General features: G+C 34.4%; 1 pseudogene; it reads left to right on the forward strand.

The window, feature by feature from the left end:
* Positions 1-32,630: 32,630 nt before the first annotated feature.
* Positions 32,631-45,466, forward strand: LOC141562051 (elongation factor 1-gamma-like; annotated as a pseudogene).
* Positions 45,467-72,089: the final 26,623 nt, after the last annotated feature.

Raw genomic sequence — 72,089 nt, forward strand, 5'->3', positions numbered from 1 at the left:
CAAACTGGAAAGCTAAAAATAGGGAACAGAGATAGGGAAGGAATGTGTCTTCACTAATGTATTGACTATGCTTTATGCAGCAAGCTGGACCTACTGCAAACATTTTACAGGGTTTTGAAACTTTAATTACAAACTTGAAAATTAATGAAGGTTCAAACAAATCCTGGTACAATAATTAAAAGGTCTTTGCATATAGTGACATGGCTAATTGAGTCCTATTTTGGCCAGAATATTGGATGATGATCTCACTATTTTATTCTTCTATATGAAGCATCCATTTCAGATCCATTGAAAAGGGGTCTTGATATTTGCAAATATTTCCATATAAGAAATTAATTAAGTTTATTGCATAATCATTCTCCTTTTGCAAGAAATATGTAAATTAACTTCCTCTCATATATAGTATTGTGAAGTGGCAAGAGCTCTAGGTCTAGAATTAGGAGAGATGTGGATTCAAATTCCAAATATTTAGTAATTTCATGACCCTATGGAAGTCATTTAACATTTCTGAGCCACTGTTTACTCATCTGTAAAATGGAAATAATAGTATCAAACAAGAGCAATACACAGCCTTACAGAATTATCTAAATTCCTAAAAGGTTAATTGAGAGGGGTTAATTAAGTTGTCCAGAGTAATATGGCCAGTAATGGTCAGAAACAGGATGTGAATCCAGGTGTCTTGGATCTGAGGCCAAATGTCCATCTACCACAATGTTCCAAATATAAAAATGCTCTCATATTTTAAATATGAAAATATTTTCATTAAGAATTCCTTTAAAAAAACTTCCATTAAATTTAGCAAGTTTTTAGTTCAAATGCACAAGTAAATAGAAAAAAAAAAAAAAAGCTTAAATTTCTGTCTTTAGAAGAGTTGATTGTCTGGTTGAATTCACTAAATCCAGTGGAAATTTTTATCCTCATATACACAAAGCCCAGAGGTAGACAGTAAGACATTTAGGATAGGTCCAAAAAATAAACCTGAAGATAGAAGAATGAAAAGTGACTTTGATAATTTGTTACTAAATCCTGTATGCAATCTTATCTGATCCTCACTACAACCATGGGTATATTGCTATCCCCATATTACAAATTCATATTACAAATGAAGAAACCAAGGCAAATAGAAGTTGTGATTTTCAAAGGCTCACATAGCTAGTAAGTGTCTAAGACTAGATTTGAACTCAGACCTTCCTGACTCCAGTCCTAGCACTCTAACCAGTTCACCATCAGTTACCTCAATTCAACACTATTCATTAAACACTCACTTATGAGCAGTGTAGTATGTATGCTAAGTAAGATTGTTTAATTCCTGATACTTGTCTTCACAGCATCTAGTACATACAGTGGCTAAGTCATGGGAGGGGCTTACTAATAAAAAAATCTCATTTATTGAAAAGAATCATATGGGTTTTGCTATCAAGGAGTTTACATTTCCTACTAAGAGATACAACAGAGACACAGAAAAATAAATATAAATACCAGATATGTGGCAAACTGAGATATCAGTCATACAGAACCAAATTATACTCCCAGCATGCTCATAAGGCTTTCTGCCTCACCATATTCATGAGTGAGGTTTCTTTAGTAGCTTATTCCTCTTTAGGGACACGGCTTTCCTTTTCCAAACAACTTATTCCCTATCCCTTCATAGCAAGGCATGACTTGCTTTCAGAAACTAAAGATTCATTATAGAATGACTCCAGTCAAGCAAAAAGTGCAAATAATGTTTATGGTTTACTCCCTTAGCAGCCTGAAGTAGATACTTTCCTACTACTTAGTTTCACAGGAAGAATCCAGTCTGGAATAACATTCTTTTTCATTCTCTAATAAACTGTTCTTTTGAATTAGGATATCCACTTGAATCCCTCTCCCCAGTCCCATTACACTGTTCAATTCAAATATAGGTTTGTTAAACCTCAGTACTTTAAATCTACTTCCTTCTGTTCTCAATCTCACTAGCATTCAGACCAACAAAATTGTCATAGATATGAATGACCATCTGTATTTCAATATGGTATCATATTCTTACTGAAAAAAAGTCACTTAATGCTGTTGACAAAAATTGGTCTTTTAAAAGTGGCCTCCTCAATCTACAGCTTCCAGAGAAAAGAGGCCACTAGTCTATACAGCAGCTCAAACCAAAACTCATACCAAGAATGGCTTATATTTGCTTTATCCCCAACGTCGTGGTTCAGGATTCCTAGCAGTTACTCACAATTTGCCATCTGTTCACCTTAGTACCAACTTTGTCCTCCTTCCTGCAGGTTTTTTTGCATCTTGTTTGCTTGGTCTGGCTTTCATTTGACATCAGGGTCAGTAACCTCCTAGCCATTAAGATCATGTATGAAATCCTCAGAATTTAAGGAAGACTGGAAAGACTCTCATGACAGCCCCACCCTGCTCCCTCTGCTGCATTCCACACTTTTTAGTGAAGCTGAAAAAGATGGTTTACAAAAAAAAAAAAAAAAAAAAAAAAAAGTAATTTTGGAAATCAGAGAAGATAGTTGTGATGGGTGAGGGGAATTTTGGGAAGGTTTCAGGAATATAGTGGCACTTGCCAAGCCTTGAAAGTAAGATTTACAAAAGGTGGAAATTACAAGCAAGTATACTCCAGACATAGAGGATAGATGCTGAAGGGCTCTTGATTCATATTGAGCTTGCAATACACTTAAATGTATAGGTCTTTGACAAGGGATTTGCATCTAACCATTCGTTCTTCATCCTGCATTTATGAAGTTGATTTTTTGAAGAATATAGAATTTTATATCTAATGTAATTATATTTTATACTTAATCTTATATCAACTAATTTAACATATTGAAAACTATTGAAATATTACTGGATATTAGCTGTTATCCAAATGTTATCTATAATAATAATAATTGCTAAAATTGACATGACACTTTAAAGTTTACAAAGTACTTCACATATGTTATCCCATTTAATCCTCTCAACAACCTCATTTGTGGATAAAAAATTAAGTACCACACCCAGGATCATAAAACTATTTATTTGTGGCAAGATTTGAACTCGGGTCTTCTTGATTGAGTTCTTTACTGTATCCATTAATAATAATAATAATAATTTATATTCATGTATCCCTTTTAAGGTTTTCAAAGTGTTTTAGTTATGCTATCTTATCTAGCATATATAGGTGTCCTTCTAACAACCCAAGTTAGATGTTATTTTCTGTAGCTGATAACTGAGGTTTTAAAAGGTTGAAACATTTAAGTGTCTGAGGCTAGGTTTGCAGTCAAAGCTTCCTGGCTCCTTGGCTAAAATCTTGTATCACCCAGCTCTCCACTTCTACATCACCTAGTTGCCCATTTTCATGTCATTTACAAATTTGAAGGTGTGACATATAAATATGCATCAAAAATGTCAGTATTTAAAATAATGAATAGCACAAGATCAGTCACAGCTATACAGTAAATGGTAAGAATATTTTAATGAATAGGTGAAAAAATACTGATGATAGAAACATATAAACAAATATATAAAGGATGAGATCCTTATATTTCCTGGAGAGTTACGGGGATTTTTGAACGAGGCAAAGGTGGATAAAGTTAATACAAAGAGACTTCTCATAGGAGGTAAATTAAACCAAGATCTGAAGAAAGATTAAGAAGAAAGAACAAGGATATTCCAGATCCAGAGGAAGCAGAGAAGGAAGATATAAAGCAAACTATGTAATCAGGTTGGCTTAATCAAATTAAAGAGTTTCCACTACCATGATAAAGCATTCTAAAAACAGAATATGGAACATCAAGGAAGAAATCAATTCATGCAAATTATGAATTCAAAGGTTTTCTGCCTTATGTTTGTATTTTATTTTCTCCAAAATGTCAAAGCTATTTGAGGACAGGGACTCTTTGTCTTTTCTTTCTATCTCCAATGCTTAACACTGAACAAAATACAATCTCTATGGTAAACAAGGCAATTAAGTGGTGCAAAGTTCTGAGCCTAGAGTTAGGAAAACTTGCTGAGTTCAAGTCCTACCTCAGACACTTCCTAGCTAAGTGACCCTAAAAAGTCATTTATTCACTTACTCTTGTTTGCCTGTTTCCCCATCTATAAAATGATTTAAAATGGTAAATTATTCTATTATCTTTGCCCCCAAAAAATATGTGTGTAGGGGGGTCACAAACATAAGAGTGAAAGGACTGAAAAACAATATTTTAACAAGTTTTCAATCTAGTTCTGGAAATGAGATATCAAGGTGTATAAATTAGAAAAGCCACTTGAATTGGAATCAGACATAAATTCAAATCTAATATATACAAGTTGACTTGCACTAAGTCATCTAAAATCCCTGGGTTGTAATTTCTTCAAGGTTACACTAGCTTGACTGGGCTCTGAGGTCTTTTATCAGTTCTCAATCCAATGTAAAAATTAAAATAATAAAACAAATGAGTAATATAACTATGCTATAAACTCCTTGAGGGCAGGAACCAGGTCATCTAAACTCTGTGTACAGTGCTCAGAGAAGCCCCTTGATAATTGTTTGTTGGATCAAAGAAAATATTTGAGATGTTTTATCATAAATGCTTTATCACAAATGTTATTGTTTAATTATTTCATCATAACCACCTCTTCATACTGACCATAGGATTTTCTTGGGAAAGATTACTGGAATGGTATGTCACTTCCTTCTGCAGTGTATTAGGGCAAACATGGTTAAGTGATTTGCCCAAGATCACATAGCTAATAAGTGTCAGAGGTCAGATTTGTACTCAGACTTCCTGAGTCCAGACCCAGAATTTTATTCATTGAGTCACATACCTGCCTTATCATGAATATCATATAGAATAACACAAGGGAAATCCACTGCATTAAGATTGTTATTTGCCTCATTGGAGATATTAGTTCACTTTTCAAATTGCTTATATCTCCTTTATAAAATTAAACTCCATTGGGAAAATATTACAAACACAGGAATTTAAAAGAAGGAACATGCAAAATCATCTTTAGAGGTAGCTCAGAGGTCATTATGAGATCTGACATCCTTGTATTGACTAAGCAGTGTTCAGAGGCCAACTTGCAATTTCAGTTCTATCAAACTACCATTTGATAATCTCCCGGTTCATCAATCCAATAAATGAGTTCTTGTATGTAGATTTTCCTCCAAGAGCAGCTTCTGAAACATGTTATTTTCTTTTAATAAGCAATCCTGTTTTAATTTATTAACTCTTAGCTTACTAGCACCATTTTAGCCACAAAATGTCACAGAACCACAATCAAAAAAGATATAACCAAGCAAAAATGCTCTTACAAAAGAAAGGAGCTGTTAGCCTAACATGACTGGCAAGTGGTTTATTTGTCAGTGTATAGAAAGGATTCCAAATCTGTCTTTCAGCTGAGAGCATAAACTTAGCTAGTGATACACTTTTTTACTTTTCTCAGAGATACTTCATCTGCTAAAGAAACTCTATGAAACAAATTGCAAAATCTGATATAGGTTACATATATGCAATCCTTTTAAACATGTTTCCATATTTGTCATGTTATGCAAGAAAAATCAAACCAAAAGAAGAAAAAACATGAGAAAGAAACAAACAAAAAGGTGAAAATACTATGTTTTGATCTGTGTTTAGTCTCTATAGTTCTCTCTGGATGTGATTGGTATTTTCCATCCCAAGTCAATTGGAATTGTGCAGAATTATTTTTTGCTTCCCCTGTAGCACCCTTCTCATATTAGAGATTCCTCTATCCTTATGACCTCCTTTGCTTGGTGAGTTCCTCCTAGGAACTTCCATAGGAGGAAATTGGAGGAAATACCCAGGCTAGCCATGCTTACTTTTAATGAAGACTTAACTCATTCTTTGGACAACTTCTTACCTTCTCCTCATTATTCCCCATATTACACAGATTACTTCTTGCCTCCTTTTAGCACCCTTTTATAACTTGACTTTTCTCATTAGAATTTAACATCTTGAGAGCATAGAGTGTCTTTCTTTTTGCCTGTGATATTACCAGCATTTAGCACAGTGCTTGATACATAATAAGAATTTAAAAGAATGTTCAATTTATCTTAAGTGGTATGAGGGACAGTCTTAGTTCTGCAGAACACAAATACTTTATGAAAAGCTGATCCTGTCTAAGATCTATATATGTTTATTTACAAGAGTATTATTCTTTAACTCAATTCATATTTTCAAAAATAGCTTGATTTTAAAAGCTTCTCTCTACATTTGAACCATTTTACATTAATGATTCTAAACAGAAATAGACATACCATTATGTATGTCTTATTTACAATCTTAGCCAATATATTCTAGAATCTAAGGTATTTGTTACATTTGTCTACTATCTCATCGTGTCACTGACTGCAACAATGTAATTATTTCATACTTTACTAATTCAAGAATCTGTAATTTCTTTGTGCAGATATTCCTTCCACTGTTATAAATTGTGTCTCCTTCTATACCTTTGTAAATGGTCTCCGAGAATTACAATGGGAAAATATGTCTTCATACTCTGGACAACATTGTGATAAATCTATGCGATTATGATTATGGTATATAATTTTCCAAAATATTTCCTCACTATAACAATAAGAATGAATAAAATTTGTTTTAGGTGCTGAATTATGTCATTTGGTTGCCTAAATTGGTAAATGAATTGAATAATTGCAAAATATTCATTTTTTATATTATGCTATGTCAACCAAATGAAGTGAGATGAATTATTTGGTTTATTTAATCATTGTAGGGAGTCTATCTTTTTAATTTAAGATGAAAATGCATTACCAAGTCTAACTCATCAGTTGCCTACAGGCAGTGAGCTTATTGAAAGGATACTAGACTCAAATGTTCAAGCAAGGGATTATGAGTACAGACTTGTCATTAACTATTTATAATCCCAAATAAATTAACAATTTATTAACAAATTAACAAAATCCAAAATATTTTATCTGTCTCAATTTGTAGTCTTGAAGTTAGGTTCTAATGATAACCTTGTCACTTATCAGTTTTGTCATCTTGGCCAAATATTCTAAATTCCCTAAGCCTTAGATTCCAATGAAAATGGTGTTAGGTTCTTACTAAGTGCTAATGAGATAATGAGATGATAGGTTCTTACTAAGTGCTAAGTCAGTACTTAATAATTCTCTAGTTTGGGCCTTTAGGGGAGTTTTACCCCTGTGAATTCCTGGGGAGGAGCTTACATGTTTAGGAGGAGCAAGTTCATTGGTAGAAGTAATCTTCCCACAAGCCCTTGCATTATCCCACCCCCATTCTCTGGGAGGATAAAAGAGGGTGGCACTTGCGAGATTGAGAGTCTTGTCTGGGCCAGAGTTGGGGCAGCTCTCTGGAGGAAGAGGAGTCTCTACTCTAGGTCAGAGTTGGTGGCCGAGAGATTGAGTTGAGACAGCAGATCTCCTCCCAGAGAGCGATCAGCAATCTCTGGAGACAACAGAACATTACATATTGGTGCCCAACATGGGGCAAGGACTTTTGCTTATCCTGACAAGGACTTATTCTGAGCCCTTCAGAGGAACTAGACCGGACCATTGCAATTTGGTGCCCAAACAGGGATAATAACTCTTCCATTTCCTAAAAGGTTATTTTGGGACTCACATTGAAAAAAAAAAATGTGTATGAAAGTTATTTATAAGAAACATATTTTATAAATTTAAGAAATTGTTGTTGTTATTGTGCTATTATTAATAAAATAAGGCAATAGACTAAATGAGGACCCCGATCAGGCATACATAGACCACAAATGGTTTCTAGATAGATTTCTAGAAGTCCATGAACTTGTGTGGGAAAAAAATTGCAACTTTATTTTCATTGACTGTAATGGGCCAGAAATCTGTACTTAAAACAAGGATTCTTGCAAGGTGCTAATTCAGTGGAATTGATGAAACAATAGTTATCTAGTTTAGCATGGTGATTAATAGTTCTCTAAATTCAGTATGATTTATTTAATCTTACAACAAATAATGGTTTCCTAGTGACATAATGATTGTTTTGTACTCAAAAATAGAGCATAATAAAGCTGTGGCAAACTCACCCAGAGTCAGAGCCAGAGAAGACAAGCAGACTGGAGGCAGGAACTCAAGCTCTCAGAGCCAAGGAGAGACAGATTCATTCCATCGTCCACCTTTGTGGAGGCTGAAGCACAAGCCTGAGTACTCAAAGCCAGATTCATTCGTCTTCATTTCACACTACCTTGGTAACAGGCCTGTCCTCCTTAGCTTTTCCACTGAAACCAAGACTCCGAAAGGCCTCTAAGAAAACTAGCCTGGGTCCCAGACAAGGAAACTAGATAGTGAAGGAAATAATAAAGGATTTGGACTTTAAAACACTTGGATATTCTTGTGGTAATTACTCAACTGAAACAAAGGCTGGTCCCAAGACCTCCAGAAAACCACCAAGAACATTACAACTGACCTTTAAGTAAAATTTAGTATTTTCTTCCATTATGAATGTAGACAATAAAGCATTTTTCAGAAAGGGAACTCATAGGCTTCACTGAATTAAAAAGGAGTCTATAATACACAAAAATGCTAATAACTACTATATTAGATGAGCTCTGAGATCCCTCACAACTCTGATGATTCTCCATGATAATCACTATTTAAAACTAGAAGGGAAATGAAATCCAATCCTTTTTATATGAAGAAACTTGGCCTCTAGAGAGCCAACTTCATCAAAATCATACAGCCAATAAGTGCCAAAAGCAGAATGTGAAACCAAGATTCCTGTCTCCATCACTCTATGCATTAAAATGTGCTGTTTCTCAGATGATCTAAGAGTATTACAAGATGTCAACAGGCTAGAGAGATTTACCAAACCAACAAGAAATTAAGTTGGTCTAAATATAAAGTCCATAGCTAAGTTTAAAGAATCAGCCATACAAGTACAGGTTGAGGGAATCTTAGAGTCATGGTTACAGCAAGTAAGACTAGACGTTACCCTCTTCTCTCTTTGCTTGGCCCCAATCAGTATTTTGTAACTCATTGTTCTCTTAGCTTTTAAACTTACTCTATTGGAGCTTCTTCATTTTTTCAAGTTCTCAACATGAATATTCCTTTGCCTAATGTAGAAATATGTTTGTGTGGTTTCATATATATAATGAATGTCATATCTCTTGCCTTCTCAAAGGGGAAAGGGAGGGGAGAAAGAAAAAATTGGAACTGAAAATTAAAATTAATTTTTATGTAAGGAACTGAAAATATTTTTATTTTTTCAAAGAGAATGTCCTGACCTTCCTGTATATCATAGGATTACATAGAATATACCACTGGAAGATATTACAGAAACCAACTCAGCGAATCTTTTTATTCTACAGATAAGGAAATTCACACCTGTAAAAGGTAAGAGACTTGCTAGAGATCACTCAAGAAGAAAACATCCCATTCAGGAGATGAATCTAGGCTCTCCAGCTACATTCAGTATTCTGACAGCTTCAGCACTCTCCTTCCTTAGCAATCACATTAGCTCACAAAGCTTCACATTCAGCTGGAAGCAAAAGTCTCCAACATCTAGTTCTCATCCTAATGGCTCTTCAGAGTTCTAGATTTGTATTTCCAAATGCTTATAGAGAGTATTTCAACCAAGCAATTTCATCAGGACCTTAAATCCAATATGTATAAAACAGAAAGTACCCTTCCTTTTAATCCTGACGCCTCTTCTGATATCATTTTTCTACCTGGCACCATTATTCACATTTGAAATTTTGATCTTATCTTTGACATTTCTTTATCTTTCCTCTTTCTTAAGTCTCCTGTGGCCTCAAGATACTGTAGCATATGCAGTGAATACACCCTAGTAACTTTCTCAACAGATGGGCCAAATCAAGTTGAGAGTAACCAAGGGACCTCAAACCTTTCAGAAGCAAATTAAGCAGGTGTCTACCCCAAGCATGTGAACACTTCTGGCAGAATGGACAGACAAGAGCAATTTGTTGTAATGGCCATGAAAACATCTAAAGGACATGCTATTGTATCCTTAGAGTTTGGTCAGTTATTAAAGAAGCAAAGCCATCACTAGCCAACCCAATATTTGCCTAGTCACTGGACTTTGAGGACTCTGGAAGAGAGAGTGGTGCTGATAACTCTGTTTAATTCTGTCTCACTTAAATACTATTCATATGCAAGTTAAGAAATCATTCCATGATGGCATTGGTCTTCAAAAAAAAAAAAAAAAAAAGAAAAAAAAGAAAGAAAGAATGAACAACAACCTTTTATCTTCATATCCAATAGTTAACAAGTCTAGGACAATCTAATCCTATATCTTAGTATCTATTCCTACAACCACAATCCCAATACAAGCTTTTATTCCTATCTCAACCGAACTCTTTAAAAAATAATATTAATATTTCATTTTTTCTCAGTTTCATGTAAAAACAATTCTTATCTTTCTTTTTTTTTTTTATTGTTTTTAGTTCTACATTCTTTTCTCTTTTTCTCCCCTTCCAACTCCTAAGATGGTAAGCAACCTGATATATTTTATAGAAATGCGATCATGTCAAACCTTTCCATGTTACTCATTTTGTGGAAGGCAAGACAGAAAGACAGGAAGGAGAGAAGGAGGGAAGGAAGGAAGAAAGGAGAGAAGGAAAGAAGGAAGGAAGGAAGGAAGGAAGGAAGGAAGGAAGGAAGGAAGGAAGGAAGGAAGGAAGGAAGGAAGGAGGGAGGGAGGGAAAGAAGGAGAGAGGGAAGGAAGGAGGGAAGAAGGAAGGAAGGAAGGAAGGAAGGAAGGAAGGAAGGAAGGAAGGAAGGAAGGAAGGAAGGAAGGAAGGAAGGAAGGAAGGAAGGAAGGAAGGAAGGAGGGAGGGAAAGAAGGAAAGGAAGGAGGGAGGGAGGGAAAGAAGGAGAGAGGGAAGGAAGGAGGAAAGAAGGAAGGAAGAAAGAGAGAAAAAGGGGGAGAGAGAGAGAGAGAGAAAGAGAGAGAGAGAGAGAGAGAGAGAGAGAGAGAGAGAGAGAGAGAGATCAAGAGTAAAAACTGTTATTCTTCAATCCATACTCATCAGTTTTTTCTCTGAAGGCAGATAGTATTTTTTATCATGAGGCCTTTGGCCTTCCTTTGGATCATTGCATTGCTGAGAATAAGTTTTTCACAATTGATCATAAAACAATATTGTTATTACTGTGTACAATGTTAATCTGATTCTATTCATTTTATTCCGTATCAGTCTATATAACTCTTTCCTGTTTTTTTTTTATTTTTCCTGAAATCATCCTGCTTGTTATTTCTTATAGCGCAATAAAATAATTACTACTTGTTCAGCCATTTTTCATTTAATGGGAATCCCCTCAGTTTTCAATTCTTAGCCACTATAAAAAGGGCTGCTATAAATATCTTCATTTAAATAGGTCCTTTTCTTTATTTATGATCTCTTTGGGACACAGAACTAGTAATTGTATTGCTGGATCAAAGGGTATATACACTTTGATAAACCTTTGAGTTACCATTTCAAATTGCTCTCCATACTGGAGAGCATACTCTCCATTATGGTTGAATCAGTTCACAATTCCACCAATACATTTGTGTCCCAATTTTCCCATACTCCCTTCAGTGTTTATAATTTTCCTTTTCTGCCATAATACAGGTTAGACTCTTGAAATAGGCTTCTAACTGTTCTTTGCTTTTTCTCCTTTCCCTCTCAATTTATTTAAGCTTTATCTCCCACAAGGTCTACTAAAGTGGTCTGCACACAAGAAGTACTTAAGATTGTTGACTGAATCAAATCAAATGCTCAGAATATGAATCCAAATATAGGGAAATCAGTTATTTGAGAACAAGCATATGAAAATAAGTGTCTCCCTGTAGCCTACTCAATGTTTCACATCTTCCTTTTTGCCACTGAAAATGATGCCTATGGCAGAATTAATCAGAGCTCATCCAGACATTTCCAGTCCAATTAGAACCCATTAAATTGCTCTCAGGCTCCAGTGCCTTTTTCAAAAATACATGAGTTTACATCTCATTCTTCTTTGTAATTAAATTAATTTAAGCTAAAAGTAAATTCTCTTCTTTGTAAATTGAAAAATACAACTTGGCTATACCAGTTCCCATTAAACAGGTGATTCTGGGTGACTTAACATCTCATATCACTGGTTTTCTCCACAGCAAGTTAACAAAAAGCCTGACAGGATGTAATGGATAAACTCCAACAGATAAAAATATATGATTATGTGTAGATTATGTATACACATATGTTTATTTTGTGAATATTTATAATGATATCTCAGTTTACATATATCTATATCTATGTATGTACGTTTGTATCTTTTTAAAGTTAGGATAATATTTGAAACCTAAAAATCTAAAAAAAAAAAAAAAAAAAGTTTCTTATGCTATTTGTGAGCCTTTGTTTTGCCTAATAAATTAATTCCCTTATACTCATAGAAATTACTACTTTATGGTTTTTGTTGTTTTGTTTTCTTTTTTTTAATACAGAATTTTATAATTAGGGAAGAAACCCTAAATTCTGGGCAACATTCAAATGTTCTTGCTAGATAGTGAAAGATCAGGACACTGGCCTCGTTTCACAAGATGGAAGATTTAGAACTGTAAAGAATAGAGAGGTCATATGGTCTAATGTCCCTCCTTTTGTAAATGATAAAACTGAGACTCAGTTTATTAAATGACTTAACTAATTCTATACAAGTAATAAGCATAAGAAATATGACTATGCAATTTGAGTAGTTAGTGTATGCATAGGCTATACTTGGGAATATTCTGAATTGTATTTCAGGTCAAATACTTAAATAGTTAAAATCATGGACCATGATTTAAAACTGAAAGGGGATTAGGAGTTATCTAGTTAAATATCAGGGGGCAGCTAGGTGGCGCGGTGGATAGAGCACCAGTCCTGAATTCAGGAGGACCCAAGTTCAAATCTGGTCTCAGACACTTAACACTTCCTAGCTGTGTGACCCTGGGCAAGTCACTTAACCCCAGCCTCAAAAAAAAAAAAAAGAAAGAAAGAAAGAAAAGAAAAGAAAGAAAAAGAAAAAAAAATAGTTAAACATCAGGATGACTCTGGTATACCTCATTTTCCACATCTCCAAAATAAAGCTATATTGAAGAGAGAAATTGTACTAATGGACAATAGTAAAGAGAATTAATGACTGGAAACTAGAAATTCTACACAAAGAGTAAACCACGGAGACACAAATATTATATATTAAAACACTTCCTTCCCCACAATAGGGGAGAACTGCTATAACATTCCTAACAAAGCCATGTACTGCAAAATCTATAATAGAAAGATTCTAAATGACATAGTATGGCCCTAGATTTGGAGTTAAAAAATCAAGATTCAAATCTCCACTCAGCCATTTACTACTTGCTTGTAATTATTTAAGCAAGTAATTTTCCTTCTCTGAACTTCAGTTTCCTCATCTGTAAAAATAAGAGGATTGTACATGAAGTCTTCTAAGATCCATTTAAACTCAGAGACTATAATCTATGACTGTATAGAACTTTTGATGGAATTTACATAGAAATATTATTATTACTCATTAATTGCTATGTTTCTTTCTCTAAGTTCTTCAATAATTCTTAGCCTACTACAGTAATTGGGTTCTACTCCTGTCAACTCTATCAATAATAAAGTCTAGTTCAGGCAGCATTATTCTGGCTAGGCTTCTTTCTACTACTAAAAAAAAGTGTTACTAAATTTTATTTAAGCATTATAATTTTCAATGTGTAATATGAAGGTTTATATCTTCTGAACATTACTCATCAGACATTCCTAGCTTAGGCAGTTCACATGAATATATTAAAAAGATATTGCAAGGATTCAAAGATAAAAAGTAAAAACAAAACAATAAAACCTTTCTAAGGTCCCTTTTCAGCCTTAGATCCAAGCTAGCACACATATATGCACATGTGTGCACATACATACACATCCCTAATTTTAGCTTAGGTTCCACTCTTTTTTTTTCCAAGGCAATTGGGGTTAAGTGATTTGCTCAGGGTCACATGGCAAGGATGTATTAAGTGTCTGAGATTAGATTTGACCCCTAGGTTCTACTCTTTTCATCTTCTCCAATCCATTAATGTTATATCCCAGTCTCTTTATTGGTCTGGAGCCTATATTCACAACCTGCTCCATACCCAGGGATTCTCTACAATTTCCATTGCACCCAAGCCCAAACCTGTCCTTTTAAGGCTTTACAGCTTTATTTAACTCATGGGGAAGAAACAAAGCAATAAATTGAAGGCATGCCACCAGTTGGAAGGAGGTGTCAAATCAAGGGGCTAACATACTATGGAAGAAAATATAGCAATTTAAATGTATCTCTCCAGTTCAACTTTAGTTCCCTACATTTTTCAATATTTTTCTTGACTCGAAGGTCTGCTCACTTCCCAATTATTTATTGTTGTCTCATCTCCATGGAGAGCTGTGATAGATTTTTGCTTTTAATATTTTTCTCCTCTTCCCTGAATTGTGGAATTATGTGGCAATTTAAAATGAAGCTAATTGTAAAGTAATTACTATTTTCTCAAGTTTAGCTATAATAAACAAATATATAATCCACACCAATGTTCAAAAGTAAAATTAATAATGCTGATATTTATATTTTGTTTTAAATATTATAAAGCATTTTACATGTTTCATCTTATTTTAGCCTCACAACAACTTTGTGAAATAGAAAAAAACAGATATTACTATATTCTTTATACAGATCAGAAAGCCAAAGTTCAAAGTTAAACATTTCACCTACACTCACAGAGTAGTAAATGTTGGAGCAAAATCTGAACCCAGTCTCTTTCAATTCTAAAAGCAGTATTCAAAAACTTACCTGTTTCTTAAAGGAAATTGTGCATATGTGTATACATATATAATTGTGATGATATATCTATAGATAGATAGATACATACATACATACATACATACATACATACATATATTAGGTGTTTGTGATTTGACTAATGTGGAACTCCCTTCACCAACACAGATCATAAGCTAGGCCTCATTTAAAAGTTTATAAACTTGGCTAAGGGTCAAATAAATAAACTGATTTTTCTATGATTATATAATTATAAAGTGTCAGAAACAGAAAACAAATTGATTCTAAGACAATCTCACTCTATCCAATATGTTATACTGACTCTAAAATCTATGTATATATGTATACACAAATACATGTACATATATGTGCATGTATGCATGTATGTATGCAAATGTGTATCTTTTATATGTGTATTTTAAATAATCATTTATAATAAAGTAATTAATGCTGGGAGAAACTGGGCCTTTAATCTGAATATTTGAAGTTGTTAACATGATTAAATCTTAACACTTGGCTGTTATAATTATTGTGCTCATATGGTACTCTTCCTTGTGTTCTCTGAGATACTCTGGGTCAAGGGCTTATAAGTGCTGAAAAAAGCTGACCCATCAACTAACTAATTAATCTTTATAGCACCCTTAATTTTAAAATAGTACAATATTTATATTGACCTATCTGCAGATGGTCTTTGTTTTTTTCTACTCCTTTCTGAAACATCCTTTTTGGGGGAAAAAAATATAAATAACTTGCTTGGTGCTCAATATAGAAAGGTGTGTTTTTCTCACATTCTCTCTTAGAAAAGGCAGAGCAGTGTGGCATAATTATGATTTAAGAGTCTGGCTTTCTTCACTACAGAGAAATGGCACCACTCCATTTTTCTGTCTCTGATGTTCCATCAGCTCTATCCTTGTCTTCTCTATTTCTTATAAAATCACAACTTTTTATGTCAATTTGTTTTCTCAGGGTATGTGTGCATCATACTCCCATGCATGTAAATACATACAAACTTTTTAAATTGTCAACAGCCAGAGCACAAAAAGCACAGTCTTTTTTACTTTATATGTTTCATCTGCCAAACTTCAACATTAAATAAAAAAATATGTTATCACCATTGAAGATATTCTGAATTATTTGTGGTATATACCCTCCAAAACATTCTTAACAGCTCTACAAATCCTTGTCAGTCACTTTGGTGTATTGGATCTTCCTGGCTATTTATACATAATTTTCTCAGTTCCTTGTTATCCTGTTTATTCATTACCTTCAATACTTTCTACTTAACTGCACATTTTCCATCATCTTAACATCAAAGTTACTTTCCATTTGGCTTATCTTCACATCCCTTCAATTACTAAAGTCACTACTAACAGTATTTACAAAATGTTCAAAATTCAAACTCTCTTGTCATTTTCTGAATCAAAACACAGAGCTGAATGCTTTAGAGGAGATTTTTATTTTCTGTTTGTTTCCTCCAAAGCAGACCATTTCATAACTGCTAACATTAAATTACCACCTGTCTGAAAAAGTCATGCTGTTTAAAAGGTTTTTTGCTAAGATCAGCTCCTTAAATTCAAAGAAGAATTTAACAAGAAGTTTATTATTTTCAAGAGACAGAGTGTATTGTTGGGTTGTTTCAATTACATACAACTCTTCATGACTTTTTTGGGGTTTTCTTGGTAGACATTAGAGTATTTTGCTATTTTCTTTTCATCTTACACATGAGGAACTAGGTAAACTGGTTAAGTGACTTACTCAGGGTCACAGCTAATAAGCTTCTGAAGTCAGATTTGAATTCATGAAGATGAGGCTTCCTGATTCCAAACTTAGTGTTCAATCCACTGAACTACCTAGATGCCCACTGTAGGTTAAATTATTTGTATGGTATTGATGAGGAAACCCTAAAACTCTTTAAATCTCCATGGACTCTGCCTCAGGGACTCTGCCCCACCTCAAGCACAAAGTTTCCTCCTTATCTAAAAACCCATTGAATTCCATTCAAATTCTAACCCTGGCTGTAGCTCAAGTAGGAAGCCAACCCATGGGCCCAAAGGACTCCACCCATGGGCCCCTACGGATGGTCCAAAGCCCCCTTATTATAAAAAGGGCTAAACTGGAATTCACTCTTTGCAGAGATCCCAAACATGCCAGTCATGTCAAGGATTTCTGCCCACCAGAACCAACCCCGCTCTGGTGTTTTCCTACCTTTTAAACTTACTTCCAAACCCTACAATAAACCTCTTTTATCAATCTAGGTTTTTGGTCTGTAAATTCCTTCACAGAGAACTCTTGCACCACTACTAGACCTCATTTAACTCTGTATCCTTGCACCAAATCCAAAGGGGTTGCAGAGGTGCTCTATTTGATTCCCTGTACCCCAAACCTACCACTAGACATCAATTAACCCTAATTTCATTTAGCCACCCCTTATCTAGTTCTCATCATTATCATATGAATATTCCAAATAACATTATCACAAATTGTCTCAACTTTATGGTACCACAAAAAGAAATAGAAATGGAACTAAGAAGAAACATGAAATCTAAAGAAATGAGACAGAGCACCAGGTATGTGATAAATAGTTTCTGAAAAAAGCTATTTCCCAATACTGTAGTGATTGGAGGAACAATCAATTCCAAGAGGTTGACCTCAGAGGAAATGTTCTATATTATTCTCAAGAAAAATATTACAATATTAGCCACAAAGAGATGGGACAAAAATTACAGTCTGTTTTCTGCACATTGTGATACAGCAATTTTTACTCTAGGCCAGAGGTTTATAACATTTTTGTAAGATATAATGAACCCTTTACCAATCTGATGAAGCTCATCGACCCCTTCTTGACTTTAAATTCATAAAATACAATAAATAGAAAATAAACATAAAGAAAATCACTTATATTGAATTAGTTATCAAAAAAGAAAAAAAAAATTAAGCTCATGAGCCCCAGGTTAAGAATTCTTACTCTGGGCACTCAGCTTTCTGCTTATCTATTATTGCTGTTCAGTTGTGTCTGCATCTTTGTGATCCAATTTGGGGATTTCTTAGCAAAGAGACTGGAGTGGTTTGCCATTTCCTGCTCTAGCTCATTTTACAAATGAGGAAATTGAGGCAACAGAGTTAAGAGTCTTGCCTAGGGTCATGCATCCATTAAGTGTCTGAGATTGGATTTTAATTCATGAAAATGAATCTTCCTGACCTCAGGTCCAAAGTTCTCCACTGCACCATCTAGTTGCCCCCTTACTTATCTATAAACCAAAGTTTCTTAAACTGTGGGTTGCAATCCCATATGAAGTAGCATAACTTGATGTGGGGATTGCAAAATTATGGTTTGTTATAAGTAAATGTTTGATTTGTGTGTGGATTTTTATATACCTACATACCTGGAGTGGCATGAAAATTTCTCAGCTGAAAAGAGATCATGAGAGAAAAAAAAGTTTAAGAAGCCATGTGTATAGACAGTCAAAATTGGGGAAAATAGATGTAGAGAGTACCCTCAGCCCTACTAACCTGAAACCCAATAAAGACAATAAATCATAAGTCCTTAAAAAAATGTGGTAAGAATATAAAATATACAAGATGCTAAGGCAGGGAAGAGCACTAAGAGATTATCATTTAGCCCCCTAAGACCTTCCCAGGCAAATGGGTTGCTATCTTGAGTCTAAAATGTCCCCAAGGAAGAAGATAAATAACCTCCTTTGGCTGTCCATCATAATTTCCACATTACAAAGATAACTGCTCCCTAGAATTTTCTTATAAAACAAGTTCTTCTGACCTTGACAATAATATATCACATAGAAGACTTGACTCTCTCTCTGTGTCTCTGTCTCTCTATCTCTGTCTATCTCTCTTTCTTTCTCTCTCTCACACTCTCTATATTTCACTGAAATAGCCTTACCTAAAATTACACACAGAGATTTTTCTTTGAAAGAGAACTATATTAACCAAACATACTGAAGTCTACTTATTTGAGGGGAAAGAGGAGACTTTTAGCTTAAAAACAAATATGCAAAGATAATAATTATTCTAACTAAAATCTATTAACAAACGTAGGGAGGAGAGATATACTACATACTTGAACATATATGTATAGGAAAGGGTCAGAATGGACCACTTCCCATAGAACTAGGCACTCACTCAGACCATTTCTGTTGACACTTGTACCGTAGTCGATTGCTAATGGACATGTACTCCTATGTGGCTTCCAATTAGTCCTTTGAACTGTAACAAGTGGGGTGGAAGACAATTGGTGACTCAGTGAGAGAAAGTAATTCATACATGATAAATGGAACTGGGAAGAAATAATTTTTGTCTCTCCAGAACACGTTTCTTGGGGAATAAGGCAACCTCTCCCTTGAGTTTCCTGTAAGAGGTTGAGATAAGAAGAGGTGCCAGAGGAGGGGAAATCTCTCTTCTTCCTTCCTCTCCAAAGTAATAGTTACATTTAGACACATTAAGAATATGTACTTGACTAAGTAAACATGAAATTAAATCCCAATCTCTGGGTATCCAGCTTTCTGGGTTTTTTTTTTCCTCCATCCTACCCCTGCCCCAACCAACCAATATATACACTCAGCACAGATAATAGGATTCCTAAAAGAAGGACTTTTCCACCTCTAGCAGCTTTCTTCTTAAATTTAAGAATTCTAGCATTATCAGATCACATACCAATTGCTCTGTGGATGGTATTCCCTACTATTACATTTTTTTCCACAAAAAAAAAAAAAAAAAAAAAAAATTACCTTCACCATAAAAATGAGTCATGCATATTTGATTTTAGAAAATATGGGCCTTAAAACCGACTATATTTCTCAGGCAGTAGAAATAGGTGACTATGACATATCTGCTAATCTATAATGAACATTTATTAAGTACCAACTTTATGCCAAGCACTGGGGATACAAAGAAAAGCAAATAGCATTATCCCTTCTATATTGTGACTGAAACCCATTACCAACTACCATTTTGATATATTGTGGGTCAGCATCAGAAATTGAAAGGGAATTTTTTTTTTGGAATTTTATAGAAGCCAGAGATGACACTTGAAGGCCAGCAAACAACATAGAGCCTATGACCAAATCCTTAACCCAAATTTTATAAGTTACTATAAACATCCCATTAAAGAAAAGGAAAAAAAAAAAAAAAAAGATTCAGACTTTTTCTTTGGTATGATGGGAGGGCCAAAATATTTTAGAGAATTTTCCAAATGGGGAGGGATGGGGGTGTCATGTCCTTAATCCATCCAACCCAAGTTTACCCTCTCTACCCCTCTACCTCTGCTCCCAGTGTGGAGAGGATAACTGTATAACAATTCTTGTTCTCTAAGATTTTATAATAGAAAAAGGAAGCCAGTTTCCTGCCAGAAACTAAATACATCTTTTTTTTTTCTCTTGCTAGCAGATCTTCTCTAAATATAAATGTGATTTTTCTTTTATTTCTTCCTGCATTCTGTGCTTCTATCAGCCTGGTCTTTGGTCAAAATGAATGAGGACTAGAGTATTGTTGCCCCCATTTTTCAAGGAAAGTTGTTTTTTTCTTCAATCTACTCTGACCACCTACCAGGATGTCCTGGGATTTTTTCAACCTGTTTGCATATTCTCATGAATATCTCATTAAGCAGTTGTAATTCCACAAAGTTATTAATTGGGCTATGTCAGGAACTGAGCAAGTAGAATGCCAACAAAATCCTAAGTATTGTCATTTAGAGTTTGGATATATTAGTTTATATATTTAGAGAATAGGGTTTCAGACTGAAGAGATCTGGTTTTGCAATCCTATTTCTGGTCTTTACTAGCTTCTTAAGGATAATTACTCTGGTTTTTTGTCATTGTATCACTAGCATCCAGCATAGTGCCTAATACAAAGTAGATATTTAATCTTTTATAGGTATGCTAAGAAAAGTACCTAAAATATTCATACTCTTTGGTCCAGAAATCCAAATGTTAGACATAATACCTCTAAAGAGGTTAAAGTTAGAAAAGTCATGTTTACAACTAAACATTCAGAGCTACTTTATAAATTAGCAAAGACCTGGGAAATAGTGGGGCAGAGTATATAGACTTACCAGTTTGGTAATGGCATAACAAATTATGGAACATGCATATAATGGAATACCACTTAACTATAAAAAATAAATACAAACAATTCAGAGAAGCATGAAGAAGGCATAAACTCTTTTTCTAAAGTGAAATAGAACCAGAAAACAATATTTACAATGACTGCTACAACTGCTCTCTGCATACTTGACAATCCAGCTACAATGGTTTCCTTGCTGATCTTCAGATATGATACTCTAACTCTCAAACTTTTTCACTGACTGTCATTCATGCCCAGAATGCCCTCCTTCTCTCCTCCTCTTAGGTTCCTAAATTCCTTCAAGACCTAGTTCAAATTCTATATTCTGTGAGAGACCTTTTTCAGTCTTTGCACACAAATGTCTTCCCTGAGATTACCTTTTATATTCTCTGTGTATATATGTATATAAGTGTACATATATGTTTTATATAACTTTTTGTGATATTCTCCATTAAGATATGTTCTCTCCAAGAACAGAGACAGTGTTTTGTTTTGTGTTTTAATCTTTCTTGTATTTTGTCTTTTAAACTGTCTATTCTGCAAGAAAAACCACTGAGGCTCTAAGCTAATGGCATTTAATTAAAGGGTCCATGGTCTCCTCCAATGAAGTAGACTTTTTAGTTCTTCCTCATGATCTGGGATGCCCCATTTTTCCATGACCTTATTCTTAGATGTTTTGATACCTGAACACTGCAGAGGGATTACACAAAATATAGAATCCCTTTAATTGATAAGCTTTGCTTTGAGTGCCAAAAATGATATCTCAGCCAAAAAATGATGTGAGAAATGCTGAAAAGTTGGGTTTCCACAGTGTTGCAAGGTAGTGTGGGATACCACTGACCAAGAGGTTTTCAGAATGTGAGAGATTAAGGAAGATTAGGATTCATAGAACAGATCAATAGAAGCCTTGAGCAAACAAGAAACTGGGAGGCTAATAAGGTACAAGTGGATTCAGCCAATCAGAAAGAGTCTTATGGTTTTGAGAAAACCACAAATTTAAGATAATAATCCAACCAGCCCAAACTAGTTGGGGTCAATGACAGGACCTGACCAAATTACTACTGCCCCTGCTTAATAGGTTAATTGAATATTAAACAAATACACTCCAGAAGAAGAGATTCACACCATTTTTGAACATGGAATGTATGATGGGGGGGGGGGGGAGGTTTTATACATATTAATGGGAAACATGTAATGGGCATATCAGAAAGATTGTAATCCATATAAAATAGATCAATCCCTTCTCTGAAGGGAGGAGTTGTGTCAGGCAAGCATAAGGTGTAAAAGGTTTACACCAAAAGGTAAAAAGGTCCTCTGCTTCTATATCCAGTACTCCCTCTTCCCGAAGAGAAGTGGGGCCCATTTCTGGCCAGAAATGTTCAGATGATTCCTTAAGATTCTTTTTTAATAAAATGTCCTTGATATCTTATTTTCAGTGTTGAGTGTTATTTCTAATAATCAGCAGAATGTAGTCATGAATTGGGTGAAGCAGAGGGTATCTCCACTGACTAAGTAGTTACAAGATGGTCATAAGATGGTCACTTGCTCTTGTTGAACAAGAAAGAGTGATCCAGAGGTACAAAAATAAGATGGGAGAATTTCCATGTAATTGAGTCACCGCTGCCATACTAGACTTGGTCACTATAACAAGGAAAAATAAATATGGAGGGCATCTCTAGTTAGCTTCCTATGATTAAGCAAGAGAACTTGCAATCTGCAGTTCACAACTCTGGGGCCTAATATACAGAACTTATGATTACTATTCCTACAGAATCATATTAAACTGATTAATAATAGAGTAGGGGTCCAAATGAATCATGTCTCACAATTCTCACTGCTTAGCACAGTACTACACATAATAAACACTTAATAGATGCTTGTTAACAAATTATTACTTTTGTTAAACTTCTTGTTTTTTGTCATTCTTTATCATAAAGGATGGGTAGGGAAGGGAAGTGATATACTGATAAATGATGGTAATCTCTTAACCAATCAATTAACAAGCATTTATGATACAATTTTTTATGTGCCAGGCACAATTCTAGGTAATGATGATACAAATACAAAGTCTAAGATATTAATTGTAATTATTTAAATGCTTATGAACTGTGCCATTCAATTTTAATCTCTCTGTTCAAATTACATACTTCACAGGATTGACATAAAGAAAGTGCTTTGTAAATCTTAAAGTGCTTAGTCAATGAAAATTATTATTGTTAGTTGTTCTTACATATAGCCCTCAATCTGAAAAATGAACTAGTAACCATAGGAAATCACATCCAGACATGAAAACTTGTGTGTGAGTGTGTGTGTGTGTGTGTGTGTGTGTGTGTGTGTGTATGTGTGTGTGTACAGTGCAAAGATAATTTATATTCCTTCTCTGCTATGGAAGATTTGGGTGACCTGGATGATCATCAGTCTTATTATCCTTTATTAATGAGAAGACATAAGAATTTCCACATTTAGAACTAACTTCAGTCTCACAGTCTGACAGTCTGACAGTCTTCTTTGGGGGAAAGAGAAGATCTGAGGCTAACAGAAATACACTTTGTTTTGGAAATCTTAGCATTCAAAATGATCCCCAAAACCTTAACCAAGGAAGAATCTGACCCTTTGGTCAGATATCTCTAGTCAGCCTTGATACATAAATCAAATAGTGATTCAGTTGTGAATAAAATAGAGCCGTGCAGCAACCTTGACAAGATATCTGGGAAAGCCAATAGGATTTAATTAGAATCATTTTGCCAGGTTTTTATGTAAAGTAATCCTAAAGTAGGTAATTTAAGCATCCATTTGGGTTTCTCTATGTTGGCAGAGGGACTCAAGCTGCTGCTGGTTGGTTTATTTTGCAGTTTTCTCAGTTGAGTTGCAACTTGCCTAGAAGGAAAAGTGTAGCGATTACTTATATTTCACCTGTGAGAGCTAAATAAATATTTACTAAAGTGGATTGTGAAAACAGTCCATCACATATAGATTTTTCTAAGATTTTCCTGTCTGGTTTCAATTTGGCTCATCTGAGCTCTCAGATCCTTACCCTTCACGTAAAATTATTACTGAATTGCAAAAAGGTGTGGAAGAAACCAAGTACCACAGCTTAGCTACTCAGGCAGCCCCAGCCAAACCACATTGTTTTCTGCACACTATCTTTTTAATTCCTTCCACTGGCCTACATATCCATGGGCAATTTCAATGCCAAGTTGCAGTTCTGTATCTCTTCTTCCTACTAAATTTTACTTCCATAAGCCCTTCTGCTGTTAATTGTTTCTTCTTTCTTTTTCTGTCTTTGTGTATCTCAATTACTATTTTAGTCTCCATATGGTCTTCTATATTTCTGTTTTTCTGTTTCTCTGCTTCTATCTCCGTGTTCCTATCTCCCTTTGTTTCTCTCTGTTTGTCTCTCTATGTCCATCTCTCCCTCCCTTGATCTTCCTCCCTTTCTGGCTATGTGTGCGTCTCTCTGTCTCTCTGTATGTGTCTGTGTCTCTCCATCTCTGTGTGTCTGCCTTTTTCTCTCTTTCTCATCCTGAGTTCATCTTTCATGCTATTTCTTAGGTTTAACTCAAAACATTTCTACCTTTCCATCTCCTGAGATTCCACTTATATCACTTCTTTCCATAATCAGCTCTTGCAGGAAATAGCTCCTACATCATTGAAACTCCTTCAAATTTTCTTTGTAAATTTGAACATTTTTGAACCAACATTAAAGGCCAAAATAAGCACAAATACTCATAAATGAAGGATATTTTAAAAAATAATAATTTTCAAAACCTGTAAAGGTTGGGTGTTATTACTAGCATTAAAAACCTTATATATCCTATTTCTTGCCTACATCTATTATAGTCAGCCACTCTATGTAATTTACAATGTAAAATCATAGATTTTACACAAAGAGAATACACTGTACTTTTATAATCTGTCTAATATATAGCAAGGTATATCTTGACTAGAGTAAATAATTTCTTTGATTTTCTTAAGTCAGGCATGACTGCTATGACCTAGTTCACTAGTAACTTCAACCAAACAATGAACAAATATTTTAAAGAACTAATTATATGCCAAACACAGTGGTGGGTACTGAAAATATAAATATAAAGAAGAAGAGTGAATCCAAAATGGCATAGTAAAGATAAAAACCCATGTGAATTCTCAATATTTCCCTCCAAAAACTTTAAAATAATCTCTCAAATCAAATTCTAGAACTGCAGAGTCCCCTCAAAAAAAAGTTCAGGGTAAGATTTCCTAATCAAAGACAACTTAGGAGGCAGAAAAAGAGAATGGTAAAGAGATCTATTTTGTAAGAAAATTATGAAAAGAGACAATATCTTGATAAAAGAGACACAAAACATCCTGAAGTAATTAGCATCTTAAAAAAAAAAAAAAAAACTAGAATTGACTAAATGGAAAAAAAAAAGAAATAAAAATATTGGTTGAAGAAAAAAATCTTAAATAGAAAAATTGACCAAATTGGGGGGAGAAGGTAGAAAAGCTTACTGAAGAAAATAATTCTCTAAAAATTAGAATAGCCCAAGTGGAAGCTAATGACTCCCTGTTATATCAAGAAATAATAAAATGAAGTTTAAAATGAAAAAATAGAAGAAAATATGGACTATCTTATTAGGGAAAAAACTGACATGGACAATAGCTTGAGGAAAAATAATTTAAGAATTGTTAGACTACCAGAAACCCACAATTTTTAAAAAGAGAGCCTTCATAGTATGTATCAAAACTATAAAGAAATATTGCCTCAGTATTTTAGAATCAGAGATTGGAAAAATCCACCAATCACCTCCTAAAAGAGATCCCCAAATAAAAACTCTCCAGAATATATAACAGACAAAGTCCAAGGCTTCTAAATCAAGGAGAAAGTATTGCAAGTAGTCAGAAAGAAGCCATTTAAATATCATGACACCACAGTCACGATTACATAAGATTTAATATCTTCCATATTGGGATATGGGACTTGGGATAAAGTCTAATCCTTCAAGAGGAAAAAGGGATATTTAATGTAATAGAGAACTGTCAAGTATTTCTGATGACAGTGTCAAATTGAAAATTTGACCTTTAAACAAAGACTCAAGAGAACATAAAAAGGTAACCATCCCCAGACTCTGACAACATAAATAAGCTAGTGGAAATTCACAAAAAACCTCAGTTTCCAAGGAGGGCAAATGGCAAGAAAAAATATTTCTGAGTCAAGCCCTTGAACCCAGACAAAGCACATGAAACTCATGTGACAAGGAAAGAAGGGCCAGGTCACTCACAGCTTACAGAGGTGGTGTCCCTCAGCTCTTGTAGTCCTGCCAGCCATCAGAACAAGTGCGATGTAATGTTGCATTGTATTTTCATTGCACTTCATTTTGTTCACATCGGGCTATCTCAGACTGATGGGGTTATCCATTGTACTAAATCTGGCCTGCAACAATTATATTACAAAAGAGCTGTTTAAACAGCCTCATTGTAACATCATTGTGGTATTCTCTCCTAGGGCTAAAATTTAGCCAGAAATTCTCATTGAATGAAAAAGCCTACTGGGAGACAGAATGCTGATTGAACTGTATGCTTTATAATAACTATTATAATTTTACTGTCTTCCAAGTTAAGAGACAAGAAGAGATTTCTCAAAGCAGTTGTTAGAAATGCCTGCCCCTGTTTTATCACTCTTCCTTGAAAGGGACTATTGTATTTCTCAGTGGAAGGACTACAATTGTAATAATATAGCTTTGAGTTTCTTAGCAGGCATCCTAGAATCAGGATCTAGATTATGACTATGGGGAAAAAAATCAAGCTGCCACCGAAAAAATTGAGAATCCTATCCTAGAATTTTGAAGCTTTTCAAAACAAATATAACATACTTGAGAAAAGTAAGATGGTGTGGTAAGGAGGAGAGAGAGAGAGACAGAGACAAAGAGACTGCTTCAGAGACAGAAAGACATGGATTTAAGTATTTCTTCTGCCAAATATTATATACATGTCCCTGTAAAAGTCTTTTAACATCTTAGTAGCCCCAAAAGTTCCCTTAGACCATAAGTTTGCAAAGCTAGTAGTGATCAGCATAAATGAAAGGTGTTTTCTCACCAGGAGTTTCCTGTACTAGGGAAATTACAGGCCTGGTCCAAAATAATAAATAACTCTATAAAGGTTCTGTATAAAAAGACCCAGAAAGGTTCCTTTGTGTTGTTGTGCTGTTGGGGAAAGGGTGTCATTGGTTTATTTTTACACAATAATTGTTTAATTAGACAATTATTTACTATTTAAATTTCAATTATTTACAATTAGACAATAATTATTTAAATTATTGAATATTTAGGACTGACTACAAAACCCTAATAATTTTCTACTCCAACCCCTAATCTAAACAGGCAGGCTTAATTGAATAGAGAAACTCAGGATTCTTCCACAATGACCAGGTCAATACTGCCATTCTTTATGGTTTTTATGGGAAAAAATAGACATTAAGCCTGTGAATTCATAACTACCTCTCTGTGGGGAAAATCCTTTTCTTCTGCAACTTATAGTTTGAGAGAGATGCTTACAGCTATGAGAAGTTAACTAATTTGCCTAGGGTCACACAGTTATGGTTCATGGGAAAGAAAAACTCAAAAAAACCTTCACTAATTCAATTGTTCCCTATAAGTAAGTAAACACTGTACTTTGAATACCATAATGACAATTGGAAAAGGTAAAGGACTACATTCTTAATCAAAACAGCTAAGTCTGGACTAGAAATTTGAGTAAGTTTTAAAAGGTTGTCTTGTGAGAGACCTAGACCTTCCCAATTCAGAACAGGGGGAGTCTTTTGTTGTTTAGTCATTTTCAGTTGTGTCTTTACTCTTTGCTAACTCTATGTGGGGTTTTCTTAGCAAAGACACTGGAGTGGTTTGCTGTTTCCTTCTCAAGCTCATTTTATAGAGGAGGAAACTAAGACAAGGAGGTTAAGTACCCTGCCCAGTTTGCAGAGTTAGTAAGTATCTGAGGCCAGATTTGAATTCAAGAAAATGAGTCTTCCTGCCTCATGGCCCAGTATAAAAGGAAAGAAAAATTCTTATTTACACCCTGTCTATTTATCCCCTAATACTTAAAACTATGGATTCATTAGTAAGCGTGCATTACAGGTTACAGAAGAAGGGGCTCCTTGTGTTACCAGTCGCTAAAAACATTCACCTGAAAATAGCTCAGAAACTCATTTATTTCTGCCAGCTTTCTATGGGACCTAATTCTTCTTAGCTGCAATTTATCATGTGACCCTGTCGAACTGAGGGCTTCTCCCTTGATTGCTAACCCCCCCCTTTTTTCCCTTTATCATTTTCAGACACTCTAAACTAAGCAGTTGAATAATTGACTCTTCATAATTGACTATAATGATTGGAATCATGCTTATATTACATTGCAATTTTCTCTTATCAGACCCATTTAGGTGAACACTTTTATTATTCAGTGCCCAGTACAAATATTTTATGAACAATACAAAGTCTTGATGGAGAAATCATCCTCCTATAAGTTCTATTTTGAAAAAAAAGAATGTTTAAATCATCCTCACAAACCCCCTTTCCTCCCTTATTTTACATACCAAAGCCTTTCTTCAATATCCCCATTCTCCTTTGCTCTAGTTTCTATTGAAAAGGTAGTTCTCCTTTCAAAAGTAATCCTTCCATTTCTTCTAGAAACTTTCCCTTTAGCCCTTTCCTATTTTTTTCTTATCTAAAATCTCTGTTTTCCTACTGATTACAACCTGCACTAGTGATTGTAGTACTGGATCTGGAGTCAGAAAGAATTGCTTTCAAATCTGAATTCTGATGTTCACTAATTGTATAGATGTCATTTAACCTGAGTCTCAGCATAGTAAAAAAGACAGACAAGCATTATTCTGAGGCTTAAATGGGGGGAAAAAACCATAACTGATGTGTTTTGTACATATTAAAAACTATAAGAAAGTTATTATTCTCCACTGACAAAAACATACGTAGGTCTCCTCCATTTTCTAAATACCTTGTTTTGATATTGCCATTCATATAATCTATCATCTTATTTCTTTTCTCTCTGATATCTAGATTTCTAAAGAGGGTTTACTTTAATTTTTCTCACCCACCCTCCACTCATATTTTCAGTCACCAGCCATCTGGCTTCAAACTCCACTAAAAGTGCTGTCTTCAAGATTATTAATGATCCCTTAACTGTTAAATTTGAAAGCCTCCACATATATAATTGATATCAAATTGCTTATAATTCTTGGGAGGAGAGAGGGAGAAATGGAGAAAAATTGGAACTTTTTTTTAACTAATGATAAATTGTCTTTGTGTGTAATTGGAAAAAAATAAAAGAAAATATTGTCTTAAATAAATCCAATAGCCTCTTCTCATTCATTCTACTCAGAAAGATTTGAGTGTAAATCTTGTCTCAGATACAAACTAACTGTGTGTCCACAAGTCACTTACCCTCTCACAGACTCAATTACTTCATGTATAAAATGAGAATAATGTAACATCTAACTCTGAGGGTTGTTGGAAAGATCAAATGAGCTAAAAAATTAAAGCATTTTATAAAACTTAAATCACTGTTGAAGTGCTAACTACCAATTATACAATTACTGTTGCCACCACTACAAACTTTTCTCCTGAACTTTCTTATCTTGGCTTCCATCACATTTTTTTTTCTTAGTTCTTCTACATAACAACCCATTTCTTCTTAGTATTCTTTTCTAAACCAATCTCTCCCTTTTGTTCACTGTCTGGACAATCCTTGAGATTCTGTCCTAATTTTTAATTTTTTTTCTTTCTCTATGTCCTGTTCTTTAAGGATTCCAGAGGTTTAACTATCACTTCCATCCAAGTGTTCATTACCAATTCCTTTTCACCAGTATATCCTATAGGTATCTCAAACTCAACATGTTCAAAATTGATCTCATATTTCCCAAACAAACTTGATATGGTCTCTTCTTATTGAGGACATTACTACTCTTCCAGTATTAATTTCACATCTTTAGAGTCATCTTTCATTCTCCCCTTTTTTCAAACTCTACATATCTAATTATTTACTAATGGCACTTGTCATTTCTACCTTAAAAAGCTCTCGAATTTGCCCCCTTCCCTCTCTTCTCATGGTTTCTACAATATTTCAAGTCCCCATCACTTTTCACTTGGATAACTGTAAGACTCTTAATTAATCTCCTTGCTTTGAAACATTCTCCATGCCACTGCCAAGTGGTTATACTTAAATCATAGTTCTGACCCTGATATTCCCCTTGATGAAAAAAATTCCCAATGCCTCCCTATTGCATCTATGATAAAATAAAAAAATGCACTTCCTAGGACATTAAGGACTCGATAATCTGACTCCCACCTTGCTTTCCAATCTTATTTTATGTTACTCATCTCACAGGCTCCATTTCAGTTCAACTAGGCTGCTTGCTTAAAACTGTGATATTTCTTCCCTCACTTCAATGTCTTTGGTTAAGTGATTCCCCATAAATGGAATGTGATTTCTCTTCACTTTCACCTCATAGAACACTCAGCTTTCTTCAAAGACAAATTCAAGTGCCACCTTCTATTAAAAAAAAAAGCTTTCTGAGATGTACCTCCTCTCCTTAAATTGTTAAAAATTTCTCATTGAAATTACTTTGCTTTGTTTTGCATATATTTTATCTGTGTGCATATAGGAACCTCAGTAGGAGAATCTTGAGGTCAGGGAGTGGTTCATTTTTATGATTGTATCTTTAGTGCCTGGAAGAGCACGTAAATCACAACGCAAATTAAAGAAAACTTTGTGACACTTATTTAAATTGAATGTGATTTTTTTTTCCATTTCAAATAATAAAATGCCATAATTTATGTTTTTTTGTTGTTGTTTAGTTGTTTTCAGTTATATTGAATGCTTGTTCACCTTATTTGGGGTTTTCTTGACAAAGATATTGGAATGATTTTCTATTTCTTTCACCAGTCCATTTTACAGATGAGGAAACTGGACAAGAAACTTATCCAGGGTCACACAACTAGTAAGTATTTGAGACAGGCTTTGAACTTGGTTTTTCCTACTCCAGTCCAGAACTTTCTCCATTGAACCACCTAGCTCTCCCTAATTCATTCATACCCCTAATCTTCATTCATACTCTCATAAAAATCCCTAAATTCCATTCTCCTTATAATTATATGAGGAATTAAAACTTTTATTTAAAAATTAATTTTATAATTTTATATACATATATTCAAAAAGTATGATTCAAAACAAAACAAAAATATGACTATCCCTGAAATTGTCATGACTAAAGAACAATGATTATTAGGCCTTTAAGTGTGGGAGGGGAATCACTTAAGGGCAATTATTAAGAAAATTATCTCCAAATATTTTATTAAAAATTAACATCTAGGCTTTCTCACAATAGTTAAAATTCATTTGTTAATGTTAACATTATTTAGAATGTAAACTTTAAGTGTAATATGGTACATAATTAATTTCACAGATTATATCTTACTGAAATATATATATATATATGTATATATATATATATATATATATTATTAATGTGAAAGAGACAAGCTTTTTATTTTATTTATTTATTTATTTATTTTTATTTTATTTTATTTTATTTTTTTTGTGTGTGTAAGAAGAACTTGATTGACTTATTCTAGGGCCAGGAATGGAATAGTCACATTCAGAGGATAAATAGTGGTCAGACAATCTAATTAAAATAATTACATTATAATTTGCCCAACTAATTTAATGAGTGATCTTGGAGAAATAATTTAAACATCTCTATGCCTCTACTTCTCCATTCAGAACAATGAGCACAGTTAACACTGGTCATCTTTACATGAATGAGGATTAAAAAGACAAATTGTTTGAACTTCTTTGAATTCATTGAATAAAGGAGATGTATAAATGTAAATTATAATAATTTCCACTCTCAATTCAAAATGTTGAAAAATGTTTATATGTCTTGTAGGGGAAATCTAAAATATGACTCAAAGTCTTATTGGAGTATATGTGTATATGCACTTGTATGCATGTGTATCTGTGTAAAGATTTATTTTTATGAATGTTTTCCACTATCAGATAGATTTATCATGTTTAAGAATAAAGCCAACAAACCAAACTAACAAATCAAACCAAGCCAAGATAAACCTACCAACAAAAAAACAGAAAACTGGGAAGGTTTTTGGTTTTTGTTAAATTGACAATAAAAGGCCCCAACTTTAAATTTGGGACAGGATTAAATAACATTAGTGAAAATTAATGTTTCAGCTGAGGCTGATTATATGCTATACCAACCCACTGGAAAAAGTATGGTAATAGAAAGACATCAATGATTTCATAAATCAGTTTTCAATTCAAATTAAGTAGTATAATAACACATTGTTCATCATTATTTTATTATTTTAATCAATTGTGAACTATGAAATAACATTTCCCCCCATACCTTCTGATGCTGAGGTCACTTTAAAACATTTTATAATTCTCAAAACTTTTCTTTTTCTTTTTACATATAAATGTACTAAAAAGATAAGGAAAAGCCATTTTAAAGTCTTTAAAGTTGTAGCTATTATCTATAATTTAACATTTTAAACATTTTTATTTCTAACAATAAAATTTTGATTATAAAATTTTACAGTAAATACTTTTTTGTCAAAATGGCACTGATTAATTACAATTCTCAATAAAACTGTAGGTAGAGGTTTGTTCTTATAGCAGAGGTGTCAAACACATAGCCCCTTGGGCCTCATGGAATCCACAATACTCTTAAATTTGGTATGAACCAGATTAAAATATAATTCAGAAATATTTAACAAAAAAATAAATATAATAAAACAGTACCATGGATCCTTATGTAGATATTAATGGCATAGTTTTATTTGAGCTGGACAATAGTGTCTTACAGTATTGCTCTTTATTTTGTTTCATTGATTAAATACTGTGTTTGATATGGGATGGTATGAGGCAGGATAAGATAATAAATGACATTACTTTGTAGCCAAGTGAATTGATCACAGAATGTTTTATCCCAACAAATACCCCTGAAGATTGTCCTGTATACTTCAGGCACCATGTCAGAGTAGTCCTGAAAGCCTGGTTTTTATCTTAAGATACTAATCAACATTTAAGGTCTCCACAAAGAAGGCTTTGATCCAGTACCTCCCTGGCACTTTGCAGGTCTCTGCTACCTCCTCCTTTTACGCTGTCACCTTCACCTCCATCACAAGGAAATTGTGTTCCACCTCAGGAAACAGAAGAAGCCCATAAAACCACTAAGATAGGTAAGTTTTTTATAATTAGTAGTTGGATGGAGACAGGGTCAGTTCTACAGGAGGAAGGAAAGAAAGCATCCCATTTCTCATTATAGTCCACATAAGCTTGAAAGCATCCTCATTCTCCCTTCCCAGAACTTGGGGGCTGGGGGGCTGCACCTCTCATTCAAAGTTCTAGTACCTACTTTAGGGTGAGTGAAATGATTCTTTAATACTACAACCTAGGCCTCCAGTGTATTTTCACCCAAGATTATCATTAAGAATGATAATAAGAATCAATTTAGCCAGTCAGTCTTAAAGGGCTTTTAGAAGGAAATATTTACTAAGATGGTGCAGTAAATATATCTTCCTTGAGAGTTTGTGACATTCTTTCCCTTAAATACATATGCAGGGTAAGAAAAAGTATTTTTAAACAAAGAGAGCATATGGCAAAAGGGAAACACAGCTTCTGATTTCTGGAACTCCTTTTCTCCTATTCATGAGGTACTAAGTTCCTCTTAAGCATAATGAATATGTGTCCATTTATCCAGAGAAGACATTGCTGCTAGCCATCCAAGTATACCTCTAGGGAAATGGAAGAGAAGATGTAAACTAGTGTTGTCTCCATTCTGTGAGTCAATGTTGCTTTAAGGGTATGATGCTAGGACAGCAATGAGAAAATGAGATTTCCAAAACCTTCTGGGTCCTTCAAAACTGAACTCCTCCTCTAGTCAAAAGCCAGAGCAAGGAAAAACATCTGACAAGGCTTCTCCCTTTCATCCCCTCCTAGGAGATTTCTTTGCCAGGAGGATTCACCTAAAATTCCAGGTTTACTCCCAATTTCTGAATCCCTCTAACTAGTTGAATGCTTCCATACATGATCCAGAAATCATAGTGAAATCCTTTTGCCAATTGGAATAGATATTTTTTGTCTGCCATAATTTCACTTCACCAAATGCTTTTTAAAAACTTTTCACACTTAGGCTTGGGGATTAAGATAGTTTAGATTAATCAGTTGAAACATCTTACCACCAGAAGGGCCAGAATTTAAATAGATATGGCAGGATTTAAAAATTTGTTTCATAGTAAAATCATCCTACTATGTGCTTATAATTATTCATATTTTAAAATGTATTTCCATAGATTGGAGAAATGATATTAAAATTGCCCAAAAGAATTGTGTCAGTTGACCTACCTGACCAAAATGGAGCAGAGTGGTCTCTGCCCTAACTTGATATCACATAAAGTGCAAGCACTAGTGAAGCATGTGGATATTTATTATAATTTAATACTATCAGATTAAATGGGCAACTGGGGAGAGATGATGATGATAATGAAATAGAAGAGTTCCCTTTTAAAAGAGTACTGTATCAGAGATGCTAGGCTAGTTTTCTTCATTTAACTGATAGCTCTAAGATGGTTAGGAAATGAATGGATGCCCCTAGCTTTGCTAGGCAGGAAAAAGGCTCTCAAAGATCTCATCAGCTCCAGAATCCCTTACTTGCGACACTTCCTACACTGAAGTCAAGAAATACAAAAAGAATAAACATTTCATTTAAGAGAAACCTCCAGAAACATCAAAAGCTCTATCATTGTGTGACTGTCCCCTGCTTCCTGACATACACCTTAGTAGCCTAGATATGTGAGTTTGAATAGTTCCTGCTCTCCTCCTTTGTGTCAACTTATTTGTTACTCTATTTTCTAATACCTTTCTCCTTTCTGGAACTTGAGAAGGTATTTCAGACACAGCCAAGGAAAAATCAAAACATAACAAATTGAGAATCATATAATTCTCCAAAGAGAGAAGACTCTAAGGGCTCTCAGGAGTGGCTCTAATACAGCTCTCATTTGAGAGGTTTATATCCTCTTTCCTTCCAATTTTCAACTTGTTCTACATATAGAAGAAGCAAAATAAGGGTCCCCAAGATAAATTTATGCATGGTGAGAAAGTATGTGACATCCTTAACCAAAGATGCAAACTAGATAAGTCACTTAATCCTGTTTTCCTCAGTCTCCTCATCTGTAAAAATAAGCTGGAGAAAGAAATGGCAAATGATTACAAGACTTTTGTCAAGAAAACTTCAAAAGAGATCACCAAGATTTAAACACAATCGAAAATGAATGAACACAAACCTGTTGGAGTACTTTGTTTCTGGGAAGGACCTCTATGTCTGGGAGACAGATCTACATTTCACTTCTAAATCCTTTGGTAATTCTCTCCCCATGTACTAAGAGATGGATCTTTATATTCTTCCAATTCACATGCATACTCCTAAGAATAACTGCTTTATACTCATGAGCATTGAGTTGAGTTGGTTTCTCATGTTCTTCCTCAATCTGTGGTGGGGGTAGCAGTAAAAATTCTGAGGTATCATGGCTAGAAATTTTTCCCTTCCATTGCTTTTCTGGACCTATTGTCATTTCAAGATATTCTGTCTTCTTGGGATTGTGTCTAGCTTCCATTTTCAGACTAGACATCTGTCAAAGTCAGCTATTTAACACCCACGAAGAGCAGATATAGGTTCCACTTTGGGATATGGCTCTACATTTTTCTCAAAAAGGTTTTCCTCCCACAAGAAGAGCTCATCCTCTGTGTCTTAAGCTTGTAAGGACTTGCTTCAAGCTTTCAACATCATATTCTGTGATAGAGATTAGTTTCCAATCCTCTCTTTCTGAGAAATTTTCTGTGACTTCCCTAACTAGTCCCTGCCAGCTTTGTAGAAACCAGACAGAAGTGAATTCTGGTGAGAGTGGGAGGTGAGGGTATGCCTGGGGAAGGGAATGAGCATTTTTATAGTGCCTATTACCTGCCAGGAATTGTTTTTAGAACTTCACAAATAGCATCTCTTTATCATTCTCACAACTATGCAAGGCAGGTAATGTTATTATTCTCTTTTACATTTGAGGAAATTAAGGCCAATAGAGATTTAAGAGGGTTGCCCAGCATCATCCACTAATATATCTGAAATAGGAAGTAGACTCAGATCTTCCTGAAGTATATCACTCTATCCACTAAGGCACATAGCTAAAAAAAAAAAAAAAAAAAAAAAAAAAAAAAAAAAAAAAAAAAAAAAAACAGGGAAATAACCAGAGATCTAATGAGGAAGGAAGAAGTTGATATCCTGTCAGCTCTGCTATTGTCAAAGGTACAGCAGCTGTCCAGGTGGATACCAGGAGCTCTCTCCAGTGGAGCTAAGGTAGGATAGAGAATACAGTGATTACCTTATAAATCTGGGGGTTTTGGATTTCCTAGAGGAAAGTAATTCATTATGGATTTCATACCTAATTGATTCAAGGCACTGTATATATTAAGGAATGCCTCTTTTACTTTAGCTCAGAGTTTAGCATTAGAGAGAATCTTTTCACAGGTAGAAATCAATCTTACTGTGTGAGCTCTTGTGGCAGGTTATAGAGAGGATTCACCAACTCCAATAATTCAATGGATGTTCTCAGGTCTAGCACTCTGCAGTATATAGCTCAAGTCCTACTCTCATTCATGAGGGCTTCTGAAACTTCCCTATCTTATAATGATTTCTGTCTTCTGAATTCTGATGGCATTAACTATATGTGCCACTCCTAAAACATACACAATATGCTACCAATAATTATTATTTAATTCTTCAAACTGTTTTGACTTGACAAATAGAGAGTAAGTTTCCTGAAGAAGGGAGGAAATCTCTTCTATGTATGTTACAATACAATATATGTTCAGGAAAGACTGGTTGAACAATGAAAGCAAATATAAAAGAGTAATATTCAAAAGTAAGAAGAAAATTATAAAATGAAAAAAGACTTCAGGAAGTTTATCACAGTTGGGGGAAGCATAGCTATGTTCTGGAAAGTCAGCGTGAACCTGGTAAATTTATAATCTAGAGATTTGTTGGAAATATATTTCTTTTTTTCTTTTTTTAATTATAGTTTTTTTTATTTACAAAATATATGCATAGGTAATTTTTCACATTGACCCTTGCAAAACCTTTTGTTCCAATTTTTCCCCTCGTTCCCCCACCCCCTCCTCCAGATGGCAGGTAGACCAATACATGTTAAATATGTTAAAGTATATGTTAAATACAATATATATATACATATCCATACAGTTATTTTACTGCATGAGAAGAATCGGACTTTGAAATAAAATACATTTAACCTGTGAATGAAATAAAAAATGCAGGCAGACAAAAATAGAGTGGAAATATATTTCAAAGTATTCTAGAGGTCCTTTTTATTAACATATATTAGTTAATTATTTAATTAATTAAACTTTTTTATACTTTTGTTTTTTTCTTTGTTGAATAAGATTTTATTTTTCCTAAAGAGATATAAAAATAACTTTTAACATTCTTTTTTTTTTATTTTGAGAACCACATTCTTCCCTTCTTCTCTCCCTGAGATAGTAAGCAATTTTATGTTTCTTATGTTCAATCATGCATATTAGCAATGTTTATGAAGGAAAACAGACAAAAAAAACCCACAAAAAATAAGGTGAAAAAAAGTATGGTTTGATCTGCATTCAGCTTCCCCCAGTTCTTTCTCTAAGGTGAATAGCATTTTTAATCATGGGTTCCTAGGCACTGCTTTGTAACACTGTATTGCTGAAAATAATTGTTATCCTCCGTTAATCATCATCATAAAATATATCTTTATTAACATGTACAATAATCCCTGGTTCTGCTTATTTTACTTTATATCAGTTAAGTCTTTCCCTTTTTTTTTTTTCTGAAATCTGTCTGCTCATCATTTCTTATGCCACAACAATATTCAGTTACAATCATATACCCACAACTTGTTCAGTCATTCCTCAACTGATAAACCTCCCCTCGATTTCCAATTCTTTGCTATCACAAAAATAATTGCTTTAAATATTTTTGAACAAATTGTTCTTTTCTTTTTATTTTTAAATATCTTTAGATACAGATGTAGTAGTGGTATTAAATTCTTTATACTTTTGAAACTGCTTTGGTATCTAGCAGGAATCTAGAAATTAAGTGTGGGGACAATTTAATTTAATGATGAAAAGTTTAAATTTAACTATTGATAACTCCTCATTCACTTATCCTAACAAATCACCATTAATACCCTTAATATTTATTCATTCCATTTCATTTTTATTACTATTGCCATAGGACTGGCCCTCAAGATTGCCATTTATTTCCAGGAGCTTCCTACCAAGGCTTTCTTTGTTCACCCTTTCCTTTTTCAAAAATATCATTTATACAATGACCACTATAATGGAATGGAAGGCCCCATCATAATTTTTGGCTGATACAACCCTTCCACATGAAGGAAATATAGGAAGCAAATTACTTTGAGAAAATATAAACCAAAAAGAAACATTCTGTAGCTGCTTCAGGTCAGATAGCTCCCTTGTAGATTTGGTTGGCCATGGAGGCATTTTTAAAAGTCTATCACCTTCAGCTACTTCTTCTTCAACTCAGTTGCATCTGACGGAACTCAGTGATTTGTTTATGCTATCTTGTAAGAAACTAGGTGATAAAAAGAAAGGCCAGATGCCTTCCCCCCTCTGAAGCTATGTGACCTGAGAAACAGGCCTCTGGAGTAGAGACAAAATGGCAAAGTAGAAAAAGCTCCATAATCAAGATCTTCCAACAGAGCCCTACAAACAACACAAGGGGATCAAATAATTAGTCAGAAAAATATATAGGGAACTTATATACTATAAGTGGATGTAGAACCAAGCATTATTTGACAATTCCATTGCCTAAAATCACTTTTAGGCTGCAGTTTCCAGGTGAAGAGTACTTGTAGTCACAAGGTAACAAGGACCCAGAGAAGCCTTGTGACCAGAAAAGATCATGAACCTTTCTTGGGTAAAGATCAGAGGACAGATCAGTACAATAATAACCTCAGATCACATAACCTTAAAAGCACCCCAAACTTCCAAGTCCTCAGAATTAGTTCTGTGGCCAAGTGAAAATATTTGAAGTTTTGGACAATGTCTGCTCCCCCATCCCACCCTAATAGTATCCAAAGAATGTAGCTTAACATAAAGTCCAAAGTTAAGAAATAGATTAGAAAATGAACAAGTCATCAAAAAAAGAACCTGACCCTAAAGACAGGATCACAGAAAAGAATAAGATAAGGCAGAAGAAGCTAATGATCATAAAATAACTACATGCAAAACCTCAAAGAAAAAAAAAAAGAGAGAATTGAACACAAATTCAATAAGAATTCCTTAAAGAACTCTCTTGAAATCATTTAAAAATTTTAAAATTCACTTAAGATTAATAAAGGAAAAATTGGAAAAAAAAATAAATGAATGGTAGAAAATCATGAAAAAATTGCTTGGTAAAAGAGGCATAAATAACACTGAATAGTATCTTGAAAGGTAGAATTGGTCAAATAGAAAAAGGAGAACAAAACTTCACTGATTAAAATAACTCCTTAAAAAGGAATATAAATGTAAAAAGAGGTTTCAAAAAGCTCATTTAAAAAATAATTCCTTTTAAATTAGAGTTGGCCAAGTAGAAGCTAATGAGCCCAGAAGACATCAAAAAACAATAAAGCAAAATTAAAAGAAACAAATAGAAGAAAAATAAATTGGGGAAAAAACTGATTTTAAAATATATTAAAGAGAGATCACTTAGGAATTATTGAACTATCTGAAAAAAAATTGAAAGAACCCACCAATTTTCACCTGAAAGAAACCCCCAAATGAAAACTCAAATTTCTTTTGTCAGAAGTAGATAAATTTAATCATGTAATAAATAAGAAAGAAGTTAAAAGGATGAGTAGAAGTTTCAAAAAAGATATGATAGACCCTTGAAGAAAATTGAATAGGAATAGGAATAGACTTTTCCCCCCACCTGTAGGAGGAATCTTTACAAAAACTGACCATTTATTAAGGTATAAAAACCTCACAAATAAATGCAGAAAAGCAGAATTACTAAATATACCCTTTTCAGATCACAATGCAATAAAAAATTATATCCAATAAAGAATCATGGAATCATAAATTTAAAATTAATTGGAAACTGAGAAATCTAATATTAAAGAATAAATGGGATAAAGAATAAATATTACATATAATCAATAATTTCATTTAAGAGAATGACAAAAATGAAGCAACATATCAAAATTTGTGGCATGCACCCAAAGTAGTGCTTAAGAGAAAATTTATATCTCTTAAGAGCAAATCAATGAATTGGGTATGTCACTAACAACAATAACAACAACAACAAAAATCTTAGAAAAAGAACAAATTAAAGATCCCCAACTAAACACCAAAACAAAAACCTTAAAAATCAAAGGAGAGGTTAATAAAATAGAAAGTTTAAAAAAAGGTATTGAACTAACTAATCATTGGAGGAAAAACAATAAAATAGACAAACTATTTGGTTACAATAAAATAGACAAACTATTTGGTTAATGAGAGAGAAAGACAGAGAAAGAGAAAGAGGGAAAAAGAGAGGGAGGGAAGGAGGGAAAGAAGGATGGAAAGAGGGAAGGAGAAGGAGAAAAAGAGGGAGGAGAAAGAGAGGGAGAAGGAGAGGGAGAGATTTAATATATGTTCATAGTTAAGTCTAAGGTCACTAACCTAGGACTTCTCCTTTCTCTTTTCTCATAATTCATAAATCAGTAAATTGCTAACAGATATATTCTCAAAATGATAATGAAAATTATTGGGGGTATTTTTCTGGTGGCAAAACTCATTAGAAAAAGTTAACAAATGAGCAAGTTTTAAAAAGACAAGAAAAACTGTTGAAAGTAAGCAATCCCATTTTAACAAGCAGAGTAAGGCAGAGGAGAAGGGGGGAAAGCTAGAAAAAAGATAAAATTAATAGGTCCTAGTACAACAGTAAATTGTTTACAAATAGATCATTTATTTAATGTGTCAGTGAACCACTCTAGGCTCCAGTTGCTCATTATTACATTCAATTTAGTGAAGTGCCTTTTGCCTACAGTTTGATGGCCACTGGTATAGTATACCTTAACTCCTGTTATCAAAAGTTCCAAGATTTCCCTTATCCCCAGGAAATTTCTGCCTCTCATAATCCTTCAATTCCTTCTTCAAATGGGAAACAAAAAACAAGAATTCTCACCATAAGTATGTGGGTTATATAGGGAATAAATATAAATAAATGCAAAGTGGATAAATATAAGATAGATAGGGAGGGATAGCACTAGAGATTGGGAAAAATAGAAAGCAAATGGAAAATGCTTCATGAGCTGCATTTTTTCATAAAAGAAAAATATTATAAAGTAGATGTAAAAAATTTTATCTCAGACATGGTCATTATAAAAAACTGGAAGATGTTATACCATATAAGGAATAAAGAGAAGAGTAGCCATTCTGGAACAGAGTGTGAAAGAAGTGATATACATTGAAAGTAGGGGGGTAATGGTTTGGATTAAACATGAGGGGCTAAAAAAGAGAAGTTGTACTTGAATGTAAAGGCAATAGGGAGCCACTAAAGTTGATTGAGTAGAGAAGGGACAAGATCAATTCTGAGTTTAAGGCAAATCCCTTTATCAGTTATGTAGAAGATATATTGGAATGAGGAAAGCCTTGAGTCAGGGAGATTGGTTAGAATTCTGAGTACTGCAATAATTTAGGAAATGGTTGATAAGATTTGAACTAAAGTGATGGCTATGTGAACAAATATAAAAGATGTTGTAGAGAAAGCAACATTAATATTTTGAAACTTACTAGGTTTGAAGGGGAGATAGAATAAAAAGTCAAATTATCTTACCAAGACCTACAGGATATGACTCAACAAAATTTGAAAAGTGAGAAAGGGCTTAAAGTGGGGAAAAGGAAGATTCTCAGGCTTAGAAAGATAGAAGTGTGCTCAGGAAAATCTATTCTCCTTCCAGTAGGGATGAAGGTGTTGTCTATCCACATCCCCATTTCCTAAGTTCTTTACTTTTCCTTCATTCCAACAAATTTAATGCCCCTGCAAAGCCCTGTACTCTCACTATGCTTGCACATGCCTTCTATGAAACAATAATAAATGATGTTTCTTTTTTGCATACTATTGTAATTTAATGCCTGTGCATCTAACCAAATATTTGGTCCCAATTCCCTTTGGGTGTCATTTACCTGAAATTAAAGGGTTCATAAGACATATCAAACCACATGCTACCATCTGTGCCCATTAGACTCCAGAAACTTTCTGCATTTCAATTTTCCTTGTGATTGGTTTCAAGAAAAGCTAAGAGTCTCGGGACCCTTGAAAGAATCTGCTGCTTAAGCAAACCCAAAGCCATCTCTGAGTCCTAAAACAACAAACTCTTGGCTAACTATTCGCACTAAAGTTTAAGTCAGTCCTGAAGAGTAATCATTACTGACAGCAGAATTATTCTCCTTCATAAAAAATAAGCAAGAGATGACTGGCACAAGCCAACTTAGTGCCTCTCTGGAGGCCTAAAAGAAATGCTTTCTCAAAATGGAGAAAACTGAATCATCCTAAAGAATCTCTTATTTCTTAGTAACTATATATGAGTTTGCCTGAAAAAAAAAAAGGGGGGGGATTAATACAAGACAATAAAATACCTTAACATAACTTTTTTTTTAAGAAATAAAGATTTTAGAATTTGAAAAGACAAAAACCAACAAAAATATCACACAACATCAATCAATATATTTCCTCCAATAACTAAGCCTTAATATTTATTGGTGGAGTCATTAGAATACTTGTATCATACATAAAGTAACACACAGATCCAGTAAACCAGGAAGCTTAATCCTTTGATACTTACTGACTTACTGTTGGGAAAGGGAGCAAACAGGAGAATTTTTCCATAAAAGGTCAAAGGCCAAGGCTATCAGGACTCAAATTTTATCTCAAACTGGAGTTAACAAGGGAGATTACTCTCTGGACCCATCTCCTTTGCACATATTGCCTCAGGTTGTAATCTACATCCTGAGCTGATGGAAGAGCTATGGGCTGGGAAGAGACTTCTATCTTTGACCTGAAAAGTGGGAATGGAAGTGGGCAAACTAGGGAAGGGAGAAAACACCTCCCTCCATCCCTGATAGAGGAAGGACAGATTTTCCTAAGGACATTTCTACCTTTATAAACATGGGAACCTTTTCTCCCCCCCCCCCCACTGGATTATTTTATAAGCATTACCCAACTTGATTCCAGAGTGGTGGAAGACAGGTTTTGGAATTAGAGAATGTCAATTTTAACCCTACCTTTTCTCATTTGTTTACTTTTTGAGGTTGGGCAAGTCAAGAAACTAACATCTGCCACAAGACAGCTAAGTAGAAAGGTAGATGGACTACTATGCCTGGAGTCAGGAAGACCTTAGTTCAAATGTGACCTCAAACATTTACTATATACACTTAATCTCTGTTTTCTTCAGTTTTTTCAGCTATAAAATAGGACCCACCTCACAGGGCTATTGTGAAGATCAAATGAGATAATAATTATAAAATGTTTAGCACAGTAGCTGACACATAGTAAGTGCTACATAAATGTTAGCTATTGTTATTATTTAAATGAAGGGGTTAGACTACATGGCCTTTAAGATCCTTTTCTTGCTACATGTATTAACTATAGTTAACCATGGGGTTATAGCCTATGACTGCACACTCCCCATCATGAATTGTTGGCATTTGGCAAGTCGAGGAATGTAGTAGCTAGAAGCCACTCTTGTGGAAATGTAAAGAATAGCTCCTCCAGTGAAAAAAGTCAAGATTTAAAATCAAGCAATTTCAATCCAATCCCCACTGACTCTCATTTTCCATCTCTGTGGCTTAAGCTAAACCTTTAATCTCTTTGGACTCAGTTTCCTCATTTGTAAAATAATAGAATTTAGTCAATTTATAAATTTGATGTACACAAATGTAGTGGAATATTATTACCATACAAATGGTGCCTACAAAGAAGCATGAGAAGACCTGAACTACAGCAAAGTGAAGTAAGCAAATTAGGAAAGCAATATGTACAGAATGTAATATAGCTATCTAATATAGATAGGGTTGAGTATGTGGTATGTGCAGAGTTATGACTTAAGATCCTGGTCAAACCTAGTTCAGAGGAGACTGACATTCCATCTTGGTAGAGAATACAGAAAGTTAGCTTTACTACAAGTCACCTAGTAGGTGAGAAACAGGCAAGATTCACAACAATTATAGCTGGGAAATCACTTCTTTAATTCTCCTCTCTCCAGGATGACACGGACTGGATGACATCTATGTGTTATGCTTCAGCTGTTCTAATCTAATATTCATCTAGTCTAGGGATACAATGAGCTTTTTTGTTCCATCTTAAAAAATTATTCCAACGTCCCCACCTCTCTTCTCTGCAGAATCACCATGGCAGCGGGGACCAAGTACCCTGAAAACTGGGGCACAATACAGTTGAGCCTGGATTTGTGTTCTGTCTCTACATTTCCACTTCCACTTCGGCACCCCCAAATTCTCCAAACATTTTCTGCTGACAACGTTCCAGCATTTGAGGGTGATGATGGGTTTTGTATGTTTGAAAGCAATGTCATTACACACTATGTGAGCAATGAAGACCTTGGAAGTTCTGCTCCAGAGGCAGCAGCCCAAATGATGCTTCTGACAATGACTGTTCCTTTGGCCAGTACCTGGGTTCCCCATCCTTGGCGTCATGCATCACAGCAAGCAAGCCACAGAGAACACAAAAGAAGAGGTAAGGTGAGTATTGGGGCTCCTGGAGTCTGGACTTTTCTGGTGAGGGAGTGTAAGACTAGATGACATCACTGTTGTGAGCACTTTTATAGCTGGATAAGCAGGTCCCAGCGGCATCTTTCTGGCAGGCCTTTCACAACAACTGCTGGGTTGCTCACCTGCATTCTCCGGCCCCAGTTCCTGGTTGTCTTGGGAAAGGTGAAGCTCTGTGAGAAGCCATAGTTTGATGCTAAAAAGTTGAAAGTTTACCAACAGGCAGCCTAAGAAGGAGACACTCTGCGAAAAGAGAAGGGACAACAAAAAGAGAAGCTGGAGTCCCAGGAAGAGCCAAAGGAAGAGAAGGTGCCCGCAATCCCCACCCTGAAGAGGAGATGGATGAATTTTAACAGGTGCAGACTACAGTGTCCAAAGCTAAAGATCTCTTTGCACACCTGCCCAAGAATGCCTTCATATTGAATGAATTTAAGAAAAAGTTCTCCAACTAGGACACCCTGACTATGGTCCTTCAGGGAGCACTTTAACCTCGAAGGCTGCTCCCTATGGTACTCCGAGTACCACTTCCCCAGGGAACTCAGAAAGATTTTCCTGAGTTGCAGCCACATCACTGGAATGTTCCAGCTCCTGGACAAGCTGAGGAACTCCTTTGCTAGTGTCATCCTTTTTGGTACCAACGAGAGCAGTTCCATTTCTGTAGTTCGGGGCCAGGAACAAGCCTTCCCGCTCAATCCAGACTGACAGGTCAATTATGATTCCACCACACGGAATAAGCTGGACCCTGGCAGTAAAGACCCATGGCAATAAGCTGGACTCTTTTTTTTTTAAATATACTCTTTGTTATTTGGGATGACTTTTGGTAGAGGAGGAGATATATTGGGGAAAACTACAGTGATATAAAAAAAAATCAATGATTGTGTGTGTGTGTTGTGTTCAGTTTTGTTTAGTGATAATGAGTACTTCCTGCAGAGGAGGGGAGGAAGCAGGCAGCTAGGTGGTAGCAGGAGAGGAAGTTCACTTGAAGATCTTGCCCTGATTGAAGGATTTGTGCACGTTCAGGAAGATCCTTTTTCAGGAGAGCTATTGATGCATAACGCCAAGGATGGGGAACCCAGGTACTTGGCCAAAGGAACAGTCATTGTCAGAAGCATCACTGAACAAAACATCAAAAAATTCTGAAAATATATTCAATGAGCAACAAATGTGGATCTCCCATCAATGCAAAGAAGTGGATTGGGAATGTCTTCTCACATCTTTCTTTTAAGCCACACTTGTTCTTTGTATTTCTGTAACATTTTCTTTTGAATTTTTGTATATGAAGTCATTCTTCCTGTTTACATTATTGCAATCATTGTGTATATGATACAGTGACCTTTTCAGTATTCAAAATAAAAGTCACATTCCTTCATCTCTCTAAAGCAAAGAGTAACAATTAGTTTACTCTTGGCCTATTTAGCACTTTCCCCAAAAAAGTTGATTATAATCAAAACAATTTTGAATATCAGGCAAGCACATTTATCCAATCAAAACAGTAAATAGAAATTGAGGAAACTATACAGATTAAAGGAGGTGTTGGAAATCAAATGAGTAAATAAACTCTTTTAATTTGAGAATGAGATAAAATCTCAAACATTCTGAGGGGAGAATTATCTTACTGGGGAAATTTGCTGTTACAAATTAACAGCAAATTATGAAAGTAATATGTTCAGAATGTGATATCGCTATCTAATATAGGTAGGGATGGCCAGTATGTACAAACCAAGCTCAAGGGAGACTGACATTCCATATTGGTAGAGAATACAGAGGGCTAGCTGTCTTGCATGTAGAGGCTAGGAATCAAGTAGTATATAGGACTAGAGAGAAGTGGTGCTAGATTCCTCAAATGTCTATGACTCCAAAGAGATCTCCTGTCCACCATTCAAAAGTTTATGCTCAGTTTCTTGCTTAGTTAAACTCCTTTTAGCAGCCTCTCCTCATATATGCAATGAAGTGGGCTCAGGCATCTCTCAGTTAATCAGGAATCATGTCTTTGTCTCTGTACATAGTACACAGGTAACAAGACTATCTAGGAAACTCCTTCAAGCTGCTTTGGGGCAGAGATATTAAATAAGTTTAGTTCCAAATAAGACATAAAAGAATATCTCCCTCCTTTCATTGTAGAAGTAGGAGTCCATGGATGAAGAATACTACAAATAATGACAATATTTCAGTCTGTTGGTAATTTTGCTGAATTATTTTTGTTTTCATCTTTTTATTTACAGCTATAAAGGATGGCTCCTGGGGGAAGGAGAGGAAGGAAAGAATAATGTGGAAATGAAGGTGATATAAAAACAAAAGATATCAATAAAATTGTGTTGTTATCTTTGTTTTAAATGAGGATATTACACTAGATGACCTTCAGGATGCCTTACACATTTAAATCTTTGATCTTATGGTCTTCTCCCCTGCCATCACTATTTTTCCTGGTAATTTGCCAGCAATATTTTCCTGAAAATATTTCCCCATTAGTGCCCCTTTTTCAGACTCACGGATTCCTATTGCAAAATCACTCCCTCCCACTAATTCAAGTACCCCTCTTCTTCACCCCCAAAATAAATATTAGTATTCAGACATCAATCTCAATCACTAACTTTTTGGGAATCCCTTCTGTTTACAAGATTAAATATGGTTTTGTGATGCTTTTTGGAAATGAGAACATTTGGCTGTCATCATATTGCCTTTATTTTTTGTTTTATGCTAAAATTTCACTGTAATAGAAGATATTCAGCTAGCTGGGTAGTCAATCAATAGCAAAAGTAAATGCAGTAAGTTTTAATTTGGCATAATAGAAGAGTCACAAATATACCCACTTAATGGATGGTAGAATCTGATAATATACCCTGCAGAATATGCTATAGTAATTCAGCTATAAATTCTATTGACCAACAACTAGAAGGAACACAAATTATACTATTTCATGGTTGGTCCCATAGCAGTCCATCTTTAATTCAATGTCTTTATTTTCTAATTTAAATAATTTGAGAAGTATTTCCTCCAATAGAATCTAGCATAACATTTTACATTGGTACTATTATAAATCTCTGTAGACTCATATTGTTATGCTGCCAAAAGTTCCCATTAAAGGGATAAAAACAGACATCAGTGAGTTGAGCTTATTAAAGTCTGTGTCGACCTGACCACGGTATAATTGGATATGCCTGAAAGATTCTCTTGTTCTAATTTTCTGTGGTTCATCTATGAAACTTTGTAAGCAATGGGAAACATAGAAAGAAATATCTCCACTGGGAGAAGATGTGATCATTTGGAATCACAGAACCTTTGAGAAATATTTAATTCTGTTTCACTTCTTCTATCATTTGGAGTCAAGAAGACCTGGATTCTAATATGGCCTCAGACACTTGCAAGCTATGTGACCCAAGGCTTAATTTCTTAACCACTTAACCTCTGTCTGTTTCGAGTTAATCAATTGAAAAGTAAATATAATAATATGTATCTCTTAAAGTTGATTTAAGGATAAAATGAGATAATATTTGCAATACCCCTTGAAAACCTTAAAGTACTATGTAAATGCTAGTTGTTATTATTATCAATATTAGTTTTGGAATTAGAATCTGAGTCAAAGCCCTGGGCTATATAGGAAAAATAAAAAATAAAAAACCTCCAGTGCCTCAACATTTCCTTTTCTTAAACACACAACTATGTGTGTGTGTTTGTGTGTGTGTGTATGTGTGTATGCATGTATGTTTGTAGTTTTGAAAGTGTGATCCATAAGTTTGGTTTTCAATGGGTTTATTTTTAATTTAATTTTAATTTATTTTCAATGGGTTTATTTTAGCACCTGCAATATCTTCCTTAATGCCAGTACTTCCCTCTGTTGGTTATCTCCAATTTATCTTGTCTATATCTTGTTTGTACACAGTGGTTTTTATGTTATCTCTCCCATTAGGATATAATCTTCAAGACAGGAAAGACTCTTTTTTTGCTCTTTCTTTTGTATCCCAAGACCTTAGCATAGTGCCTATCACACATAGTAGGCACTTAACAAATCTTGTTGACTAACTGTCTAGATGCAGGATACTATATCAGACACCATGGGGAATGCCAGGGAGATTCAGACATGGTCTTTGCTTTTCCATAATTTATAACCTCAAACCAATGTTTCATTGTAATGAAGTAGATAACTGAAAAATCACTCTAGGAGTTCAGAGGACAAAATCAGTTCCTGATAAAAATGATCAAGGAAAGTTTTATTGAGGTGACAACATTTAAGCTTAGCCTGAAAGGACACAGATAGGAATAAAATGATTACAAGGTTACCTAAGACTTCAAAGTTGCCAACATTCTTTTAATTGTTCTATCTACTTTCATATTTCTTGACCCTCTCTGTTTCTGATCCTCACCTACTCTTATCCAGCTGTCTGTGAATACTCTCTCTGTTTATGGATCTTTATGTCATAGAACTCTCCTGGTTTTCCATTTCCCTTCACATTCCCTAACTTCCAGCCAAATAGGATTATTCACTGTTTTCCCCAAACATGCTTTATACTTTCCTGCCCATAATTTAGATCACATTTTTCTTTTTTTCTTTCTGCAAAGTATGCCTGTTCTTTCTAGCTGTTATCAGTCAATTGAAGCTAGGAGGTATGGGATGTCATTAAACCCACTTTTCAAAGGAGGAAACTGAGACAGTTAAGTGACTTGTCAAAGGAAAAATAGCAAGTATCTGAGCCCATATTTGAAGCATGTATAGAATGGTTACTGGGCACTGTGCTAAGAAATGGGGATATAAAGATTAAGAATGAAACCAGACCTTACTACAAGGAGTCTATATTCTAATGGGGAGATAATATGTATATATATAAGTGTCTACATAATAATATACAACATAAACACAAGGCGGTTATGGAAAAGAGGTACTGGCAATGGAAGAATAAAGAAAGATTTTATTTTTTTATATATGATAATATAAGAAGGTAGCATTTGACCTATCTTCAAAAAAAACATATTTTAATAAGCAGAGGTAAGGGATAAATGAATTTTAGACATGTGGAACAGCTAACTTAAAGATAAAGGGATAGAAGGTTGAATTTGGGTTTCTTGAAGATAGGTCTATAAACTTCTTGTGAACATTCCTATTCGACTGGAAGTTAGGGAATATAAAAGGAAATAATGTAATTCTAGTTTGGTAAGTATGTGGTAAGGACTGTAATGACTAGTAAACAGGCACAGATAGATATCTATTAGTAGATTTTCTGTACATATATGTCTGTATTCATGGAAGGATGAGAGTTTTGGGGAAGAAAAAAGGGATCATGATAGAGCTTTTTTGAAAAAAAACATGTAGAATAAATTAGAATGTGGCAAAAAAAATAGTCAGAAAATTATCAGAAAGAATATGGTAATAATCTAGCACTAAGTGAACAGTAATAAGTGTCAAATTGAAGATAGTGAGAGGAAGAATGGAGAGGAGAAAATAAATGATTTATTTTTGATAGCAGACTACAATAGAGTGTTTTAAGTCACCAAAGCAATATATTGTCACTTGTTCTTCATAATAATCTTGTGAAATATATAGGTGCTACTATTTTCAGTTTATATCTGTGGAAAGTGAGGGGTTTTTTTAATTATAGCTGTTTATTTATAAAACATATGCATAGAAGAGGAAGGAATGACCAAAGAAGAACTAGAGATCATTATTGATTACAAAATAGAAAATTTTGATTATATCTAATTGAAAAGTTTTTCTACAAACAAAACTAATGCAGACAAGATTAGAAGGGAAGCAATAAACTGGGAAAACATTTTTATAATCAAAGGTTCTGATAAAGTCCTCATTTCCAAAATACATAGAGAATTGACTCTAATTTATAAGAAATCAAGCATTCTCTAATTGATAAATGGTCAAAGGATATGAATAGACAATTCTCAGATTAATAAATTGAAACTATTTATAGTCATATAAAAAGGGGTTCAAAGTCATTATTAATCAGAAAAATGCAAATTAAGACAACTGAGATACCACTACACACCTGTCAGATTGGCTAGAATGACAGGGAAAAATAAGGCAGAATGTTGGAGGGGATGTTGGAAAACTGGGACACTGATACATTGTTGGTGGAATTGTGAATACATCCAGCCATTCTGGAGAGCAATTTGGAACTATGCTCAAAAAGTTATCAAACTGTGCATATCCTTTGATCCAACAGTGTTACTACTGTACTTATATCCCAAAGAGATCTTAAAGAACGGAAAGGGACCTGTATGTGCAAGAGTGTTTGTGGCAGCCCTCTTTGAGGTGGCCAGAAACTGGAAACTGAGTAGATGCCCATCAATTGGAGAATGGCTGAATAAATTATGGTATATGAATATTATGGAATATTATTGTTCTGTAAGAAATGATGAGCAGGATGATTTCAGAAAGGCCTGGAGAAACTTTAATGAACTGATGCTGAGTGAAATGAGCAGGACCAGAAGATTATTATATACTTCAATAGCAATACTTTATGATGATCAATTCTGATGGATGAGGCCCTCTTCAACAATGAGATGAACCAAATCAGTTCCAATAGAGCAGTAATGAACTGAACCAGCTATACTCAGTGAAAGAACTCTGGGAGATAACTATGAACCACTATATAGAATTCCCACTCCCTCTATTTTTGTCTAGCTGCATTTTTAATTTTCTTCACAGGCTAATTGTACATTATTTCAAAGTCTGATTCTTTCTGTACAGCAAAATAACTGTATGGACATGTATACATATATTGTATTTAACTTAGACTTTAACATATTTAACATGTATTGGTCAACCTGCCATCTGGGAGAGAGAGTGGGGGTAAGGAGGGGAAAAGCTGGAACAAAAGGTTTTGCAACTGTCAATCCTGAAAAATTACCCATGAAATAAAGCTATAATAATTTTTAAAAAAATTAATATACTCCAAAAAAAAAAACTATATGCATGGGTAATTTTTCAACACTGACCTTTGCCTAATCTATTTCAACTTTTTCTCTCTTTCCTCTCACCTCCTCCCCTAGAAGACCCCCCAACATGTTAAATATGTTAAAGTATTTGTTAAATCCAATATATGTTCACATATTTATACAATTATCATGCTGCACAAGAAAAATCGGATATAGAAAGAAAGAAAAAAATCTGAGAAGGAAAACAAAAATGCAAACAAACAATAACAGAAAGAGTGGAAATGCTATATTGTGGTCCACACTCATTTCTCATAGTTCTCTCTCTGGGTATAGCTGATTCTCTTCATTACTAAACAATTGGAGCTAGTTTGAATCATCTCATTGTTGAAGAGAGTCACATCATCAGAGGGAAACTGAGTTTTAAAGGCATGAAGTGACTTGCCAGTGGACCTGATTAGTGTCAGATACTTTATTTGGACCTTCATTTTTCTGAATCCAAATCCATTAGTCTATTTACTATATCAAACTGCTGTCTGAGAAAGATTACTTTTTTAAAATAAAATTTTATAGCTTTTGTTCTAGACAACCTACATTTCCTACCCGTTGCTGTCCAAACCCCCCCCCCAAAAAAAACAACCCACATATAATAAAAGATTTTAGAAAAAAGAGGGGATGAGATGTTGATCTAAACTAACTAACACATTGGGAAAAAGTCTGAGATTATACTGTGGATATATATAGTTACAAATCACCACAACTCCCCAATCCCCATATATTTTCTTTGAACTAAGCTTTGTTGTTATGATGGCATAGGACAGGTTTCATTGTTATCCTTTCTATTTACGTTTCTGTGGTCATTTCATATATATATATATATATATATATATATATATAAAATATACACACATATATATATGTGTGTGTATGAAAGTTATTTCAGAGGTCAAAAATAGGATGATGCAATAGATTTACAAGATAAAAAAAAGAGAAGACACTGAGAAATTTGATCACTGGTGAATAGCAGAATAAAGATGCCATTCATTGCTATAGGAACTTAGAAGAAGGAACTGGTATATAGAGAAGGAAGGGGATATATGATGAGTTCACTTTGGGCATGTTGACTTTGAATTGTTCATGGATCTTTCATATACAGTATATATAATATACATATATACACACATACACACATATATACATATACATATACATATACATATATATACACAGAGAGAGAGAGAGAGAGAGAGAGTGCACAGGATGTCAGTCTGGAGGTCAGAAGAGGTTAAAGCTTGAGTTATAGATTTGGGGAGCGATCATGGAGAAGAAACTTCTCTTTTAATCTCAAACTTAACAAAGCATTGGACCATTACTGAAGTAATATAAACACTGTAAATTCTCCAGTCCAATACTCTTCTGCAACACTAGATTTGCAAATCAATGAACTTTAATTTTCCCCTTCTAAGCCTGGGAAGATACCAGCTATTCATCCACCCAAGTGTAAGCATGAGTTTCATTTCTCTCCCTCCCACACCTCAACATATCACAGCTTACAGAATGATCTGGCTACTTAGAAATGAAGAATGAGGGGCTAGAACACATGTATAAAATGTACAGAGCTGATCTTTCTTGCCCCAAAGGTTCATGAGGGAGCTATCACATTCACCACTGTACATAATGGATCTATTTATTCTTGTACTTAGTCCTTGACTATGTCTGCTTTGGAGACTAAATAACTAAAGCACTGAACAATGAATGAATGACTCAATGAATGATAAAGTCATTATTAAGTGTCTATTATGTGCCAGGCAATGTGATTGATCAAGCTACAGAATAACAATGACAATGAGGAAAATGAAGACTGAATCTGAGAGCATCCTTCACAGGAAACATGCCAAGGGAAATTCAACTGATAAATTTGGGATTTATTTAGCACTTCTCAAGCAACGAATACTACAAGAATATTTACTAAAAGGAAAATGTGAGTTTACCACAGCTTAGTTCATCAAATATCATATGGATCAAAATATTTTTTTTTAATTAGGAAAAAAATGCATCATCCCTCAAAATGTGTTCAAAAGTTGAACAGATCAAGAAAATTAATCACATGATCAAAATCCAACTATAAGAGTGAATACATTTTTTTCTTTTAGAAGCTAGATACTGGACATAATGGACAAAGTATTAAATTGGAGAAAGGAAAACAAGTTTGAATAAGATATTTAATACACATTTGACCTTTGGCAAGTCACTTAACCTCAACTGAAATGCATGTCTCATCATCTGTAAAATGAGAATGGTAGTATCTGTTTGCAAAAGTTATTAAGAATAAAAAATGAGATTGTATGTAAAGTGCTTTGCAAACCTTAAAGCACTGTATAAATGTAACTTCTTATATAGTAAATTGCCTCTTTAAGTCCCAATTTTGGTCCACTTGTTTAAACCAAAGTCCAGTATAACAAAATAATGTGGACAATCCATTTTCACTTTTTGTGAAAGGATAAAGCTATATTAAAAGGTTGTGGTATTTTTGTCTCACCTGATGTTATAATATGCAAAAGCAATCCCTTATCTGTTTTTTCTTCATTTCCTATTAGTATGTAAATGTAATCTATGAAAGTAGCTGCCTTTTTGAATTTCCTCTCATCTCTGAGATGCAAAGACTTTTTTTGTCCTTGTCCTTCTCCTAAAAAACAATAAAGATTCTCTGCAGGTCTTTGCCATATCTCCAGACTGATAACAGCAGCTTCTAACTGAGCCCTAAAGCACCGAACCTACATAAGACTCAATATGGGGAAAAATGCTTGAGATTTATTTATGCATTAACTATTTAACATGCTATGGAGATCCACTGCTCCCAAAAAGTGGCATAAGAAAAAAATGTTCCGGCCTCCTATGCTGATCTGGTTTTAATTACCTACTTTTATTAAGGAGCCAATTTCTACTTTTAGGGCTGAGTTAGAGAATAATAAAGAGGTCTCATTTTATCAAAATGAAGTGGCACCTCAAGTCATGATCTCTCCACTGTCTATATGAAACAAACTCACAAAGCCATAAATTGTTAGAGCTAGAATGAACCAGAACTTTCATCTAAGTTACATGCCACTTTTTACATATGAGGGTGAGTTTAAAAGTTTTCAGACTTTGCTAGCTATGAAAGGTCAGGAATGTGACTAGACATATGGGAGAGATAATGACCTTGCTCAAAGAGCATGACTTTGATGTACCTTCCCCACCCTCCTTACCTCCTACCATTTATCAGCATGGAGTTGTAGAAGGGGTTCAGAATTACTAAGACTGAGGAACTTTAGATCTCTATTATAGCTATTAAGCAAATAGTTTTTACATGGATAATCACTAACTAAGGTTTCATCTGTCTTCTCTTGAAAGCTATTTCAGAGATTAAAATAGGTAGGGCTATAGAAAAATTGCCATAAACTAGCCTAAAGTTATTCACAGAGACCCTACAGTGAGCAAGCTGTAATTTTAATCCATTGACAGGACAGGGGAACCTGTGGTTGCTCAGTACTTAGCTAGGAGTATCTTTGTTTTGTTTTCCAAAGAACTTAGCATCTGGATCTGAGAACTTTTTAGCCAAAATTCTTAATGAGACAATCTACAAGTCCATAATCTACAGTTAGTATATCAGAAAAAGAAAACTCCAAAGTTACATCCTATATCATGACACCTTTTGCTTTTTTACAAGAACTATTAAAATGTACTACTAATTAAAGTCTTAAATTAAAAGAGTATTAAAGAAATCTCACAAAGAGATATTAGAGATAAATACTTCAGCTAAAATCAGAAGCTATAAACAGAATTTTTTTTTCATAATGGGAGAATTGGATGAGAGTTTAGTTTCCAAAATTAACAAAATGTAATTTAGAGAAATTCAGGGAAATGTCACTTAAATAGGAGAAGTGAAATTAAAACCTGAGAAATAAATCCTAAAGGTGAAGGGAAGCAATAAATTAGAATAAGACACAAGCTATTAGATGCAAAAGGGATATATACATCAAATAAGGTGACTACCAAGGGGAAATATAATATGGGGTGAAGACTCATGTGGGAAAATTAGGCATTCCAGATAAGCTATAATCTCCATAGTGCCCAGCCAATGGAGGCAATGGATTGAGTTTTGGGGAAAGGAAATAAAAGGCAATGTTTTTGTACTTAAAAAGTGTGCTACTAGTTTAGATACCATTGCTGCAAGAATATTTATGAGTCAATGGAGTTCTTGGCAAGCTGCTTATTTCTCTCTTAACCATAATACATAATTTTTCTATTCCTGGGACACCTGGGGTTCATGACTTACCCAGGGTCACACCCCTAGGAGGTGTTAAATGTCTGAAAACAGATTTGAACACAGCTCCTCCTGACTTCAGGGCTGGTGCTCTATCCACTGTGCCACCTAGCTGCCCCAAGGTGTTTGTTTCTTATCCACAATCCAAACTGTTGTGGTGCTCTGCCAGGTAGCATTGATCAGAGACTATTCTGATTAATACTGTATGCATTAATGAATAAGGGATTATGTGGGGATATTTTATCAGGACTTTTCTTATTCTTACTATTTCATTAAATTTATTTTACTTGACATCTAGATCATATAGTACAGTGTCAGACCTGAGACAGGAAGACTTAGGTTCATGAGTTCAAATCTGGCCTCAGACATTTACTAGCTGTGTCGACCTGGGCAAGTCATTTAGCTCCTTTGCCTCAGTTTCCTCATCTGTAAAATGAGTTAGAGAAAAAATGGCAAACTATTTCAGGATCTTTGCCAAGAAAATGCCAAATGCAGTCACCTATTGTCAGATATGATTGAAAAACAACTGAAAAATAATTGGCATTTGACTTCTTTTGACTTGTCATTATTGCTATTGTTATTATTTATATTTCATGTTCAAAGAGGACCAATGGCATTACCAAATATAAATTGAATTCAGGTGAGGCAGAACTGTGCAAAGTCATCAGTCTTCCTATCTTCTCCAGAGAGGATTCATCTGAGTCTAGTGGCAAGACAAAAACTAGCTGGTGATAGCCCAGCATGTAATGTATGACCTTGGCCTTTCTAAATTAAGGATTTTTAGTAAGGAAAGGGGTTTTTAGTAATTAACAAGGAGGAAGATAAGTTCCCTAGAAGTAACCAGGAAGAAGATGCCATGAAGAGAAAGATGCCATGAGGTGGGAATATACCATTGACTGGCAGGCTATATTCATAGAGAAGTTTAATCCCAAAAGAGGGTTAGCAGGGGGAAGGAAATTACAAATCAGGTAACCCTCAAAGAAATTTAGCACCCTAAAAGGAGTTAACCAAGATCTAAGTATGAGCAGATCTTTTATAGGGGAAAATATAACCTCAAGGGTTTGACATCATAAATTGGCTTTTTGCTTGCATAAAGGTGGAGTTTCTAAAGACTAGGGTGAGACTATAATCAAAAGACCAACCAAGTAAGTAAAAGGTCTACTTAAGAATAGAAGGCTCACTTAAGGCTGAGATGATCTCATCTGTACCATCCTGCTTACCTCTGGAATATTTAATCTTATCAATTCTTTAGGATTTTTCTACTAAGATCCAGCTGGTTACCTAGAACCTTATCATTAAGATATCTTTATTTGGGAAGCCTCACTTGAAAGTTGATGTGTATACTTCAGAACTACATATAAACAGATCTATTGAGCTGAAATGAATTGTCCCAAGATATAATATAAAATTAATGGCAAAAAAGTTTGACCTCAAGTCTTGGACAAGCATTCTTTCATATTGTTCTACCCTTATTTTGCCAAGAGTACTTTGTTTCTACCCCTCCCATCTTGGATCTCTGACATATACAGACTTGACAAGCATGTAAAGCTGTCAACTGCCAGGATAAGTTATATCTGCATGGTCTAATAAACTAGCAGGCTTTAACTTAAAAAGCATTCATGAGCCTTTCCTTCTGAAAGTCTCTAAAGCCTGGCAATTAATAGTTATGTGTGGTAATTAATTTTTCTTTACTTCTCAGATACCCATGGAAGATTGTATTACTAAGGTTCAATAGATATGTACTTTGTACTTCATCTGGAGGCCATAATAAACACACTCTCATTTGTCGTTTAATTTCACTGCCATGGAGGTTAATAGCTAAAAACTCTATATTACCACAACAAATTCTAAGACATCGAAAAGAAGGAAGAAAAAAGACACTATAGTTAATTAATGCTTTTCTTTGCTCTTTCAGGGAGGCAGAGCAACCCAGCTTCAGACATTATGGTTGCTCCCCACAGTCACTTCTTCATTCAACAAATAGGTAATAAAATTAAAAAACTACCATAGTTAACTACTTGAGTTAGATTCTATAAAGGATATGATGATGAATAAGTCTCGGTTCTAGTCCATAAATACTGACAATGGAGTTGAGGAAGTCTGACTTTACATATAAAACGATAACTATACAATATTATATATTTTATTATCTCATAGTATAATTCGTTGTTCAATTATTTCAGTCCAATCTGATTCTTTTTTATTTTATTTGGGTTGTTGTTGGGTTTCTTTGTTTTTGTTTTTGTTTTTGAGAGGGAGCAGAGTTACTGAAGTTGTTTACAATTATCTTCTATACTCATTTTACAGATGAGGAAACTGAGACAAACAGGGTTAAGTAACTTGGCCAGGGTCACAAAGCTAAGAAGTGTCTGAGGCTGGATTTTAACTGAAGTCTTCTTGACTTTATGCCTGGTGTTCTATGCATTCTATCATTTAGTTAGTTATCCATTTTATAATTAGATATTCAATCTATAATGCAGCATTTTCCAAGTGTCAATTGTATGTGCCAATGCTATAGGAATGAGATGACATGATTTGTCCCAAAGTACATATGGAGAATGAGTGTCCCATGTGGGATTAAACATTGGCCTTGAGTCTCAGATAAGTGCTCTTTAATATTGCTGCAGAGAAAAGTTAGACCTGGGAGGTTCACAGAAGACTGTGATGATGAAGATGAAGAAGCACATGGATTTAAACATGGAAAAATTTGGATGAAATAATGAAGAAAGAAATGAGCAAAACCAAGAGAACACTGTATACAATAGCAGTAATGTTGTCTTAAGAATGACTTTGAGAGGGGCAACTAGGTGGTGCAGTGGATAGAGTACCAGCCCTGAATTCAGGAGGACTGGAGTTCAAATCTGGTCTTAGACACTTAACACTTCCTAGCTGTGTGACCCTGGGCAAGTCACTTGACCCCAGCCTCAGGAAAAAAAAAAAAAGAGAGAATGACTTTGAGAGAATAAAAAATTTTGTCTATTGTAAGTATAAAAATTAAAAATAAAGAACATACAAAGAGAAAGAACTGATAAATAAAAGTATGCATAGAATAATTTTATATATCTATATATTCTTGTGTCTAATGGTAGCCATCTCTAGGGTGGGAAGTGGGGAAGAAGGGGAAAAATTTATAGAATAACTTTATTATATATTTTAAAACACTAATAAGCTATACATAATACATTTGTGGTTCTATGTGCAATCATCTTTTATGTTATGTTATAGAAATGCTTAATTTATTCCACAAATTAATTTTTTTTTTGAAAAAAAAATAAAAGAAAGACTTTGAAGTGGAGTGAAATGTTTGCTTTTAAGTCTGAGGACCAGATTTCAAATACTAGTTCTGCTATTTAACTATATATGTGACTTTGGGTAAGTAATTTTATCTCTCTAGGCTACAGTATCTTTATCTATAAAATGATCTTTGAGCTAGCTTCCAGATCTAAATATATGATCCTATGAAGTAGTACTGGGGATATAAGTAGGATATGAAAAAGCAGAAAAGAAGATAAATTAAATGGAAGACATGTTATGAGTCAAAGTACAGAAGTGAGAAAATATATGATATGTTGGGGAGATGTCAGCATTTAGATGAGCTTGGTTTAAATGAAATCTTCACATTAACAGCAACAAGAGAGAAAATTAGAAAGGTAAGTGTGGGTCTGATTGTGGAAAGCAGAAAGAACAAACAACAGACAGATATGAAGGACCAACACTTAGAACAGAGGAAATATTTTTAAGTTTTTGAGAAAAGAAAGGATATAAAGGGAGCAAAATATGATCAGTTTGGCACTGATACGCAGAATGAATCAAAGTACAGCCTGAAATCAAAAAGACTGGCTAGGAGATTGTTGCTTTGAGCTAGGCAAATGGTGATGGGGACCTAGATTTAAGAGGGAGAGTAGGAATAGCAAGGAAAGGAGAGATCTAGGAGACATTAGGAAGACATTACTAGACTTGATGATTTACTGGTGACCTTAACCCCAAAATATTTTCCTAGTTTCCTAGCCAAAAAAGTAAGTTGAAATCTTAAACAAAAAGTTTTGTCTTAAATTTCAGTGGGATTGCTTGTTGACAGCTTGGTTAATCTGCTAAACTTGTTATTGGCAAAATGGTACAATAGATAAGAGTGCTGGATCTGAAGTTGGGAAGACCTAAGTTAAAATTTAGTTTCAGACACTAACTTGTGACCCTGGGCAAGCCAGTTAACCTTATTTGCCTTAGTTTCCTCATCTGTAAAGTGAGCTATTGAAGGAAATGGCAAACCATTTCATTATCTCTTTCAAGAAATCCTCAAATGGGGTAACAAAGAATAGAATATGACTGAAATGAGTAAACAACAAAAATGAATGGCCCATCTTCCATGTGGAATATTGAAAAAAGCAATGGATTTGGATCAAGAAGAGTATATATGTGCAATAATAAACTCTTATACTGTTCTAGCATCCATACTTAACTAATTTTATCCTCACAACAATCCTGGGAAAGAAATCTTTTGCTCCTCTCCATTTGACCACATAAAAAAATGAAGCTCACAGATATTGGAACTTTACAGAGAGGATTTGAAGCCAAATCTTTTAACTCTAATACCAGTCTTCTAATGACAATAAAAAGCTCTCTGTTTTGTAAATGCAGTGTTTTTTATAAATGCATACTTATATAAATGTTTATTTAGGAAGTAGAAAAACCACAAACAGTACAGATCAAAAGGAACAAATGGGAAAGAAAGATGACAAGAATTAGATAAGGATGGAAGGAAACAAAGGGTAGAAGAGAAAATGGAAGCAGTCAAGGGAAGGTGTTGAAGTTGAGAGCATTGAGTTTCTTGGGAAGAGAACAATAATTTCTTAAAACTTTAGCTTAACTTTGTCTATGTCCTGGACACTTCTGACAGTCTGTTAAAGCCTATGCACTTCTTTTCAAAACAGTGTTCGTAAAATACATATGATAAAACATATAGTATTACAAAAAAGAGGTATGGTGAAATATAATTATCAGAATATATATATTTTTAAAGTTTATAAACTTCTGATTGGGAAACCCTGCTTTAGAGATTATCTAGGACAGATAGCAAGAACATTGACTCAGGAGAAACCCAGAGGACCTAGATTCAAATTCTGCTTCTGACACTTAATACTTATCTGATACTGGGCAAATGAGTTCACTTTCCTGGGCTTGGGTTTCCTCAACTATGTAATGAGGCAGTTGGACTAGATTGCCTCTGAAGTCCATTCCAAATCAAAAGCCATGATTCTATGGGGAAACTGAAGTGCCATGAAGATGGAAAATATTTGCCAGAGAAGAGGAGATTCCCAAAAATTGATACAGGAACATCTGACATAAATATCCCAGATTTTATGAGTGGCTGCTATTAGGCTTACCCCACAGTGTGTCAAAAAGAGTTAAGCAACTCCCAGGGCCTTCCTTACCCAGAGTAAGGCTCTTATCTGACCACAAGACACAGTCAAGATGCTCCAACAAATCATATAGGTCAAGAGTTCCTGTTAATTTGTTGGCTCTTGCTAAATAAAGCATCCAGTTACTTTTCCATATTTGCTACCTAGAACTAATCTTAAGGTGTTGGGGCTGAGAGAAAGAGACTAGGAAATGTGTTAGGAAAAACAAACAAACAAAAAAAAAGAATGCTAAGGAAGAAGGTCATGTTCCAGTATCCTATTTTCCATGCATAACTATGCAACATAAAGGGGGGAATGAGAAAATTAGATTCCAAAGAATATGTAGAAATAGAATTAGGGATAAATGAAACATTTTGGTCTTCTGTGGGAGTTAGTCTTCCACAGAGATAGTGGGAATGCCTATTAAGTTCACCATTATAAACACTATAACTGAGGATAGCTATTTCCTGTAGACATGAACAAATAACAGCCTAGAATGGATCTGCTTACAATCCTCTTTAACAAATGTCCCACACCTGTTTCTACACAGAAACATCTCTGCCCTCTTGCTTGGTGGCCCTAACAGAGAAGCATTTCTAAATTATTTTGTCACACTGTAATATAATCTTCCCTGATTATTATCTCAGGTGCCTTTCCTCTATCTCTATTCCCAATCTATCTTTGACAAAAGTTTCTACTTGACAGTAAGAAGGTAAAATAATATGAGAATAGACAGTCATTTGGCAAAATTTTCTCATAATAATCATGTGGACAGGATGAAGAGATATAAAATAGAAGATCATGCAAATTGATAAGTTCATAATTGACTGACTAACAAGACCCAAAATGTGGTGAGTAACGGAAAGATAGTTTGAGAGGAGGTCTCTACAATAGTGTTGCAGGGATTTGTCTATAATCCATTTTTTTCAATAATTTTATCAATGACTTGAATGAAGACATAGGGCCTGCTCAACAAGTTTACAACATTACATAAAATTGTGATGGATTAACAACTATTATGAACACCAGAATCAGGGTACAAAAAGATCTTTCTTAATCAGCTGGAAAGATTGGCCAAATCTAATTGGATGAAATGGATAAATATAAACTCCTATCTTAAGTTAAGAAAAGCAGACAAACAATGGAACATAATTAGAAAGAAATGCATTGTACATATTTAACCTATATCAGATTGCTTGCTGTCTTAGAAAAGGGGGAGGTAAGGATGGGAGGGAGAAAAATCTAGAATACAAAGTCCTACAAAAATGAATGTTGAAAATTATCCTTACATGTATTTAGAAAATAAAATATTATCAAAATTTTAAGAAATGAAATTCACTAAAAGTACTCTGGGTATATAGGGAACTGGAAGCTTAATATAAGTCAATCCTATGACATGACAACAACAAATAACAACAACAATAATACAATTTTTAGATATATTGGTGGATGTATCATATCCAGAAGGAACAAAATTCTCTCTTCTTCCACTGTTCTTTTCCATGCTTATAACATATGTGAAATGTCATGTTCATTTCTGGACTTTACATTTTAGGAAATATATTGACTAGCAGATCAGAAGACTATCAGCCAGAATTTAATTTCTTAAATAATGTTTATGATACAGCATAGTAAATAAAGAACCAGTACTGGAATTGTAGAGTTCAGGATTCAAATCTTTACCCCATTCCAACATGCCCACACACATATCAACTTGTTAATCCTAAACAAGTTACTTAATATCTGAATTTTCGCTAGTCAGCTCTGTAACACTATAATTGGACAGAAGATTCTGATCTTTATTGGTAAAAGTAGTTTTCTTGTAAGAAATCCTTTTATCAATGAAACTTCAGGTCTGAAACCTCATACTAAACCAAGATTACCTCCAAGACTGGTTTTTTGTGCCTTCTTGGGACACCAGAGTAGATTTCCTAGACCTTCTACTGCTTCAAAACAACATGACTGGAAAGTGAAGAAGAGAAATACCCTCTTCTCCCACTGCTGGAGTCTTCCCCAAAGGCAGTTCTTGGTCTGAATGTACCTGAACTCTTGAACTCTTTCCAAAGTATAGCTATCTATAGCCCCCAGGGATGTGGCCCATTTCCAGCTCAAAGAATCACATTGCCCCTTCTGATTCACTCAGAAAAAGTTGTTCACACTCTGTAAAGAGATCAACACAAATTCTTTGTTAACACATTAACACCTCATGACTTCTGTTATCCATTCTGATTTCAATGACTACATCAACTGTGGAGATGGGAAGCTGGGAGGGGAAGGAGACAAATCTCCTCCTCCTTTACAATATTCTCTGATTCTTTTAGGTAATATTGGTGTACAAAAACCACTATAAAAATTTCTTAGTGCTCAAGAGAGATACTAACTTCAAAAATGTTTGACATTCCTCATAAGTGGCTTATTCAATTGGAGAATAATTCAACACTAATTTATTCAACTTAGCTAGTTTATTGAACACTAACTCACCAGGGTTGTTGTCCTCTGTATTCAGGGGACCAGAATGACATCACAAGATTGGGATCAATAAGCAGCAGACTTGACTGTGGCTGATCAGACCAATATGAGCTCAGAAGGCTCTGCCACAAGTCAGGCACAAATAGACTATATGAACATTTGGATTATATACTCTATAGCAGGGTATATAGCAGTATATAATGTAAAAGGACTCAGTCAGAAGATTAAGGTTATTATTGAAACTATCACTTACTAGCCACTGACTTTTAAGAAATCCCAGTCCCTGCCCTGGGACCCAGTTTCTCCATATATCAAATGAAGGATTAGACAACATGACCTTTAAGCCTCTCTCAGATCTAATATCTATGAGTAATTATCAGTTTGCATCATAGAAGATGGGGACAATAGAATCTTAAGTAGATCAGGTAGAGAGAGGACCTAAAGAAGCATTTCCCACACCATGGAAATCAAAGATCCAAGCAACAATAATTCCTTCTAAACCTCTCCCTGTTAATAGGTACATTTGCTTTAAGAAGATTGTATATCCATGTAACAAGTGATTTGACTAGGTGACATCAAATGTCCCTTTAAAGCCCAAGATTCTAACATTCTATAGTTCTATAGGTGCTAGTGGGGAGATGAGGGATATGCAGAAGAAAAAGGAAGAAAGTGCAGGCAGTCAGTCCCTCTATTGGGTGGATGGAGAGAGGAGCAGGAAAGTCCAGGCAGCCTTAGAATTACATGGTCATTGTAGGCACTGAGAGTGAGCTACTGTGAAAAGGAAAAGAAGCTTCTGAAAGGAGTAGTCAAGTGAGTGCTCTGTTGTGTTTTTTTTTTTTTTAATCTATAGAGCATATATGTATGAAACATTCAGAAGCATGAGAGGCAGCACAGTAGGTACAGAAAGCCAAGTGTTAGAGTCAGGATACTCAGGTTCTGGTTGTGCTTATGATATAAAATGGGCATGCTCCAGTCAATTCCCTGAGACTAGAGGAGGCAGAACAATTGTAGTTATACATTTGGAAGAAGGAGTTTCTTCACCAAGAGCATCCTAGGCAATGAGATCACAGTTCTGAATCATAAAATGTTGGAAAGAGTTCTTAAGGGATTTTAGAGGAAATCTAGTTCACCTGTCATTTTACAGATTGGAAAACTGAGGCTCAGAAGAATGAAGCCATTTTATTAAAGTCACAAAGCAGAATTAGAACTACAATAAAGTTTCATCTGACTAAACCATGAAAGATTTCCATTTATATGTCTATAATCTATGTATGGATGGCTAACATAGATATGATTGTACATTTATAGCATGAACATATATCTAATCTAGCATCTGGCCCATCACATCTTAAAATGAGAGTGCAATTTTCACCCTTGCAGAGAATAAGAGGAAGACTATGCTGACACAGCTAGCATCCTAATGGGTGAAGGACAGGCAGCATGCAAGACTGTCATAGTTAGGAAATCTCTCTCCTAGTCACTACTATAGTCCTCTAAGAGGGGCATCAGGATAGAATTATATCTGCCATATTTCACATTTATAATAAAGAGGTTCAAAATAAAAGTCACTTTTCCCTGATGAGAACTCTCAAGGAGCAGATTATAACTTACTCTCTTCAGCTTGGGTCTCGATAATGATTACACCAAAAGTTATCAACTACTATCAAATACCTGTATTAAAGTGAAAATTAAACAAAAATTACAAAAGCTATACAGATTAGAATAAACAATAGTGAGTGAGCTTCACTTGGGAGCAAAATAAAAACTCAATCTCACCAAAGAATTATTTTAACAGGGAGAATGCATTATTGATCTCTAGGGGTCCAGGTGCTGAAGATCAAGAGAAGCACTGAGGGCCAGATTCTTTGAATGCCTGTGACTACACGTCCCAGATCTCACACCTAGCATCCAAAAGGTTTTTGTTATCTCTCTTGTCCTGGCTCTTTCTACTCCCTTGGGATTGTCTATCCCTGCTCACAAATATAAAGCATTATCAGCTCAGAGCCTCTCTGAGCTGATGATTGGCCTCTCAGACAATTAAAAATTACATTTATTCTTCAGTTGTGTCTAATTGTTCATGATCCAGTTTGGAATTTCCTTAGCAAAGATACCAGAGTGATTACCATATCCTTCTCCAGTTCATTTCACTGGGAAGCAAAGAGGGTTAAGTTACTTTCCCAGAATCACACAGCTAGGAAGTGTGTGAGGCCAGATTTGAAGATGTCTTCCTGACTTCAGGCCCAACACTGTATACACTATGCCAGTTAGCTGCTCTAAGAGTTATGTGTTCCTCCCTGTATGCTGCACTCACAACCATTTAGGAAAAGTAGCCCGATATGGGCAGAAGAGGGATTATATTTCCATCAAAATTTTATCCTAATAACAGATATTTAGCAAAAGATATATTGCATCTAAACTTTGCTTTATTAATGGATAACGGTAAAATGTAAAACATATAAATACATTATAGAAACAAGTTTGCAGGAGAAATAATTGACATATTTAGTATTTTCTAATATTGCTCACTAAATTTAATGATTTGTTAACTTACTAATTTAAAATGATCATTTAAAAATAGATATAGCAAGTATGCTATTTGTTAAGAATTCAATTCAATAAACATTGAGCAGCTTCTATAACAAATTCAGACCCTTCCATCAAATTTCTTAAATCTAAAATGGAATTATATAATGTTATAGAACATTCAATAAAACATGATAGTGTTAAAAAGAAGAGATTCAAAGTTATCTTTAAAAAATTAGGAAGAAAAATATTAAAAGGCTCTTTGATATGAAATTTGGGCAGCAGAAGGAAGAACCTAGTTGTAAGCATCCCTTTTTTTTGCCTAAAATGGGTGACCTTCTCGGATTCATCTGTAAGTTAGGCAAAATCACCTGATACTTGCCAACTAATACAACAACTATATTTTTATTCAGGCTTTTGCAGAGTAATTCAGACATAGGAGAGGACAGAGTTAATAGTTGTATTTGACAAAATTCTTTTGCTGACAATGATCAATGGGTTATTTTGTGATTGTAGGTTGATTCACATGGAGAGCTCAAAAAAAGGGGGGGATCAATAATAAAGTGATGGTGAAGATGCCAAAGGAAAAAGTGATTTATTGAATATATGGTGGAGGTGCAAATCTGCCACACATTATGAATGTTCTTCATTCTGTACCCTATCAATAAATATGCATCAGATAGAAACTAACATTCTCTGGGAACGTGGTCAGATCCAAGTAGAATCTCATCAGAGACCATGCTTCAAAAAACAGCTCCTCGTGTCCAGGAAAACAAGTTTAAATTCTCTTGTGTGAAGTGTCTGTAAGCAGTTTCCCTGTTGCATTATGCATGAATCTGACATCTTGTAATATGAACAGTGTTCTATTAGTGATTTCCAATTTTGCTTTACGTGGGGTGACTTAATGATGTTATTTAGGTTAGCATTTTACTTTGGCCATATAATATTCTTGCAACATTTACTCTTGTGCTACTTAATTATAATCACAATGCAATGTCATAGTACAATATAGAAGTATTAAAAAGAAATAGTAGAGTGCCCTTAGGGAATTTGCATCTTTAGAACCAATTCCTCATTCCATTCTTCTGTTGTAATAATCCAGAATGTATCTATAAGTGTTAGGCATGGTCAAGCTCTCTTCAAACTAGAGAGTTAATGAGTATTTGCTAAGTAAGCTGAAAATTGATAATAATCATTCACATTTCTGCAGGATTTTAAGCTTTACAAAGTACATTCCTCTAACTCTATAAGCTGTATGATACAAGTAGTATTGCCATCTAACATATGAAAATTAAGGTTAACAAAGGTCAATGAATTAACTAAACCAAAATCACATAATTATTAAATAGCACGGCCAGAATTCATACCCAAGTCTCCTTTTGCTAGCATTCTTTTAACTATAGCATATTGCTTCCTGGAAATGCAATCTAGATATCACTGCACCAAAAAATTAATAAATATGAAGAATCCAGAGAAGCAGGAAAAGATTAAGGAAGCATGAACAGGAGAATAATATATAATATATAGAATTTCTGCAGTAAAATGAACAAAAACAACACTAAAAAGAAACCGAACTCTACTTATAACAAGTCCAATTTTGGTCATAAGATGGAGAAACTATAGATATTGAATGTTGTATACTCTTTTAAGGCTAGATCTTTATAGATAAATAAGTGGCACTCAGGATCCCATTTATTCCATTATGTTTGTTCCTTTCAGGAATCTAATACACATACTTGCTCATATGAAAGAATCATGTAAATGTAAATTTATGTGTTTCATACCTCTCATTAACAACCTTTGTAATTATATGATTCTACTTATGTAATGTCCAGGCTAGCTTTCTGGAGGACCTTGGAAGGTCTCAGCAGGATAGTCACCATTAGAATGCTCAAGAATAGAGTCTAAAGTCTTTGTTGTTTCCTTCACAGTCTATCTCCTTCACAGTGTGTTCACTCTGACTGACTGTGTCCCCAGTTCTCTCAGGTCTTAAATACCCTATTACAATAACATCATTACAACATATTGAGTATATGTGAACTAGAGAACCATTACATCACTGTCCTAAATACTAAGTATATGTAAACTAGAGAACAATTATCTCATCAATCACACTGACTAAACATCTTGTTGTAGGTATCCTTGTTTCAAGTATACTTTTCTCAGAGTTCTCTAATATCTGCAGTCCTCTATATACTTACACTCTAAACAAGGTGGAATGAAAGAGTTTGTTAAATATTAAGGGAAATTCAAGAAACAATGAATTAATTAGGAATATATTATGATAAATCATGGGATATCATGTAGGTAGTCTCTTAATCCACTTAACCAAAAAATCTACCAAAATCAACCATATATTCAGGTCCAGAAACTTTTTTTTAAAGATCCAAATGGAGCTATTTATACCCATCAGAGAAAAATTAAGATTTAGTGGTTGAATGATGGAGGCTAGGTAGCAAATGAATCACAGAATCTCTTCTTTCCTTAATCCAAAAAAAAACAATTTTTAAATAAATACATAAATCTGGATGGGGAAGACTACTCTGGCCAAAGTAGAAATGATTGCTATTTACATTCAATCTGAGTTAATTAGGACCCAAACAATGACCAAATGGGGCGTGGCCTGGGATCTATTAGTGATCAATCAACAAGAATCAGAGTAGTTTTGATTTAAGGCATAGTCCTTAAGAAAGAAAACCAATAAACATCAACATATCTTAGGAGTATGGCCTCAATCAAAGAGACTTGTTAAAGACTTCAGTTTAAAAAGGCCAAAGGTGTCCACAGCCCTCCAATCGTCCTCATCTATTTCTGGTCACTGGACTCAGATGGCTCTGGAGGAGAAAGTAAGGAAGGCAACCTTGCACAACCCTCCTTCACTTCAATGCAACTTATCTGCATATCCCAGCTTCATCCCAGGAAAAAAAGAGGGGCAAGAAGAGGAGAGAAGGAAAGAGGAAAGGATAATTGCATTCTTAGTCTGTTGTTTTATTTATATTATGTTAAGCATAAAGTGTGTCTTTAGCAAAATGCTATTAAACATAAAGCAAACACTGAAATAAAGTGTTTAGCAGATAGAGGCAGTTTCAAAGTAAAGAATTCCTTCCCAAAGTACCTATTGTTGTATAAAAATGACTTAAAATAGACTATAAAATGACCAATATGTCTTAAAACTTAACTATCAAAGATTTCCCCCCATAATAAGTAGTTTTTATGGAATAGGGAAAAAAAAAAAAAAAAACTGTTGTCTCTGTGTGGTCAAAAAGTGTGCTAGTTTTAACCAATTCAATAATCAATCCAAATGACCGCAAAATCAATGTGATAGAGCACTTCCTACTAGATCAAGGACAATAACCTTTCCAAAGCCCAATGCAGGGCTTTCTTCTGCCATAGTACTCAAGGCTTCTTGAACAGGGTGTGTGGCATAGGTGTGGCTTTATTTTTTTCTTCATGAAAGTTCCCTTAGTCACTTCATGTGTTTTAATTTCTTTTAAAGGATCTCTCCTATCATTTACTTAATGACAGTGGAAATGAATGTGACACAGACGTTTTCTAAATGACAGAATGCTGAATGCATGCTATTTTACAAAGCTAATTTTTGATGAGACTGGAGTGATTTTTATTTCAACAAAAACCCTTAAGGGATATTGTGATGCAACTGTTTGCTGCCATTCACTCCTCTGGTTGGTTCATCTTTGGATTTCTTACTTGTCTGGGAAACATCAGCTTCACAATTCTGTCTCATTCCCACAGAGACAACATTGTCCTGGCCATCTTGTCAGAGGCCTGAAAATCAAGTTTTTCTGCCTCTGATTTATTGACAGATTTGACTGTGGCCTATGGGGACAACCACTGTTCTCTCATTTATTTTCTTTGAGGGTCAAGTCATAAGTATTTACAGCGTTCAAGCTGTAACTTCTTCAAGAGTTGAAAAGATGAGTTCATCGGTGTATATGCTCCCTTCACTAAAGCAGATTATAACCTGCTTTACATATTCATAGATCATTTTAGAAATTGCTGAGGACAAAAATATATCACTGGGTGGTCAGGCTTCATGTAATGAATCTTCCTACATTAAAATAGGCCTGTATTTGAGTTCTTTCCAATTTTGTAGGGCAAGCCACCACTTATAATGTGTTGTTTTATCCTTCAAGAGTCTGGGGTGACTAGCATACCACAAAGATGTAATGAAGTAGGATTTAAATGGAAACAAATTCTAACAAATATAAAGATGTATGCCAGATAGATAAATATATGTATAAATATATATATACATATAGATATGTATATATATACATATATATACACATATATATGACACATACTTGTGTGTGTGTGTGTGTGTGTGTGTGTGTGTGTATATATATATATAAGCATAAGTATGTATAAAGAAATGTGAATATATATTCTCTACCTATATTTAAAGAGGATAGGAATAGGTAAATAGGAATTGTTTCTAAGGGGAGTCAGGTCTATAAACATTTTATAAGGACACTTTCTGATAAACAAATCATTAAAATATAACATAAACAAGAAAATGTCATTTACATGAGCCCTTAAAATATTTGAATAGTTCCTTGTTTAAAATGAAAAAGAAAACAAAGGAAATTTAAGAGTAGATTTCTATTTATGAAACACGGTTCTCAAAATGTCAATTGAATAGATTTTTGGATTCAGAAAGAACCAGGTTTAGCTTCTTTTTTACTTTGTTTCCTTCACATAAGGCACTTCAGGTTCTAACTATAAATCAAGAAAAGAAATATCTAAAAGCCAAAAATATCATGGTTCTGATACTTTTTATATAGAAGAGAGAATTAGCAACATATTTAAAATATGCATTTATGAAATGTTTCTCTAAAAGTTATATATAAATTGATTTTTAATTTAATCACATTTTCCTATTGTTTCAGAGATTATGGTTTCAGAATTCTTATTTCTTATGGAATTAGAGATTCTTATTTCTTTTGGATTAGCTCAACTGACTGTGATACTAACTCCCAAATTTTTAGAAGAATTATATTAAACATTCACAGAACAACTAATACTTACATGACAAAAATTTTCTAAAATCAATATGTATAATACTCTAAACATCTTTTCATGAAACGAATATGGTCTTCATATACAAATAAGGACCAAAACAGAAAAAGATTATTATAGATAAATCTCATAAATGAATAGTAATATAAATATTTTAAATAAAATTCTTACAAAGAAACTATAGAAATAGATGTAGAATATAATTCATTATGACCAAGTTGGCTTTATATGAAGGATGAAATAGTTCAATACTAGAGTAAAATTAAAATAATTATTGGTACAAACAACAAAGACAAGAAAAACTATAACATCTATTTCAAGAGATACAGGAGAGACCCTGAACAAAATTCATTTAAAATCTCTAAAGATCACAGATGTGGAAGGACCTTTTTCATATAATCAAAAGCATATATTTAAAACCAAGAACTAGCATTGTTTGCAACGGGAAAATATTAGAAACTTTCCTAATAAAAACAGAAATAAATTAAGAATGCTTTAACACTCCCCTATTTTTGACACAGTTCTAGAAATACTACTTATAGCAATTAGGGAAGAGAATTTGTGAGAAAAGGATTGCATGGATTCACCATCAGTGTATCTTAAAAAATGGTCCAATCATTCTGTATTTCAAGTTAGAATTATGCAACAAAATGGATTAAAATATCTATATCTTTTGTCCCAGCAATCCCACTATTGAGATATGCCCTCAAGAAAGCAAAAAAAAAAAAAATACTAATATAATGAATTATTACCTACATTGAGAAATTATGAACAAGAAGAA

This window comes from Sminthopsis crassicaudata, chromosome 3, assembly GCF_048593235.1.
Source record: "Sminthopsis crassicaudata isolate SCR6 chromosome 3, ASM4859323v1, whole genome shotgun sequence".
Classification (NCBI taxonomy): domain Eukaryota; kingdom Metazoa; phylum Chordata; class Mammalia; order Dasyuromorphia; family Dasyuridae; genus Sminthopsis; species Sminthopsis crassicaudata.